Below are 72,089 nucleotides of genomic sequence, written 5' to 3' on the forward strand. Positions count from 1 at the left end.
TGGGATAAGTTTGAAGCCACCAGATGAAAGAAGGTCAGAGGGGTCTAAGGGATTGCCAGAGGCACAGACAGTGCCCAAATGCATGGTATTTTAGGCTCACTGTTACTTTCCCATCAGAGATTTTTTAAAAAATAAATTTATTATTTTATTTATTGATTTTTGGCTGCGTTAGGTCTTCGTTGCTGCGCGCGGGCTTTCTCTAGTTGTGGCGAGCGGGGGCTACACTTCGTTGTGGCGCGCAGGCTTCTCATTGTGGTGGCTTCTCTTGCTGTGGAGCACAGGCTCTAGGCACGCGGGGTTCAGTAGTTGTGGCACGAAGGTTCAGTAGTTGTGGCTTGCGGGCTCTAGAGAGCAGGCTCAGTAGTTGTGGCGCATGGGCTTAGTTGCTCCACGGCATGTGGGATCTTCCCGGACCAGGGCTCGAACCCGTATCGCCTGCATTGGTAGGCGGATTCTTAACCAATGCGCCACCGGGGAAGCCCTCCCATCAGAGATTTGTTCTGTGCTCTTTCCTTCCCTCCACTAGGCATATTAGTAAGAGAGGGTTAATGAAGGAAGCTAGTCCCTACTCTTTTCCCTTATGTAACCTATAAATAGATTGTAAAATAATATAATAACCATAATACACTGAATAACTTCTAATATGCCAGATTTTTGCCTTAGAGATATATATCATTGTGAATCATAAAAACTGTGCCAATCATTACCATCACATTTTATAGTTGAGAAAACCGAGGCTCAGACAGATGAGTAATTTGTGATCCAGGCATTCAGTGACAAAGTCCAATTTGAACAGACTAAAAAAACTCCAGAACCAATTGTACATAGTATACTACTCTGTGGTCCCACATGGAGGTGTGTCGACACTGATGGGAAACTATGACCATGTAGGAAGGGATGAAGCCACTGTGCCAGGTGTGTTAGGGAGGGATGTCTAGGGCCTGGCCGTATTACAACATTAAAATTATGCCACTTAAAAAAGGCCATGAAGAACCTAGTGGCAAGACGGGAATAAAGACACAGACCTACTAGAGAATGGACTTGAGGATATGGGGAGGGGGTGGGGTGAGATGTGACAGGGTAAGAGAGTGTCATGGACATATATACACTACCAAATGTAAAATAGATAACTAGTGGGAAGCAGCCGCATAGCACAGGGAGATCAGCTCGGTGCTTTGTGACCACCTAGAGGGGTGGGATGGGGAGGGTGGGAGGGAGGGAGATGCAAGAGGGAAGAGAAATGGGAACATATTGTATATGTATAACTGATTCACTTTGTTATAAAGCAGAAGTTAACACACCATTGTAAGGCAATTATACTTCAATAAAGATGTTTAAAAAAAAAAAATATTGACCCAGTGCTTGGGTCTCTGGAACTGAAAAAAAAAAAAAAAAAAAAAATTATGCCACTTAAGTGCTTGCCTACTTAGTCCACAACTAGGGCCTGCACGAAAGCCCAGATTTTTTAAAAAATCAGAAGTACCTTTATCAAGTACGTATGAATATGGTCACAGGAAAAGGTCATAACAGAGAGCTGAAACTGAAGGATATCACATAGATGATTATATTTGAGATTTACTAAACGTCTATCAATATAAAGCTGCCATTGAAAAAAGATAGCAAGTCAAACAGATTGAGGCATATGTATAAAAAATGGATACCTGAAGGATTGAAGAAGAGGGTATGATAAAACATGTAAGAAAAAAAAAGACACTAATAATCCCCTTTCCCCAGAAAAACTAGGGTGTAAAGCAAAATCACCTGAATACAGCTTCTGAGCATTGATTTTTCACTGGTTTTCCATCGAGACTAATTCAATAGTTTTAAGAACATTTGAAAACCCTCTATATATACTACTAATTTTTAATAATCTACAATGCATAATGTTTATCATTACTATAAAAACATTATATTCACCATTCATATTTCTTTTTATTCATCTACTCTTATTGAATTAAATAATGTTACTGACTACTAGGAAATCTTCCTATGCTACTGAATACCTTAAAGTCATAATTTGGAGGTTACATGCTGACCTTGAATGGATACATTCCAGAATTTTCCTTTCTACCACCACATGTGTGTCTGTTTAGGTGTTGTGCCCCACAAATAACCACAAGCTTATTTTGTCCTGTCCAGTGGAGAGGGAGGGGTGTCCCTGCTGGAGGCTGCTCTGTGTGAGAAGAGAAAACATTGATGCTTAAAGGCCTCCAAAGGCATCCACTTAAGCCTCATACCAGGTTCAGGAGGGCTGGTTATATCAGCCTAAAGCTGGCACAGGAAAGACACCATTCAAGCAATCCTTGGCTTGGGGATTCTGGGAATATAAGTTCTACCTTGTGACTCTGTTATAGATTTGACCCATTCATCTCTTAGTAACAGCTCAGTTTATAATCTAAAGCATTGAGACACACCTCAGTTACACGAATGAGGCCTCATGAAAGTCAATTCTTGCCTCCTACTCTTCCAAAGTTAGTTGTTGGAACCCAGATTGACTTTCCCCCTTAGTGAATGAATTGAGAGTGAGAAAAAAGAAGGAGGAGGAAGAGAAGAAGGGAGAGAAAGAAGGAAGGAACGCAGGCAGTAAGGAGGGTAGGAAGAAAGAAAGGAAAGAGAACGTTGCTTGATCTTTAAGAGATTGAACCTTCGGTGTCAGGAAATTTGGAAGACATATTCTCTGGAGTACTTATTTTACTTCTGGCTGTAAATAAAGCCCTTAGGGAAGGTTATTAATTTATCCGGCTTATTTAATATATTCAAGTACCCTATTTCATACTCCAGTGGCCTGAAACAGTTAATTTACCCTTTGAATGGCATGAATGGTGAACATTTATACCAAATCTTGGCACTTTACAATATTCGACAAACATCTGGTATTTTTTGCTTAGGTTTGCTTTATTTTTTTATTAATATTTATGGAGAAGGAAAATAAAATAGTAATGTTCTGTTGAGGATACCAGGACAGTTGTTGGCTAGGGTGCCGTCTCAGAGTGAAAGATGCCTTCACCTAGGGCGCTGATCCTGAGGAAAGGAGACAATATCAGAAAGGAAAAGGGAAGGATGGAGATGGAAAGGAGGGAGATGATGTCAAATCCCCTTGGCTTCGTGTGCTCTTGCCCTTTTTATCTGGGGTGCAGTCACCATCTATCTCACAACCTTGAATTCTCTAAATCTCATGTCTGTCTTCTCATAGATGCTTTATGAGCTGTCATGTGGGTGCTAGAATGGGATTCTGGAAATTACCAACTGATTTTTATTCCTCTGGATATATTTGTTGCCTGACGCACTAAAATAATGTGAATTGGTTTTGAAATGAAATGTCACTTGTCGAAGAAAAGCACATAATAATTTGTTTAATTTAAACAATGGGGAGGAAGGGGAAGACATCTGAACTGCATTTCTTATGTAAATGAATGTTTATTGGACTTTCGGATACTGTAGAAATACAACTTCTGTACTGAGGAGGCATGATTACACATATTGATCACGCAAGAGGAATATAGATCAGTACGAAAACTGCTGTACCCTTTAGTTATTTTGGAAACAAACATATTAATCATGTAAGGTAAAATTGGATGCTGCTTTCTGTCTTTGAACGCTGTGAGGATGCCTTTGTGTTCCAGGAAAGGCTTGGTGCAGAACCATCAGATTCCACGTCTCCTCAAAGAAGAGGTGTGCTGAGGTAGAGATAGTGCTTGGCAAGCCCCAGGCAAAAAGCATTCTCCTTATTCTTATAGATCCAACAGAGTTGATGAATTAAATAAATAAATGAAAATACAATGGGTAGACGAGTAAATGGAGAAATACAAAATATAAGTGACATTCTTAAAGTAGCTCTTGGTGAGCCCACACTCCCAGATATTCAACAAATTATATATGGAAAAGAGAAGCTTGGAAATTGTCAAATGCCTGAGGTTAACCACAGTGAGTGTTGGCTCTGGTCCCTCCAGGACACCAGCAATTGGCTGAAATAAGGGGAGCTGGAATTCCAGAGCAGTCCGGGTCTGCGGTTCTCGCTCAGTGGGCTCGGGGAGGGAGTTTAGAGCCGGCTTGCTCCACGGCGGCCCGCAGGCCCCGCACCTCGGACCCCTCCACGTGCTCTCTCTCCGCTCCCTCCCCACCTCCTCGACTCCCCAAGGGGAGGGAAATGAACCGTCAGGTGCGACCCAGCAGGGGGAGTGGGTGAGCTGGCCCGAGGGCAGCCCGCAAGTGTCCCGGAGTGTGGGTGTGGGGTAACTTGGGTGGGAACGGCGTGGAGGCCACCACGACGAAGTCCTGCGCCTCGTCGATGGGGTGTGTGCAGAAAGAGCGCGGATAAATAGGAGGCTCCCTCTTCCCGGCGACACTCGCGTAGCCTGTCGGCCGCCCGCCCGGGGTAGTGTTCGCCCGCCCGGCAGCCGGGTGCCAGCCTGGGGAGTAGTTTCGCTTCCTGCTAGCTCCGGGATTCGTTTCCAGGCACCCCGTCGGGCGCCCGTGGCCCGGGAAGGGGGCGCAGGAGGAGGCGGGAGACTCGTCTCGGGGCTGCTGGGCCCGGCAGCGGGGTTGATGGCCCGGGCCGCCCCGGGCAGCGGCGCCAGCTCCCTGCCACTGCTCCTGGCCCTCGCCCTGGGTAAGTGGCCGCTCTGGGCGCTGGAGACCCAGGAAGAAAGTCTAGGGTGGAGTCGCAGGGAGGGCGAGCCTTCCGCGCTGGCATTTGGACCCGAGGGGGCCCTGGGGTTGGCAGGGCCGGGTCGAAGAACTTGGACGACTGGGGTAGCACGAGGTTAAGGATCCAGCACTTGGGCACCTGGGGCTGCACCTGTTGCGGCGGCCCTGGGCGCAGGGGGCGGTCCGAGGGAGGAAGGGATCCCGTGGGCGGGCACAGAGCGGAGGGCCGGGGCGCAGGTGCTCTTGGCCTTTGCGGCGCGGTGCCCGCGAGCGAGGAGGTGTGGCAGGTGGACGATTTTTGAAAATCCACCAAAGCGGGAGCCTGGGAGACTAGACCGCAAAGACATCCCCTGGGACGAAGAGGAAAGGGAACTCCTTGGCTTGAGATGCAGGCCGCCGGGAGTTGCGGAGCAGGGTGGAGAGCAATTTGCCTGGGCACCGTGGGCGCGTGCTAGAGAGAGGAAGGGGATGACCCCGGAGAGACAAGAGCTGAGGAAGGCCCGAAAGTGAATTATTCCACCCCTTTCTTGCCGGCGAAGTTGGGAGGAGCCAGGAGGAGGGAAAAAAGATTCAACATTTGAGACCTGGACCTCCTGTTCCTGATAGGGAAACAAAAGGAAAGGGAGATGACATATTTTCCTGAGGGCACTATTGATGAAACACATAGATGCTTTACTTGGAATATATTATTTCCTATTTTAAGGAGAAGTTGCAGAGAGAAAACTTTTCTTCACCTAGAAGGTGAAACTTGGGTGGTTAGGTTAAGGACTACTGGGTGTGGTCGGTCACCTGGTGTGAGGGAAGAGTGGCCCGTGGGAGAAGCGGTAGGATGCCCTCCCGGGAGGCTCCCCTCACCTCCTTGGGAGTCAGCGCTGGCAGAGAGAGAGCTGGAACTTCGGATGCTGGGGCAAGTTTATACTGCTGGAAGCAAGGTTCCCCTCACCCTCTAGTATGGGAAGGTAGCAGGTAGATACTAAAGTGGGAAAATCCTACTACGGCAAGACATCCCCTCTGCATCATGGTCATTTGTGCGGGGTGCAGGCAGAGGGAAGGGAAACTGGCAATGTTTTGTAGTCCTAGCTGGGATGAGGGGTAGGGACATCTGGGCTTGGGGCATCAATGTGGGAGGAGGAGCGTCTCCACAGCTGAAGTGTCTATGTGATGAGGACACTACCTTCCAGCCTGGAAAGGGCCAGGCTTTCTCTTATGGAGGAAAAGAGGTGGGATCTAAGTGGAAACCTCCATTTGGCTGTGTCCTTGGAATAAGAGAGGTGCCTTAAAGGTGTCATGACCTTGGTCAGAAGTGGATCAGACTTAGATCATGGTTAGAGAGAAAGGACTGATTTACAAACCCTGCAGAGGAAGAGGTCAGAAACAATTTAGCGATGGAGTGATGTGGAGCCTGAAGAAGGGCAATGGGCCTGAGAGTTAGGCCTAGAGACAGTACTATGCTTTTGCCAGCATCACTTGGATGAAGCTGGCATTCTCTTCCTCCATTTTATCCAGTCTGTCCTACTGTCAAAGTGTTTACTGAAAATCTGCTACAGTCAGCAAGATGCTAGAGTATATGGGAATGGGGGTGGGAGGAGGGCTCAAGAGAGTCCTAAGACATGATTCTTGCCCTAAAAGATGTTATGTTGAAGTTGGGAATGCGGGACTAACAGATATGAAACAATAGGAGAAAAAGTCATGAAACCAGAGAAAGGAGAGCTCAACAGGGAGGGATGGAGCAGTGGGGAGATTGCATGGAGGACCTGAGTGGGTAGGATTGAAACTTGGTAGGATTTGAAATATCAGTAGTAGGGGAGAGAGGGGGACGAAAGGAGGCAAAAGCATTTAGTAAAGGGTTGGTGATGGGAATGAGATTGATTTCCTAGAGAGACAGGCAGTCAGCCTGCCAGAAAGTAGAACTGATGAGAGGCAGACAAATTATGAAGAGCCAAAAAAGCCAGATTAAAATATTTTGATACAAATCAATAAACAGTTAACCACATACCATCATAGGTCTTGAATACAGAGTGATATAATACAAACAATGATTTAAGGAGATAAACCTGGCAGTGGGGTGCAGCGTGGGAGGAGGGGAGAGGGCCAGAGGACCTGATTGTCTCAGGTGTAATCCAGGCACAAGCTAATACAGGACAAGATTAGGGTGATGTGCCAGCAGAAGTGTTATGGTAGAAATGACTATTTCAGGTTGATGGACATTCTTCCTTATTTACTATCACACGGTACTTTATTTTTTTCGCAAAACTTGTCAAAAGGCAGAAATGAAAAAAACAAAACAGAATTCTAATCCAGTGCTGTTGTAACTCAGGGTAGCCTAAGTGTGCAACTGCCTTGTTGAATGTTTGGTTTAGGGAATTGAATTCAGTCTCCAGACTCCCTAAGAGGCTCCACTCCTTGCAAAATGCCAAAGGATGTAATTTGTTGACATCAGTGTTTCCATTAAATGGTCCTATTTAACTTTTAAGTCTCATTCCTAATTTAAGTCGCATGTTATCTTATTTACTTCTTGAAAAGAATGTGAGCAATGGCTGTGTGATGTCCTAGGTGCGCGCGCACGCGTGTGTATGCGTGTGTGTGTGTGTATGTCACAGTGAAAGTGCCTTGAGAGCTGGCACTGAGCAGACCTGGTTCCAGCCTGACCCGAGTGAGACCTGGTTCCAGCTTCTGCCATTCCGTGACTTGAGACGTCTGTAAGTTACAATTTTCTGGGCATTGTTTTTCTCATTTATAAAATAAACGAGTTGCTTTAGATGAGATTAAGGTGCTTACCAACTTGACATTCTGCTGATCTTTAACGAACATTTCTACTGGGAATTTAAGAGAAAATTTTTTTACAATAATATTTAACTTCCATTTACTTGTAATGGATCTTTGTTTCCTGTAAACTTTACCTTAACAAAGAGAACCATGGATGCTTGCTTCTTAGGTAAATACGGTAAAGGGGCAATAACTTTGTTTAAAGTGTTTTTTTTAATCTTGAAGAAATTGGACTCCCTATTTATTCTGTTTTTAAATTTCTCCCTCTCATCCAACTGCTATAACAAACTAAAGCTAAAATCATAGCTAGTGAAAAAGGGAAAAAAACGTTTCTTTTTTAAAAAATGAGTGAGTTTGAAGGTCAAAAATATGTTCCCCTCCTTATTAAAATCTAAACCATTAATATAGGTAAGTTGGTTTTTTAAGTTCTTCTTGAGAATATGAATGTATTCATGATGTAATATCTAGGTCTCAAGTTGTAAAGCAAGTAGGTGGCAGCAGGGAAAATTCTCATTGTACAAAGGAAGTAGCTGAAGCCCCACACGGTGAAGATTTTAGAATTTGCCCCTTCAGATATGCTTTTGGGCTTAGAAGGGCATTGGGAGTTTTTTTCCTCTTCAAGAATCCCAGGTTTCACAGGCCACACTTGCATATTAACAAGTGTTACAAATCAAATTTTGCTATGGCTCCATTCTCAGTTGTTGTGTGGAAATTCCCAAATAATTCTGGAAGAAAGATCCCAATAATGCAGGCAAGCTTTGTTGTGCCCGCTGAAGGTGGCCCTGCTGATGCCTGGCCTGCAAATATCTGTGCTGAGGTCAAAGGTGCTCAGGACAGAGAGTCCATGTGTCTGTCCACGCCCCTGGCACTGCCCCATCTCTGTAGAGACTGCTCACCCCAGTATCCTGTGCTCCTGAAATCCACGGAGAGCCCAGTGGGAAAGCCTCATCTTGTTTTTTTCTCACCCTCTAATAGTAATCAACTCATGAATGTCACTAGGAGGCATGAATGTCACTAGGAGGCATGAATGTCACTAGGAGGCTGAGGGGACAGTCAGAGAAACAGCACCAAGCTGTAGTCCGAGTCACCCTTCTAATCCATGAACCATGCTTGTCAACTTCTCCGCTAGAATTAGTGTCTTCCCAGGAGGGTCCAAATAAGCCAGCATCTGGGCTGCATGCAGTTTAGGCTTAAGCCACGATCCCGATACACTTCTAAAACTGCAGACAAACCCCTGGATCCACAAAGAATCCATATTCCAGTTGGTCAACAGTCCCCCAAAGTAAAATTTAAGAGGAAAGTCATCTGATTAAAATGGCTATGCTTTGTACTGCTAATGACTGCAGTTTGCCCAGCCATATCTGTGTCTTAAAAAAGGAATCTTGGTAGCCCAAATGAACCTATAATTGCTAGATTTTAAAGAAATGAGGAGATTTTTTAGATGGTTGGAGAGAGATTGGGTATTTAATCTTAACTTACATCAGTTGGGTAGTAACCTACTTTGATTATCAGCAAGATCAAGTCAAATAGCGAAGAAGGACTTTTATTCATTCTTTACATTTTTTTTGAGGATATGTAGTATATTATTTACCTGACCTGTAGACCAGAAGCAGTGATTCCAAAACAGTGACAAAATGTATAACAATGTTTGTGTTCAGCCTTCTTATTTCAAAGTGCCTCAGCTGGTTGTATAACAGGATGGGTTACTAATATAGCATTTCTCTCTTTGCAAAACCATGGATTTACTCATTCCATTAGCCTTATGTTTGAGATGTTGAGATGTATAAAGAGTTCCTGGCACATAGTGGGAGCTGAAAACATAATAGTTAAATGAATGAGTGAATGCAAGTGGCTGTGTGTGACAATGCCCAGGCATTAAAGAAACAGCAATTTCAGTAAAGAAAACAGTTCTATTTCTTGTTGGCAAAACATGCCCACTACTCAGAGATGATGTAGAAGGTAGTGTTTCTTCATCTCTTCTTACTTGTGACTTGCTTCCCGTCTTGATAGACATCCTTTCACAGATGGACTTTTTTTTGGCAAGTAGTAAGTCTACTTCTGTTTCTCATGTTCGGTAATGCTACCTATCTCTCATATATTTGGTTCAAGGGCAGATCTCATCAGTCAAAATATAGGCTTTTCAAATAAGTGTTTCAAGCGGGGAGGGAAAAGCATCAGACTCAGGGCGTTCTCCAATGGTTCATTAAAAAATGCCCTTTGAATTCTGTGAGGTGTGAGGTGATTTGCTCTCTTATTTGGTTAGAATTTCTTCTAATGCACATGTGTTTCATTAGCTGGGAGTAACCAAGTTGTTATGTTCACGGGTTTCTGCTTAGTATTAAATATATAAAAAACCTTTGGTGGCGCCTGTAGAAGTTGAGATAGGTTTGCTGGGAGGCTGAATGCAGTCTGACTTAGTGTTGAGGACTTCTCTGACTAATGTTATGTCTAAATATTTCACAGCTATCAATTGTCTGGATTCCTTGATGGTTAGATCTAAGTACTGTGAACCACACCGTCCAGGCCTGTCCAGAGTAGGAGAGGAAGGCTTACCTCTGCCCCTAGAGCAGAAAGCCCGCTAATAAGGACAGGAAATTTTCATCAGAGCTGAATGAGGCCGTTTTAGGAGACCCAGACTCGACTTGTTCATGACCACCTTCCTGCTGAGTTTCTGACATTTGACTGGTCCAGTCTCATAGGGTGACTGACACAAGATGTTACTATGCATTCAGATATCTGTTTAACCTTGGGTATGGAATCTCACCATAATAACTCTTTACATTCTGGGGACCTTCACAATTGAAAGAGCATTTTCATATCATTACCTCATTGATCTTTACACCAAAAATAATAGCAGAGCAGTTATGTAGTATGCATGCTGGGCATTATTCTAGGAGTGTAATAACTTGTTTCCCCCATATAACACTATCCACTGAACACACAAGCTAGACATAATGGATTATTCCCATTTGTAGACAAGGATATGAGGCATAGAGGCATTAAGTAACTTGTCTAAGGTTCTGGCTTTATGAGCCTGAACAACGAGGATGAAGTGACAGTGCCTGGATCATAGTAGATAAATATTTGTTGCTGAATGGGGGAGACAGTGGGCGATAGGGCACTAAAGTATAGTACAATGACATATCACTGTATTTAAGAGGAACCCAGTTCTCCTGACTTATTTTAAAAGCATTTAAGTTCATTCTAGCAGTCTCCTACCATCTTTGCTTTCTCTGCTGCCTACCCATACATCTGTGGCACCCCAGGCTCTGGCTATACCTCAAGTTCTTGGGCTCTTGGCTCTTCATCCCAGCCAGGAAACCTGCCTACTCATATCCCAGGCCCAGGCCATCCCAGCTGGTAGTGAACAGTTGGCATTGATCAGACCAGGTGTTTTCCTTCGGTCTGTGCCTAGAATCACGTTGGCCATCCTACTCTGACCCTATCCTTAAATGAACCTGAACCTGTGGGTGACTCCTGCACTTCCGTGGACTGCTTGCGACACTATGACACTTAGGGCACACTCCTTAGGGCAAACGGAGAGAGGTGACCTTGCTTTACATTCCCCCTGATTGGACCTGCAGGCCTCTTCCTGAGGAGTAAAGAGAGCATATCCTGCGTCAACGTGATGTTGTAGTCAAGAGTGTAGACTCTGAGCCAGACCATCTAGGCGTGACTCCCCTGCTGCTGCGATTTACCAACTCCTTAATCTTGGACAAATCTCTTAAACCCTCTTGGCCTCAGTTTCCTCATCTGTGAAAGCTGACAGCAATAGAACCAAGAGTATTATGTGGACTAAGTGAGTTACTACATAAAGCAGTTAAACTGTGCCTGGAACATAGTTAAGTTCTGGATTAACATGAGCTGTTATAATGGATAATTGGAAAGCACAGAAGAAACCATTAATTTTAAAAAATTTGGATTTTTAAATTCTGGGTACTTCTGAAATGTAATCAGGGTCTGCCAAATGGTGGAAAAATTTTCCCTTGCCTTTATTTCTCAAATTCCTGCTCCCATTAGTTATGAAATAGGCAATAGATAAAAATTCTCAAGAGTTCTATTTTGGCTGGCTTTGATAGGAAGGAACAAATGTAAGAAATGCCACTGCAAAAGCAAAGTGCTTATCTGTTTCTAAAAAAAAAGTCTATAGATTCTTCTTCAACTGCCAATTTTGATCCTAGTTTTATGCAGTGAAAAGCTTTCCAGCACTTTCCTGGCATTGATACCAAAACCCAACATCTTAAGGTGAATCAGATAAAAAGTGAGCCTTCACTAGCAGAGAAAAATGAAATATTTACAAGATAATTTTAATACTTTTAATCTCATCAAAATGGGGTTGTCTCATTTATTGGGGTTATACAAATAATTGCCTTAACTAAAAAGAAATAAACTGTCATTTTGGAAGAATGAATGATGATGCAATGTCAAAATTCATTTCTAAATGTCAGACAAATGGAAAATAAACAAGTTGTTTTAGAAAAGTTTTCTAATGACAAAATAATTTTTTTTAGATTTTAAGGAGCAGACAGCCATGCGTAAATATTCAGTTTTTCCATAATAATTGTCTTGTAACATTGAGAAAGTTACTTAATCTCCCTGTGCTGCATTTTCTTATGTATAGAATGATAATAATGATAATAGTACCTATCATCTAGGGACACAGGAGTGTTTTGAGGATAAAATGGGATAATGCAGGAAAAGATTTTAGTAGAATAGTTGGCTAGAAAATGCTCAATATTTATTAATATTCTTAACTTTGTGAATATGTAGATAACTTTTAAAGTATTTCATAGGTATGTCTAAAAAGGAGAAATAGAATCATTGTGTTCATTTAAGCCAGCTGGAGTGTGTTTGTACTTTGATCAAAGGAAATTGCTGTAATATTCACCACTGGAAGCAAGCAAAGGAAAAAAAAATAGAAATCATAACCATGCTTTCAACAGTTCTTTAAACAGTTCCATTAGAATGTAAGTACCACGATGGCAGGGATTTTTGTCTGATTTGTTCACAGCTATATTCCCAGTGCCTACAGGATTATTGTGCATAGTAGGTGCTCAATATATATTTGTTCAAAGAATAAATCTGAATGCACACAGCCCAGGAAGTTCTCCTAGACCCGTAGCTTCTCATAGCACGTCGCAAAGATCTTGACGTAAACCTTGTAATTTCAGCATGTGCGCATGCGCACGCTTTCCTAGCTGCCACAATCAGAAACTAGAACTGTTCTCCAGCATCTGTTTATAGTCCATCTTTAATGTCTTCGAATTTGCTAACAATGACTTATTTTAGACAGTTCCTCACTGAGATGGCGGCTGTACCTCCTATTCCGGAGTAGGCTGACCTGATAGAATGAGATTTGCTCATGACATTGAGCTATTGACTACCACCATCGGCAAAACGGGAACTTATCCAAAAGCAAGAATTTATCCCGCACCACTGTGGCATAGTGTTGGGTCGGTTTTTGGGAAGTACAGTCTTTATTTCTAACACATGTAATAATGAGGAAGACATAGCTAAGTATTTGTACTATTTTAAAGTGTGTCTAATACTATTATAAAGTGTGTCTAATACTGTGTTTAGCATTAAGGAGAGCTGTCCAAGTCGCTGTCTTTCCAAAAAGAGTCTGTATTATATTGGGTATAAATGTTCATCAGAAATGAAACATCGTATAGTAAGTAGTTCAATACTTAACAGAGTTTAAATTACCTAGTACAGGCTAAACATCTCAGAGAAGGAGAATTTATTATGGGCTGAAGTGATTGTGAAAAAAATATCACCAAGGAAACAGGGAATTGAGTTAGTTTTTCCACGATGGTGGTAGAGGAAAAAATTGGGAGAAAAATTAGAAGGTGGATAAATTAATTACTTGTTTTCTTTTTTTTTGGTGCAGCAGAGAGTGAGCAGACTCAAAGCATAGAACAAAGAGTTGATTTTGTGTGGTATTGAGGGAAATATTGACTGAATAAGGACTTGTTTTTCAGAATGAGGACATTAGGCAGGATCCTGAATTTTTTATTTTATTTATTTATTTATTTTTTTGCCGATGAGTGTCCTGGTTGTCATGCCTTCGGCTCTTTGGTCCTAAAGGGTTTGCTGGAGAAAGCAACTCATCGCTGGCCACCAACACCCCTACCCCACCGGCAGCGTAACCTACACCCTCCCCCAGGATCCTGAATTCTCAATGCAGTGACATCTTTGCAGGATTTCCTAGGGATTAGAGCTAGGAGGTTTTGTAATTTACATACACTTATGCTTTTAATTATATGTCAAGACCTTATTTTAAAATATTATATGGCCTCCTACCTGAGGAACCTGTTTTAATTCTGTGGAAATGTCTAGACTCCATTTTTACTGGAGGCCCTATAGCTTGGTGAAGAGCTAAGTACAGATCAGAGGCTGACCTGAGTGGTTTGCTTCAAGGTTCCTAACGATGTACAGCTAGGTTTTCTAAGGCTGGAGGTGGTTCATAACCAGGGGGTAGCCCCACACCCATCTTAGAGTAGCAGTGTCACCTGGAGAAAGAGACTTATCCAAGAGGACAGATTCAGGGAACTGGCTCATGACCACATAACACTTAGAGAGAGGAAACTAAATGGGAATGAACTTTATTCTTCTCACAGAAGACCTCACTTTATTCTATGACAGCTCCATTCTCCACCATTAAGGGCATCATTTTGTCCCTAACTCATGTTAGAAGGACTCCTTCTCGGGAGTGCAATAATAATGGATAATGGGTAGCTACTGTGATATTTTCAATAGGGGAATTATATAGGGAGTGCAGTAGTTTTAAGATTGGTTTTACCTAGCCCAGAAAGCCTGGACCAGGCAATGGAGAGAAAGGAATAAATTCAATAAATATTTCTAAGCAACAATTTATATGACATAATGACTTGTCTAAGTAACAAAAAAAGAATTAAAGCTGTTTCCAACACTGTTAACCTGGGAGAGAACAAGAATTTATGGTGCCATATGTGAAAGAGAACTTCCTTTTTCTGGTAGGGATGTGAACTGCTTTTGAGACATTCAAAAGTCTTATGAGCATTTGGAAATATGGATGTTGACTTCAGATTAGAGCAGTGGACCCCAAGTCTGATTGTTCTTCCAAGAAAAGCAAAAAGTACAGATTATTAGGCCTCTCCCCAGACCTACTAAAGTCTGGTTGACATGTCCCTATGAATCTAAATTTTTAAAGACTTTTCAGGAGAAGAAACAAATTTTCCTTATGGAATAACTGCAAATAATAGAGGAGGATACTCCCCCCTCTAGGAGGTAGAGCTTAATTCCTTGACCTCTTTGAGTATAGGATCTGGATTTTGTGACTTGCTTCCAGGGAATAGAGTATGAAAAGGAAAAAAAATAAATAAATTTACAGGGCAAAAATCTGGTGAACACTACCTTAATCAAGTGGTCAGGGTAAATGTCATCAAAGATGCCAAATTCCTAAGTGTTTTGACACATAAAAAGGACATTAATGGAAAATTGATGAAGTCAGAATGAAGTCTTGAGTTTAATCAATAGTAATCTACCAATGCTGGTTCTTAATTTTGATAAATGTACCACAGTAGTGAAAGATGATAATATTAGAGGAAATGAAAGTGGGTGAGGGGTGTACAGGAATGCTCTGTACTTTGCAACTTTTCTGTAAATCTAAAATTATTACAAAATTAAAAAAAAATTATTACAAAAAGGGTTCTACAGGAAATTTTAATGGCTAGCCAGTTTGGACAATCATCTGGTTAGAAAATAGGGCTGAAAATATAAATGAATCATTTAGCTGATTATAATTTCAGGCTCTAGCACAGTGCCTAGCACACAGTAAACCCTCAGTACATATTTGTTCCAACACTAAGTCTATGGGTATTTTGTGAGATCAAATGGCATTATGAAAAAGAAGACCAAGGCAAAATCATAGATAGAAAGTAGAATGGTGGTTGCCAGGGATTGGGGGAGCAGGAAATGGGGAGTTAGTGGGTATAGAGTTTCAGTTTTGTGAGATAAAAAGAATTCTGGAGATCAGGTGGTTATGGTTGTACAACAATATAAATGTACTTAATATCATTGAACGGTCTATTTAAAAATGGTTAAGATAGTAAGTTTTATGTTGTATATATTTTACCACAATAAAAATGATCAGAAGAAAAAGAGGACTGAAAGTAGAGTGTTGATGGCACCCATATATGGTGTAGGAGTCAGAAAAGTAACTGGCAGAGTTGAGTGAAAAGGGAAGGTTAAGTGAAGAAGCCAAGAGGTGGGTGAGTTTTAGATGGAAGATTTGGGAAGATGAACCATATCAAATACTGTGGAGATGGAGGAGGCTGAGACTCAGGAGGAGGTCATGGTGAGTGAGCTCTGAGGAAATCATTGATGCTCTGGAAAGACAAGAGACAGGAGATTGATGGGGAAGCCAAAGACACACACACACATACACACACACACACACACACACACACAACTGAAAGGATAGAAGGATAGAGGTCAGGGTGGTGGGTAGAAAAGAGAAAGTTTTGGTTATGAGAATCAATTTCAAATAGTTGAAAAGTTGACCCAACGAAGGTTTCCTCTGTGTAGTTCAGAGTATACAACTTGGATTAATGAACTAACATTCCTGGAAGACAGCTCTCACATTAATTTAGGAAATTTTCTCCCAAGTAGAGCTCTGAAAAAATGGAATCAGCTGCCTTGGGATGTGGTGATCTTCCCATGCCTGGGCATGTCTGTGGTCTGGATTGCATTCATGGGAAGCTGTGTAGAGGTGATTCCTAGGTGAGGTAGGAGTTGGACCAAATGACCACCAAAGGTTCTTATGACTCCATGAATTATAGATACTACTATAATTTTACTTCATTTTGGGAGTACTTTGGAGGTTGGTACTGTCAGCTGACTTCTCTGCAAGGAGAAGACGCACGACAGATGGAGACCTGGGGAGCTAATGGTAAAGAATTTTGAAAAAGAAAATCACTTGAGTGACTTCACTCCTGGCCGGCCCAAACCGTATTCCACCATGTCTTTTCCTGAATAGAAATATCAAGGTTAACATCACCAATAATGCCATGTAGATATCATGTACCCCTCATATGATGTGATGAGAGGACATCTTGGGATATAGTATCAATCCCTTGCCCCAGGCTCAGTTTTTGCCTTAAAGACGCTGCACTCTTTATATTTTACCATCTATTAAGATAATAATTATGACCTGGGATCCTGTTGTGATGGGGAAAAACCCTAGCATAACTATAATTGATAAATTATATTGACAAAAATTTCAAATGTTATTATTTCAGGAGACAAATTTCTAACATTGCAAATTTCTAACATCCTATGATAGGAAACTTCTGTGAGAAGATTCTCTACTTGTTTTTAGATAAATGATAATTATCCGGTAATAGAGGGTAAGAAGAACAAAATGTGATTTAGATGCCAGGTGAAACGATGCACTTTCCATTTGCCTCCGCAGAAGGGTAGCAAAAGAAATGCACCCCGTTCTTTCTTAACGATTTCTACCCAACAGCATTCGCCACTATTAAATACTTCTTGATTTCTAGGTTAGTCGGCTGCTTTATTCAGGATGTGGTGAACAGACATTGAAGTTTCAACTGGAAACGTGGTGTGACTATTTCTTAATGAGTCATTTTCATAGGTCACACAAGAAAATCAATTGAATTATTTCACGGTCACACTACACACATCAAGAAGGCCCTTGTTTCTTGATACTTCTCTGTATAATTCTTCACTCCAGCTGGACATCTTTACTTATTGTCCCCCCAAACACACTCAGCTCATTTCTACGTCATTGCCTTCGGTCCGGTTTAGTTTCCAGCTTCTTTTGTGAGAGTTTTCCCTATAATTTCTTCAGCGTAACATTGCCTCTTTTTGGAATTCTATTAGAATTTATTTTCTTTATACCTGGCAATTATACTGTCTGATATTGATTGACTGATTGATTGATGTTTCTGGTCTCTGCAAATGGTTTGATCAATAAAGATAATAATGGGTTAATGTTAAGTTGGCTTGAGTTATCCTAACTCATTTTAAGGGCCTAAATTCTGGGGCTTTTTCAGGTTGGGAGAGTGTCTACTCTGACACCCTATGTTCTTTTCTTTACCATTATTAAAGTTTGATGACTGTTTCCTCATGGGTCAGAGGCTGTGTGATCGCTGGATCCAGAAGCCAACTCCACTATTCCTCCTCACTTTGCACTCAGATAATCCTCCTTGATAACAAATTGTTCTTTTTCCATGGTTCCTTTTGCCTCCTCTCTTTGAACTATTATGGAAATTCAGTGATCCCAGAGCTTTTCATTTAAAGCACTACAATGTCTGACTGTCTGGTCCGGCCTTATCATAAAGCGATAGAATTCAAAATGTCAAGTTTTGACAACTGATGATTTCTAAGAAACTAGCTCTAGGTTGCTATAGGGTTCCCATTCAATTTAGTCATTGTTGTCACAGATTTAATAACGGTCATGGCAAAAATAAAAAAGGCTGATTTACTAGCAAAGGCATTATCGTGGTGTTGACAGCTTTCAGATATATGAGTTAGTTTATGTATGACAGGTTGTTAAGTTACTTCCCTCTCTGGGCTTTAAAAATATAAGAGTGTGGAGTTCTTTTATGAGTTAAAAAAATGTTATCCATCATTCTAAGCCCTTCTTAAACACCAAGATATTGTTTCTACCATTTGGAATAGAATTTTTTTTTGGAGGAGGAGGAAGGAGGTCATATTCTACTCTCCTGATTTTGAATGGACGTAAACTATTTGTGAAGACTCTCTTATTTTTTCTCTACCCTTGTCTTGGCCTCCCCTCCTGGCTCTGAAAATCTGGAAGCCTGTCTTTCAGTTTTATAGAATAGGCAGTCCTCCAGGTGGTGTGATTTGAGAGACCTTAGAAAAATCCCTCCTTGTCCTGGATCAAGGCTCCCCCGAGGTGTCCTGATGCCCCCAATCCTCACTGTACTGGGACACAAAATCGTGCACTTCTTAAGGGCCTTTCAACTACCTCCCTTGTCCCTTGATCAGCTCTCCACTCATAACAGCTTGACCCTCTTTTGGGACTTCGAGGCCATGTCCCAGGTCATGTGTTCTGGCCTCTCACTCACCAAGGGACCAGAGATTGGGGGAGGCAGCACCCAGTGGGGAAAATTTTGTCCAAAAGAAAATGGGCGATGGAAGTGACTGGGGCAGAGAAATTCCTCCCTCATTCTTTCTTCTGTGAGCTACTTCAAGACGCAGTTCCTTTCTGAGCCTTTTACATGGCCCATGGATGAGTGAATGTGTCACTCATTTCAGTGTCTTTGTGGCTCACTCTGGAGCTGCACCCAGCATGATGGGTACACACATTGCATTGCTTTGCCTCCTTCTCTGCTTGCTTCCCTTTTTCTCATTCTCATGGCCCAGAGCTTGTATCTCCCTAATAAGGTGATAACCCCTTAATCTGTGTCTCAGGCTCTGCTTTCCAGAAGACCCAGGCTGAGGCACTTGATTCTAGAGTATTTCTGTTGAGTTAAGCAATTTCTCTCCTTGCAGGTCTGCTTTGAAAGCAAATACATTTAGAAAGGGAAATCTATGAAGAAATTATGTTCTATTAGGGGAAATGTTAAAGCAGTAAGAGGATACTTGTTTATAGGAGGGGAAAAGACAACAACAAAAAAAGACAGAAAAGGAGTTAAAAAAAGATGAAGGAGAACATCAATGTCAAACTTAATCTATTTCACACTTTTTTACTCAGCCACCCATAAGCTCAATGTTAAACAGCAGTTCCACCACTTAATGTATTTTTTTCAACTCCATTTTAGACATGTCCTCTTTTTGGACGTAGAAAATACTTTTTGTGTATAGCATGCATACTCAAGATTCTGTTTTTCTTTTTGACAATAAAGATACATTGGGAAATTCCCCGGATGCTTATAGTTTTTACTCCTAACGTTGATTTAAATTTTAAAATTTTGTTAACTTTATTTTTCAGAAATTAAAATTAGATTTCTAATCAAATATAATCTATTTGACTGTTAAATAGTATCATCTAAGATCTGACTTTATCTGTTATATTTGTATCACTGAATCACTTAACTAACCAACTGAATCATTAACTCCCATCTGACATAAACACCATGCTGAGTAATGGCAGAACTGTGCTGAAAATACAAAGAATCATATATGCAGAAGATGACATATTTCTATTAATCAGTTGAGGTGCATTAATGTCAAATATCTTTTTGAAAACACTGGAAAAAAGCAGCATGTGGAAAGACCAACATACAGATTTTCGTCATTGAACACATATGTATAAGTGCACTATAGAAGTATAATATGTATGTGTATTTGTCTTTTGTAGTTTGTTTCATAAGCATATTTTATACACAAGTCAAATCACATCATAAATGTAGAAATTTGTCAATATTCGTCAATGAGAGTTGAGAATCTATATTTTACTAGAGTAATAAGAATTCTTTTTTTACTTCTGTTCTCTTAGAGCTGCTATTTTGTTGAGTGCCTATCTTGTGCCGGGCATTACTGGGGTTAATAATTCATAATTTACTTTTTGCACTTTCTTTAAACAGATAGTTAAATCGTTACCATGTAAGTTATATATTATGGGCCTCAGTTTACAGATGGGACCCTGAAGTTCAATGCTGAGTAACTTAATCTTACCACAAAGCTGGTGATTAAAATGTACATTCAGGATTCAAATACAGCTCCATTTGACTTCAAATATCTTTTTCCTATTAATCTATACTGCTTCCCTCTCATATAAATGAAATATCAGAGATCTGACTGTGAAATATTCTTCTAATTTCTGCTTATATTCATAAATTGACACATTCTCTGTTGATTTACAGTTGAATTGTCTAATGGGACATGGAGTGTGGTTTGACTCCTAAAATAAGATTGATGTGATGTCATAGGAAATCACTGGATTTAGTAAACACAAGTAGAAGTTAGGGTATCTAAGAAGATATCCTAAGTTATCAGAATATAGATGTATGGACATTTTGTGATAATGTTATGTTTATTTAAAAAATATAAAATGTACTTGGCTCTAAAAATGGAAAGTTCAGCTCAGAGATGAGGCAAATACAACGTATATGACTGTTTAGGTTGGTCACATTTGATCTTTTTAAATAGTTGACCCAGCTGGTGTATGACTTACCTCAGCGTTAGCAGTAACTTTGAGACAGCGGGTCATGTTCCTTGTCAAGCTGTGTCTCTTTGAATGCTTGTATTGTTCCCAATGACTTCATTCTCCAAGATGGCTGATGGGGATAATACTTTTAATACATTCTGTAATTTTTAATTTGAGAATCTCGAAGTGCATAAAACTAAATGGAGCTTTGACTCACTAAAGTAGAATTGGGTTTCTTTTCCTTTTTGTCTTTAATTTTATGAGTGGATTTGGTATTTAAAAAGCAACCCCAGAAATAGGGACTCAATATCCAGTCACTTAGCAAATGCAGCTAATCTAACATTATTTTGTTTTTATTGCTTGAATGCATCTGAGAATTCTGCAGGTCACGTGCAGCAGGGAGGCATGGATAATAGGCGGAATGAAAGAATAAGAAAACAAAGAGATGGTGAAATATTTGGATGACAGGTAAAATTTAACACAATAACATTCAAAACGGACAATACAAAATCATTTCTCAGGTTAAAATTAAAATGAAACAAAACAGAGCAAAAACGAAAAGAACAAAAAAGCCATCAATACACAGCTTTCCGGCAGCATAAGTGGTTTAAGAGCTTCTTTTTATTCTAAGCAGAATAAAACCCCTGTATTTAATGGAATAGTTAAAAAGGGCTGATATGCTATGGAGCTGCATTATCAGGAATATGGTGCCCACAATGTGAGAGCTGAGAGCCCCACTCTATTCTGTCTTTGCCAAACCATGTAAAATGGCGCTGTATTTTAACCTTGTTTTGAAGGAGGATGTCAAGGCTTATGAGAGGTCTTGATGATGTCAGGTAAAATACGGTTGGAAGAACCAGGATGTTTAGCCTGAGGAAGAGAAATCCTTTCAGGAAGACTTGATCTCTGGCTTCCAGTATACGAGGATCAGTCACGAGAAAGAGAGATTAGACTTATTCCAGGTGATTCCAATGAGCAGAGTAAAATTATGGGAAGGCAAACACCAGTTCAACATACAGAAGCATTTATAGAGCTTTAGAAATAGGTGCCTAATTTTTTTTTTTGAATGAATGAATGATTGTGAGTGAAAGAATGGATGAAGGGTCTCATTGAAATCTGATGCCTTAGAAAGGAGTGAAGTCTCTGTGCTGAAATTTTAAAGGTGAACTCTCCCAGGGGATGTTTTTAGGGGAGCTGAGGGTTGGTAGGAGATGTGAGTACCTCTAAGGGTCTTACTAATTCTGAAATTTAATATAATTTGTGACTCTTTTGAATGAAGATCTTACGTTTTCCGTATCTAAGTTCCATATTATGGTTTCCAGAGAACCACAGGTTCTCTGATAAAGGTAATTTTAATAATGTATCTTCCTTTAAAAATTCTTTTGCTATATTATTTTACTTGATTTTTGTGAACTAGATTATGGAATAGGCAGGGAACCTATGATCCTAATTTCTCCTGAGGAAAAAGGTCAGGATAGTGTGTTAATTAGCTCAGGGTCACATGGTGAATTAATGACTGAGTTTGGTGATCTTTCCGTAAAAGATAATGGTATTTTGCCTAAGAAATTTTTTAAGAAGTCAAAAATTGAGCCTTTGAGGCTATGCAGTTGACTTAGATTAAAGGAATATATTAAACATGAAAGCTATGTTTTGGATAAAAAATATTAAAACAGTTTGGAGAGAATTGCAGTGGTTCTCAACCAATGTAATTTCTCCTCCAAGGAAACATTTGGCAAGGTCTGGGGACAGTTTTGATTGTGACATCTCAGTGGCAGGTGGAGGAAGGGAGGGGGATGCTACAGGCATTTTGTGGGTAAAAGCCAGGGATACTGCTGGTCATAGTACAATGCACAGAATCCCACAGCAAAGAATTATCCAGTCCAAATGCCAGTAATGTGGACGTTGAGAAACACATTAGATGTTTCCCACTCATTTTAACCAGAACTTGGATTTCCTTGAGCAATGAGGTCAGACGTATTGAATATAAAATACATTTACATTTAAGCTCTTATTTTCCAAAGACTTTCCATTCACTCAAAATAGAGTTATACTTGCCAGAATTACTAACTTTGACTGCAAAGGACTACATCGCAATTGCAGAAGTGGCCCTGCCTTTTGGGCTAAGCTTTCCAACCTCTCTGCTCTGCTGTTAATTCATCCTTTGCCTCTCTCCTGTACCTTTGGCATCTTCCTGTCTTTCATAAGGAAGACATAAGGAATAATAATTTCATAATTATCTTTCATAATCAAACAAAAGCAAAATAACTCTCTTTTTTTCTGTACATATTGACTAATCTTAACCCCCCTCCCTTTCTCAGTTCAACATCTGTGAAGAGTAATCTACAATTATTTGCACAGCTTTCATGCCATTACTATTTCTTTAGCAAGATATTGCTACTGCTTTTTGGTTGTCAAATCTAATGCATATATTTCAGTTCTTATCTTTAATTCTCCATCAGTTTTTATACAGTTGACCAAAGGCTTCTAGAAAACCTCTCTTCTTAGTTCTGTGGCTCTTCTTGATCCCTTGAGGACTCTTCTCTTTCTACCCTTCTATTATATTGATTTTTTTCAGTATTCTATCCATAATCAGCTTTCTCTTTTCACATGGCTCTTTCTAACAGATCAATATGTGTGGCATTAAATACCAGTTTATTTCTCATAACTCCTAAATGTAGAACCCGTAGCTATGACTTCACTCCACAGCTCCAGATCTAATATCCATTTACTGTCTCTAAATGAGACACAGTCATCTCAAATTCAGAGTGTCTAAAACTGAATTTTTCTCCATGCCTGTCTTAGTCAGTTTGGGCTGCTATAATAAAATAACATAGACTGGGTGGCTTGTAAACAACAAACATTTATTTTTCACAGTTCTGGAGGCTGATAAGTTCCAGATGAAGTGCTCTAGTAGATTTTCAATGTCTGGGGAGAGCCTGCTTCCTGGTTCATAGACAGCCATCTTTCTTTTTTTTTTTTTTTTTTTTTGACAGCCATCTTTCTGCTGTGTCCTCACATGGCAGAAGGGGCAAGGGAGCTCTGTGAGGTGTCTTTTACAAGGGTCCTGATCCCATACACGAGGTCTCCACCCTCACAACCTAATCACCTCCCAAAGGCCCGTCACATCCCATTAGGGGTTAGGTTTCAACAAGAAATTCAGTCTACAGTAATCCTCAACCTGTCTGTCTTCTTGTATACCTTATATTTGTGATTGGTACCACAATCCAGACATTCACTCTAGTTACAAACTCCGGAGTCATCCTAGACTCCCTTTTCCTTATCTCCCACCCTAGCCCATTAGTCACCAAGTCGTTTTTTGTATTTCACTTTGTGAATATCTCTCGCATTCATTTCTTCTTCTCCATACAGATTTGTGTGCCATCACCTCATTTAGGTATGTCTGAATCACCTGTATTTGTATTAAAGCAACCTTTTCAAACTGAAAGAAAAGAAGATGATCACGTTGCTTCTCACTTAAAACTTTTCAATGACCCCATTTTAGCGACATAACAGAACTCAAAGTAACTCACGTGGCTCTCAGGCCATTTGTGACCTACCAGCCCTCCAGTCTCCTCTTCCATCACAAGCCCCAATCACCCTCCAAGCGAACTAGACAAATTATTCATGCCATGTCTTTTTATAAGTTGTCCCTTTTATTTAGAATGCCCTGGTTCATTACAATTTTATTTATCCTTTTCTTAAAAATTAATTTTGTTTTTAATAAAGTAAAAAATATACACAGATATTTAAAAATCGAATAGTACTAAAAAGTTTACAACGATGAATAGCAGATCTTTGTACCTGCCTTCCTGCCTCTTCACCTGCCTAGAATCAACCACTTTTGACTCTTTAAAGTGCCTCTTCTGTGTTTATCTCCGTATTGCTAAACAGTATGCTTATAATGCTATTTCTTGACTTGTCAAGTTTAGACTTTTACCTATTGAGATTCTCTTCTAATTCTAGTATAGTTACTATAGGGGTGATACTCAAAACACTTAAGAACTAGCACAGCACAAATTATGATTAATCACAGCCACTTTCCCCACATGGTCTGTGTTGGCTAATTACTGGTCCTGATTTTATGACAAATTTTGTTAAATTATCAGTATTTACATTATTATTACCATATAAATATTGTCCACTGCTGAAACAAATAATGTACTATAATTATGTTATCTTGCTTACACAATTTTCATTTTCTAGAAGTTATTAATTGATGTTTTAAAAAATCATTTATTACTCATTAAAAACTCACCATAATTCCCGTCTTCTCAGTGAGTCTTTGCTGCTAAGGCAGAGTTGATTCTCCACTCTGTGTTATTCCTGTATTATCTCTTTTGTACTCATCACACTATACCTTATAGATTTGTGTGTCTATCCTCCTTGCCAAAATATGAGCTCCTTGAGGTTAGTGATAATATGTTATCTTTGAACCTTCAGTGTTGTGCACCAGTGCCAAACACAAAATGTTTAATAAATATCTGTTGAATTACGATGGAACAGGAGTGGCCTTTGTCTTTGAAGCAACCTTCAATATTGGGTGGATGGTTTTGTGAGCATTTCTCCGATTTCTGAGTCGCTCCATACAGATCACTCACTCAAATGCCTGTGAGGGTCTACGCAGTTAAAATAAATGAACGCAGCAAGCCTGATGGGGGTCTGTGGCATTTCAAGGGGTCACATGCTACTAGGCTCTAGCCAGCTGTTGCCATGAAGGTGTTTCAGATCTGTGTTGCCAGACCTTCTGCTTTTTAAATAGAAGCAGGAAAATCCAGGCTTGATATGAACGGTCATGATTCAATTTTTAAAAAATATGCAGACTAAGTAAATGGTCCTTCAGGCTCAAGCTCGATTTGGTTCATGACCACCAGCTGATGAAGATTATTAGGTGGGAGTAGGAGGAACTGTGTACCCTGTCCCAGAGCCTTGAGCTTGGTGTCTGGTTGGCCTGAGAATGTCTCTACCGCAAGGGGTCCTCCGCAGGGGCTCTACCCAGTGGAATTCCTTTGCCAGCTGATACCAGCATGTGGAGTGAACCTTAGCAGAAGAGAGCCTGGGCTCAGCCTGCCGGAATGTTCAGAGGGCCGGGCAGGGTTTCAATGGAATCAGGACTTCCTCTGTTACGTGGAAATAAAGAATGATGTGTTAAATCGTAAGCGATAGTGGGAAGGAGTAGAAGACTAAAAATTGTATACTATGTGCCAAGCCCTGTGTGTGCCGTTTCTTATGTTACTCAACTTAGGGTTTACAATACCCCTGAGGCAGAGATATTGTCATCCTCAGTTTGCAGATGTTGAATCTCTATGAGATTTAGTTTATTTTTCAATTTCCATCATCAGAACAGATCAACTGCAGAATTAATGCCTCTTGAATCTGCCCATGAAGAAAGCCCATGTATGGGAATTTTAAAATGATTTAAACCTGTTTTTATAGTAAAAAAGAAGATGGTTAAAATTTTCCACTAGAAATTGATTGTTTAGTTTGTTTGTTTGTTTATAGATTGACCTAAGATTGGTCAATCTTTCAACATTTGTTGAATATCCATTGTATTCTGTGTTAGATTCCAGAATTACCAAACTGATTAATATACAATTCCTGTGCTTGAGAAGTCGTAAATGATTGTTTCTGGTTTGTTCTAAGTGTGAAAGGAGGGGGCCAGGTGTTGGGATAAAAGATAGGAAAAATCTGGAAATTTGGTGGCCAAATTGTTGTTTCTTTTTTTAAATTTTGAGCTACTCCTTTTTTCTTGTTGCAACAAACAGAATATTCAGGTAGAAAAATAAGAAAGTGCAAATAAAGAAAATTAAGGAAAAAGTCTTCTTCTAACCATTGTGGGCAACTCTCTACCTACTTACTTACCCAACTTTTTTGGCTATTTATCTGTATGGATATTTTTATACTTATCACAAACAGATGCAAACACTCAGATCCCACGACATCACTATTCTGTAGCCTGCTTCTCTTACGGAGGAATATTTTGAAATGTTTGAAAATCATTTTTTATGGCTGAATAGCATTTTATTGCATGGAAGTATTCCATATATTTAATCAATTCTCTATTGTTAGATATTTAGGTAATTTCTAATTTTTTATAACCAATGTCACATGGAGAAATTTTGTAGTGAAATCTTTTTAGGTATGTTAAATTATTTCCTTAGGAAAAAGTACTAGAAATGAAATTACTGGATTTAAGTGCATGTACAATTTTAAGCTTTTAGCTTTTAGCATGCATAGTGCTAAATTGTCCTCCAGAAATGTAATACTAATTTACCCATCCCCAATGGATATGAGTTTCTATTTCTCTTCACTGTTTCCAACGCTAGTTACCACCTCTTTAAAAAAAAAAATTTTTTTTTCTAATTCAATAGAGACAGAAAAGAATTTCTGTTTTGAAAGACTCTTTTTGAAGACCTTTTGGCCTTTGACCTTTCTGGATACTATTGTTCTCTGGTACAATACTCTCACTTTGTGTTTTGGTTACTTGGTTGGCTGATTACCTGCCTTAGTAGCTTTGGAGCAGTTTGAGGGCAGAGCATGTCCTATCCACCTGTGTGTTTCTGGGTGCTCGTGGATATTTGTTGAACTGAATTGTACTGGAGGACATGTATAGTTTAGAACCTTGGCTAGATGTATAAATGTCAATACAACCAGTGGGCAAGTTACTCTGTTCCTACCAGTTACATAATAATGAGAATTTAATTGAACATCGATTATGTGCCAGCACTGTATTAAGTGCTTTGCACACTTAACTGGATGAATCCTCACAATGCTCTGAAGAAGAGATAATAATCATATCCACTTTGCTGATGAGGAAACTGAGAGGTTATAAAACTTGCCCAATGTGCATGGTTGTAAGTGGCAAAAGCAGGTTGTTAACTCAGGAAAAATTAACTACCAAGCCGTCTTACCTCTCCTCCACTGCCCTCCCCTCTCCAACTTCTTATTATAGATATTTAAAATATATATATATATAAAAAAGTAGAGAGAACAGCAGAGTGACCCTTGATATACCTACCACCCGGCTTCAAGAGTTACCAATCTGTGGCCAATCTTGTTTCATCTATGCCTTTCCCTCACTACCTCACAGCCCTCTTCCCTGGTTGGATTATTTTAAAGCAAATCAGAGATACATTAATTTCCTTAATAAGTATTTAAATACATATCTCTAAGAGATATGGACTCTGTTTTTTATATCCAAACCACAATATCATTATCACACTTGAAACTATAACAATTTCTTAATATTCTCTAATGTCCAGACAATGTCAGATTTCCTTAATTATCTCATAAGTGATTTTTACTGTTGCTTTGTTTGAATCAGGACCCACGCAAGGACTACACTTTGTATTCTAAGCTGTCCTAACCTCAACACAGCGTTCCTCTCTTCCCCATGCCTTTCTGTGAAGCCTGTCCTTGTCAGAGACACAGGTACTTAGCTGGAGGAATTTGAAATTTTTAAATAATTCCTATGAATTGAATATCTAGTTCGCATCTCCCCAGAAAGAAGCACACTCAACAATTTATACCTGAAAAACGCTGGGTCCGTGTGGCATGGAGAAAATACATTGCTACACAGGATGTAAGTGATGCTGGCTTGAAAATTCTGTCTTGAGCCCTGAGCTTAAAAAATGAGCCACGCTGGCCTGTGTAGCCCTCCCTTGCTGCGGGAGAATGACTTGGAAGTGGGAGCCACAGGCTTGTTATTTTCATAAATCGTCATGACTTTGATAGAATCTTTCACATTGAGCACATTTTCATTGAACAAGTGTTCATGTTTGTTTTGGTTCTGTTTTAAAATTGAAGGTCTAGCGATCCTCCACTGTGTTGTGGCAGATGGGAATTCAACCAGGAGTCCTGAAAATGATGGCCCTCTCTGTGGAGATCGTGGAGAAAACTGCCCAGGTAATGCATAACAAGAGATGCATTTGTTTTTATCAGCCTTATATTCAACCTCAGAAACTTGACCCCCCTAAATTTTAAGTTGTTGATAATATAGTAATCATAAAACTCGGTAGTTTTTTGAGCACATGTTAATGTACCAGGTTCTGGGCTTTACATACAGTAATTCACTCACTCCTTGCAAGAACCCTATGAGCTGGATAATATTTTTTACTTTATTTCAAGGTGAAGCTAGAAAGAATACGTAACTTGCCAAAGGTCACACAGCTGATACATCACAAATGTGGGATTCACGCTCAGGTCTTTCTCATTCTAGTGCTTCCATTCTTCATCATTATACTATTTTGGGCATCGTAGATGTGTCTGTGCTTCAGCCTCTAGCATGTGATGTCTTGGACTAGATTCATAGAAAGCTGGCATATCTATTCAAATTAAAATTTTTTTTTTCTATTTTATAACTTAAAAGAAGGGAAGAAGGCAACAATTTTAAAACATATTTTACCTTGGAGATTCCTGAATTAGTATTCTCAAAGTTAGTAGTCTGAGGCAGGGATCAGCCTTAGTAAAGAGTCAGATAATAAGAATTTAGGTTTTGTGGGTCATGCGGTCTTTGTTGCAACAATTCTGCTCTGCCACTGAACTATGAAAGCAGCCATAGACCTATGCAAATGAATGGCCTTGGATGTCTTCCAATAAAACTTTATTTAGAGAAACAGGCTGTGGGCCAGATTTGGCTTTTGGGCCATAGTTGGCTGACTCCTGGTCTAAGGTCTGTCTGTCCTTTATAAATTGCATGGTCTGGTGTTCTACAGGAGCCGTTTCTTATTTTAAAACAAAACAAAACACAACACAGGCCAATTGCAAAAGTAGGGCAGAGTGGAGAAGAGCCTCTTGTATTCCCTGGAAACTTCTCTGAGCTGGGAGTATGGTGATGTGGTGTAAGTGCTCCTTTCCTAGCACCCTGGGAATGTTGTAACTGAGCCAGGAACACGCTGAGCAAGTCATCCTGATGTGAGTCATCAGTTCCAGCCCAACCTTCATCTTTTTTTCCCTCCCGCTAGTGGGTGGTCTGGCATCGCTGTCTTAGGTCATGCTTGTGCGGGTCCTGTCACCCATGTAGTGAGAAGGACAAAGCCAACTTTATGTGTTTGTGTGCTTTTCTTCAGTCTGGTTTCAAATGTCTTAAATGACAGCATTTTCACATTTCCTTTGGGAGATTATTCCATAACCTGATGATTGACAGTGTTAAAAAATCTTCCTCATCCTCCTCCTAAATGTATTTTTAAATTCTTTTATTGTAGTAAAAACATTTAACGTAGGATCCGCCCTTTTCACAAAATTTTAAGTGTACAGTACAATATTATTAATTATGGCATCTGATGTTGTATAGTAGACCTCTAGAAATTATTTATCATACAGAACTGAAACTTTAAGAGGAGAGAGGAGAAGAGATGAAAAAGCATTAAGCCTCAATGCATTGCAAAATTTAGAGGTGAGGGGAGCTGAGGTCAAACCAGCAGGGGAGAATGAGCAAAGGAGGTATCCCATGCATTCTTTTTTTTTTTTTTTTCCCCACATTCACTCTTGAAAAACAAAAGGAAATACAATTTTTTCCCTGTCGATTCTTCTTTTTCTCCTAGCCATGAATAATTTTAGATACATGAAATACACTCAAATCTCAACACTGGATTCTTTTTTCTTCCTTTAAAGGGCTGGAATGAAAAGGGCAGCTCTAAGTGAAGGTTCACTCCTGTAAGCTCAGAAATGGTTGGCACAGTCCTTCTGGTTAAAAGACATGCTGATCAGACCTGATTGGCCCCCCCGTGTAAGCATATCCTAGTAGCCCAGGAGGGTAATAAGTACATCTGTGAGATTTATTTTTCTTTTCCTGGAGAAACAGACCAGTTCACATTTTTACAGGAAACGGCATTGAATGTAAGACAAATGGGAATCCTCAATTACAATAAATTTTCCAATACTGCACTTTTTCAAGAGCATCATGAATTTACATTCCCCTGTCCCACAGAGATAGTTGGCAAGATAAGAAGGAAAATTAACTTAAAAAAATATAAAACTTTCTCCCTCCCCTCTTGGCTTAAGAAGGTTGTAAAATGAAGAAACCCTTATTGGGAAGATGCTTAGAATATTAAAGCCTCAGGCTGTGCGTCATAGAATAGGAGGCAACCTTTCTCCAGACTCTGCTGTGACCACTTGAACTCTTCTGTGCACTGGTTGTTCCCCCTATTTTTTAGGTCAGATAGCTGTGTGAGAAGATGAATTTATAGGTATTTGTTTTCCTTCCTCTCTCTCCTTGGTAACACTTGTGGGACTTCTATCTCAAAATTTAGTATCCCTTTTTAAATCTCTTACACAGAGATTGAACTATGTATCTAACTAAAGGTAGAGATACAAGAGGTTATAAACATTGTGATGAGATTTACCAAAAATGCATTGTCATAGTAATTGTATATTACCCTTAGAGTTGATTTCAGATTTGCTGATATTAATATCATTTGCAAAATCATTAAATAGATTTTTCATGAGCATTATTGGAATAAATAAGGGAAGGTTTTCTGAAAAGTAAACCTGATGTATCAATTGTGAAGAGTTTTAATCACAAAGGCATCACAAAGCCTGTTTTGGCTTGAGGTTAAGAATCATGTACAGAAAGACTAAGGAATCACACTGTTCAATCAAAGCATCCATCAAACTGAGGAAAATTCCATATTTAAACTAGGTTATTTGGGTGTCTGCTGTATTCCTCCACTTTAGTTTGACCCAAGGGAATCCGTCACATGTCATCTAATTATTCATATGACCCGAAGAAGGTGACCACTTCCTACCTATCTGCCCATACTATCAGTGAAAGCTATTCTTTTTCCTGATCCCTTTTACTAACTCTTAGAGTCAAATTTTGACATCACTGACCTGCAGTAGCCCTGGTGGTTTCTTATTTAATTGGTTGTAGAATCTTTGAAATACAGTGTCATGAAGAGTTTACGATATGTTACCTGTGGTGCCCATCTGCTTATAAGATTGTGTTGCGATCTGGTCCTCTGGTACATGTAATATTCTCCAGCAATTCTGTGGGACAAACTCACTCCCAGAGGAAGGTTTTGGTTTGAGGAATGTGGGTTGGAAAAGAGTAAGGTGGAAGGGAAAAAGATCGGTTAAGTTCCACCACCCCCAGTATCAGGGAAATCTTCACGGCTGTTACATTTTCAAGACCATACCATTTACTTCTCAAAAGAGAAACACAATACATGGGACTAATCATTCTTTTGTCATAAGATTAACTTTTCCTTTTTCTTGGTAAACATCTCTGGAATGGAAGGGTAGATTTTGCCATCCCCTGCCCTATGTCATCAGGTCTCATAATAATCAGAAAATGTTAGACTTCACAGCTATTCAATTTTCAGATAATGTGACCTTGATGAATATTAGATGAAAGCAACTGGAATTTTAGGTGCATTTCAAAAGGGGGAATGCTGATAAGCCTTCTGATTACCATGAGAAAGAGAGAGGATCCCATTTGGGTTTTTTTTTGGGGGGGGACGCTGTATGTGTGATTAATTTTTCTTCCAGGTTTTAAAGTTCCAGAGAGAAATCACAGGACATTTTCTGCTTGGTGGCATGGAAGGGTTTTTAAATCCAAATAATGCTGGGAATATTTAAGGGCATGCTTATTTGCAAAGGAGAGAACTCTGTGAGCAATCAAAACAGGGCCTGGCAAACATTTCCCTGGCATGGATTTGTGTTGCTTGGATGAACCATGGCTGATCAAATCACTGCATCCAGCAGCTGCTGGTTAAGGCGCTCTCTGGTATCTTGCTCTGTATGGTGTTTATTAAGAGACTGGCTATGTTTAAAGGGGCGTGACAGCCAGAGGAATTAGTAAAGTTCAGGATACAGAGCCATATGGCTTATATTTAAAGTCAGGTGTGCTTTGCAAAGTAGAAAAGACCTTTCTGGAGCAAAGAGATCTGTCAGTAAGTCTTACTGTTTCTTTATGGGAGCATAGTTGATTTACAGTGTTGTGTTAGTTTCAGCTGTACAGCAAAGTGATTCAGTTATACATATATCTATTCTTTTTCAGATCCTTTTCCCATACAGGCTATTACAGAGTATTGAGTAGAGTTCCCTGTGCTATACAGTAGGTCCTTGTTGATTATCTATTCTTAAATTCATCTCCTTGCCCTCCATTTCCCTGCCCCAGGCCTATATCATGTATGTCTGTATGTCTGCATGGCTCGGATATGCCTTGGATTCCTCTTTTCCCCCTTGGCATCTTACTTTAATCCATTCTGCACTTTCCTGTCTAATACATTGATAAAATACTTCACAGTTTAGTTTTTACATATTTCATGTAATTTAATCCATAAGAACCTTCTTCAGCTCTCTCCCACCTTGTATTTCAAGGGTAAACACTTCAGCCCACTGACATTTGTGGTCTCTGACTTCCACTCACAGCCATCCTTGGCTTCTCTCCTTCAGGTCTCTTCCATAGCCATTAAATCTACCACCCACCTCCCGCATAAGGCTGGCATATTCCCGACTGCGGGCTTTTGCTCTTGACCTTCTCCACAACTCAGCTGCTTGCTCACCTCCTCCTAAAAAAGTCTACATTTCCTAGAAATTTTCTTTAATTAGATAAGCCCTCTTTGTACTGGCACAAGATTTCTCTTCGAGTTGTCAAGATTTTCAAGATTCTAGGATCAACTCATTTACCGAGGACTTTATTGTCCCAGGTACTTTGCTAGGAATTTCCACATGTATTTTTTATTTGAGACTCTCAACAGCCCTTTAAGGTAGATGTTATCATCTTCAATTTCCAGATGATGAAACTGAGGCTCAGACAGCTTACTTAGCTTGCCTGGACCCATAGGGCTCAGGAAAGGCAGAGCTGAAAATGAAACACTAATTTCCTTCCTCCTAAGCCAGTATTTTTTCCAGTGTTTCCATGTTTCCATGGTTACTATGGTTGTTTTTACTCATTTGTTGCTTTTTATTGACTTAAATTTGTTCTATTGTACCAATGTAGATAGTTAGATAGGATAGCCCTTATTTCTTTGATGTTTTCCAATGCCTACTACAGGGCTATGGAAAGAGGAAGTACTTGATGGATGGAAGCTGACCTTCATTCGATCAATTTATTTGCCAAAATACACAGACCTTTGCCTTTGAGACATTTTGCAGTTATTTCTGGGAGAAATTTCAATAAGAGTCCCGTTGATTGGCATGCATGGGAGCAAATGTCTGGCACATACAGGCAGTCAGCATGGCTGGTAATCAAGTCACCAACCAAAACCAGGTCAGCCAGTGCCTCAAAAATATTCTGTCACCCTCTGAAACTCTGTGACCTGGCATCACAGAAATTTGCTGTGTATAGATCATCCAGAGTCCTTTGCAATTCTCCTCTCCGGTGACCCTGGGCAATTTTTTTATATATGTATATGTATATGTGTATATCTATCTCTCTCTCTATATATATATATACTCATTTCATAATCTTAATTAAGAAGTTTAGTAGCCACTGCTATTTATAAAGGGATTGTGTAATGTCATTGGGGTGCCAGGTGCCATATCAAGCCTAGTGTGAAATGCCCTCTGAAGTGACCACTGTAGGCTTTCTGGTTCCACAGGTGTCTGAGTCCTGCAAGCTGTCGGTCATACCATGACTATGGAAAGGCCGACCCTGGCCTGGAGCTGGCTAGTTAGCAGTTTCTTCTGGGTGTGGGCAGGTGTCTGTTGTGAATCAACACATGGAACGGCTAGTTAGTATTTCTTTCCGGTTTCCCTTGACAGTCCTTGTTTCTTGAAATTTTCTACATGTAAACGATGGAGAAATCACTCCATATTACACCCCCTGGCTCCCACTTTGAAAAATTAGGCAATTAAGATTCTAAAAGGTAAGGCAAGGATGTCAGTGTAGGAGTGAAATCCTGGACATGAAGCTTACAGTGTTTTCCTCCTTCAGGGCAAGAGAAACCCTCCAGGGGTCTGATGAGAGGGATAATCTCCCATTCAGAGAAGCAGGACTTCTGGGTGCCGCAGGCTGAGAGCAGATGACAGCTACCTGCCTGACAGAGCACCAGAGTGGAGCAGGCAGGAGCATGGGCTCTGGGACAGGACTGCCCGGGTTTGAGCCCCAGTTCTGCCACATATTAGCTGCATGATCTGGGAAAGTGATTTAGCCTCTTGGAGTTGTGCTTTGCTCATCCATAAATAGCCCTTAGAACAGTGCTTCCCTCACAAGCCTCTTTTGAGTATGAAATGAGTAAATACAGCCCTCCCTCCGAATCTGCGGGTTCTGCATCCGCAGATTCAACCAACCACGGATCCCAACTGGGGGATACCGAGGACCGACTGTAAATGCCATTTAATACAAGGGACTTGAGCATCTGCGGATTTTGGTGTCACCTGGGGTCCTGGAACCGATCCCCCTCAGATACCGAGGGATGACTCTCTCTATAAAGCATATAGACCAGCATCTGGCACTAAGTGCTGTGTTTAAGTTAAAAAAAGAAAAAGAAAGGAAAAAAACCCTTCTCTCTCTTCAATGCCATCAGCCCCATGTCTCTGACAATCTTCACGGAAAGAAGAGCCTCCTCTCTTACCACAATTATGCTTTAGCCTTTAAACAGCACCAACGTTTCTGAGAGGTAGTTTGGACAGAAATCTTAGTTAAAATATGAAACGTTCCTGTCACAATCCCCATTAGCCAATCTCTAGGGCTAGTTTCGGGTCACCAAAGTCTGACATATGCCAGTGTGGGGAGAAGGAGAAATGAGAGATTGGAGTATATTCCACAGAAAAACTGGCAGCACAGGTAGGAATAGGATTCTACGTACAAATGTGTATTTAAAGTGAGTTGATTTATTGAATCACTTCTCATTCTTCAGCTACGACCACACAACCAAAGCGAAGAGGCCACTTCTCTCGGTGCCCCAAGCAGTACAAGCATTACTGCATTAAAGGGAGATGTCGCTTCGTGGTGGCCGAGCAGACGCCCTCCTGCGTGTAAGTGAAGCGCTGAGCCGACAAGCAAAGGGGTACAGACTGGTGCCGGTTTCGGGGCGGGGGGGGGGGGGTGACAGGACTGGAAAGTCTGAGCTAATCCAGCCATCTGTCGGGATGCAGTTCCCCCTGGTCCTACCCCCTCCCCTCCCTGCGCCACTTGTTTAGGGGCCCCGTTGGACAGCTACTTATGGAGAAACTGACGCACACTTTCCTGCTGAAATATGAGCGTGTGAAGAGTCCAGATCGCCTTCCAGGCAGGGCTGTGTCTTCTGCTGCCTTGAGCAAGCAAAACTGTTTCTGTCCAGTGTTAAGGATGCTTTTCAGCTCAAATAAACTCCCAGGGGTTTATTGCACTCGAATGCAAACACAGTCTTCTGGCATGTGTTAGGTGGTTCGTAGTGAATGTAAATATGAAGGAATTTCTGCCAAATTACAAGCTACTTTTGCAGGTGTCAGTTAAGTGCGTGGAAATCAGTCCTATTTTTAGAGATTCGCAAAGCCTGTTTAGTACAGCAGGGAACTGGGAGGAAAGTTCTCTTTCCAGCTCTTGGTAGATTGAGTCCAAGTTTAATTTTACTCAGGCACAAACAAAATTTTTGCATATCTTAAATATTTATTTTCTTCTAAAGATGTCTCTCTAAAGTGCTGTCTGAGACCCTACCTCGTAGAGGAGCAAGATGATTTCTTAAGTATATTTTTGACCTAAAGTCATAGAACGCTGATGTTCTTCTGTGTAATTGCCCCAGTATTCTTTTTTTTTTTTCATAAGTATCTCAGAACAGTGATTCCAAGCCCTGATATAGTGGAACATTGAAGAGTCATGGACTTCTTCAAAGTTTGATTATAATTAAATTTGATTAAAAAATCAATATACACAGATAATACTTCGAGGGGAATAAGAAAAAAAACTAATGTAAGGAAATAAGGAAAATGTGCTTGTGCGTGTGTTGGGAAAGATAGAGCTGATTTTTGTTTTTTTAGAAATGTATTTATTTATCTTTGGCTGCGTTGGGTCTTTGTTGCTGCATGCGGGCTTTGTCTAGTTGTGGCGAGCGGGGGCTACTCTTCGTTGTGGTGCGCGGGCTTCTCACTGCCATGGCCTCTCTTGTTGCAGAGCATGGGCTCTAGAGCACAGGCCCAGTAGTTGTGGTGCAGGTCTTAGTTGCTCTGCGGCATGTGGGATCTTCCCAGACCAGGGCTCGAACCCCTGTCCCCTGCATTGGCAGGCAGGTTCTTAACCACTGCACTACCAGGGAAGTCCAGGAGTTGATTTTTTTTAAAAAATTCATTTAATTGCTCGGTGACTTGGGAGAATATAATGAATTTTTAGAAGATTAATGCCCTTTAACCCAGTACATTTCTTTAACTGGTCCCTATGTCTGTAGATGTACTGTTCTTTAATATTGCTGCCTTCTAGAATGAAAACCACAGGGTGTAATCTACCTGCCTGTCCCCCTCAGTCAGAGGTTAAAACCCATTTTCTCCCTAGCTCCTCTGACCCTGGCTTGACTTTCTAGCCATGTCTCTCACCACATTCCCCAATGTTCCTCCATAATCCTACATTCCTTTGCATGGCTTATTAGACAAGCTCTTCTCATAGTCTGGAAAGTTTATTCTTACTGACACTTTAAGATACAACTCAAACGTCAGCTCCTTCTGGACCCCGGCGTTGATTTGGGTTCGATGTCCTTCCTCTGTGATTCAGTCACACTTCTATGAAAGCTTTTTTCCCTGCAGCATCACTGCGGACTTCTCTGGACAGCCCTTCTGTGGCTGTGAGCTCCTAGAGGCCAGGGATGATGGCTTATTCATTTTCATCTTCCAGTGCCAAGCACAGTGCCTAGAATTTACTAGGTACGCAAGAAAATGTCTGATGAATAAATGAACAAGTCCCTCTGTCGTGGTTCATCTAGTGCTGTGCTAGATGTCAAAACCAAGACCTTAATCTGAACCAGGAACACCTTCTTAGTGGTGGAATGATACAAAAATCAAGGGGAGGAGGAAGAGCACACGAATCAGGACTCAGGGTTTGGAGTAAGACAGACCTAAGTCAAGATTTTGTTTCCGCTGGTTATAAGCAGCATTAACAATGGGTCAGTCACCTTTCCTGACTGTTTTGTTTTTTTTTTTTTAATAAATTTATTTATTTTATTTACATTTATTTTTGGCCACGTTGGGTCTTGGTTCCTGCGTACGGGCTTTCTCCAGATGCTGCGAGCCGGGGCTACTCTTTGTTGCGGTGCGCGGGCTTCTCATTGCGGTGGCTTCTCTTGTTGCCCAGCACGGGCTCTAGGCGCACGGGCTTCAGTAATTGTAGCATGCGGGCTCAGTGGTTGTGGCACGCAGGCTCTAGAGCGCAGGCTCTGTAGTTGTGGAGCACGGGCTTAGTTGGTCCACGGCATGTAGGATCTTCCCGGACCAGGGCTCGAACCCGTGTCCCCTGCATTGGCAGGTGGATTTTTAACCACTGCGCCACTGGGGAAGCCCCTGAGTGTTTTATCATCTATAAAAGAAGATAACATCTTCCTTTCAAGTGTTGAAAATTAAGCAAAATAATACGTCAGGCAAAAGTATTTATTGTGATACCCAGCACAGGGTAAATGTTCCATAAATTGTACCATTCAAGTGAATGGGAGGTATACATCCTAGGCCTGACCTTTTAGGTGACTTGGTGTAGCACAGATCAAGCAAAGCTGTCTTGTCACTGGTGATTACGCTATCTTGGGAAACCAGAAATATCTCCTTTTGCTTGGGATCATAGGAGTTGGTGGACTCCTGTCTTGACATAAAAAACCAAAGTGTGTTTCAAATATCTCAAGTCCCTTCTTAGTCTTCTCAGTATTTTCTTGGAATGGAGACGGTTTGTTTCCAGGTACATAACTTTGATTTATTTACATGGCACAATTCATTTAGGCAGTGTTACATGTGGGTGGGTGCATGAACTGGGGAGCCAGACTTCCTGCATTTGAATCCAACCCCACTCACTTATTTTCTCTTTACCTCAGTTTCTCCACCTGTCAAATGGGGTTAATAATAGCACCTACTTCAAAGGTTGTTATAAGGATCAATTGAGTTAATACTTATAGATCTCTTAGAACAGTGTCTGGTGATTATTTCCGAACAGCGATCCCAAATCCTGATTTTTCAGAGTCCTCAAGGGTCATAGCATTTTTAAATGTTATTTTTAATTTTAATTTATAAGATGTTTATTAAATAAAAACTCATTTATTCATTTGCTCAGCATTTATTAAACATGTACTAGCATCTTTCACCCTTTGCCTCTTCCTCTCCCATTGAAATGACCATCAGCTGATATGTTATTAATTTGATGAGCAGTGAAGCAATATGAGAGCCACTGTTAACTGGCTGTGTAAGGGTCTGACCAGCTACATGGCTTCATTGGGTTATAACTTACAGGAAGGACTGCTTACTGAGAAATTCATTTAAAGCATGGGTGAGCAACTGAACCCAGAGCTTATAATTAGAAAAACTTTCTAAAAGAGCAGCAAGTAATTGCTATGTATTTTATGGGCGCAGTTATTGTTTAAAAATGCTGTATTTAGTAAATTTGTTAGAGAAACATTTCTGCTAACTGGAAGATACTCTATTTGTAGATTTTAATTATAACCTTAAAAAAAAACCTAAAGACCACCCTCCCACACATGCAATTAAAAGTGATTTTTCCCCCCCAGTTCCAGTCCCATATGCAAAAGATTTTTGATATTTCAAGATATTTCTAAGCTCTCTTCCTGTTATTTTGACCTTGCAATGAAGAGCTTAGCTATCTTGCAGGAAGCAATTTTCCCTCATACATCCTGGGGTCATTTTGCAATAGATGGCATTAGGTGTTTTTTCTCCTTTGCTTGCACCGAGCCTCACCTTTCAACTGATGGTTGTAACTGAGCGAGGCTTTTTTTTTAAGCATTGTATCAGCTACAATATTACCAGTAAGGGATCTCCTTACTTGAGAAATAAAACTTTGTGGGAATTAACTGCCTTTGCTCTTATCAAACATAAACTCTCGAGTGGGCTGGCAATAGATCCTTTCGTAAAACAAACAAACAAACAAACACAACAAAAAATGAGGTTGCACAGGAATCTTTGTAAGAAGTAGAGCTTCATCTTTCTGAGATTTCAATAATTATGTATATGACCAGTATCTCTTTGTGTTTTGAATGAGTCTGAGGAGAAGAAAAAGGGAGAATATTTGTTAGTGCAAAGGTGTTGATGTTACAACATATAATTTTGGTTTTAAAATAGCCTCAGACAAACTTCTTAGTCATCTTTTACGCATCTTACACAATTCAGAGAATACTATGGATGGTCCCTAAATCACTGAGCTTTAGGGGGTTGAGTGTTGCTTGGACAAATCTCGGCTTGGTCAAATGGCTCTGTATCTGCACCCTCAGACGTGGGGCATCTGCTAAGTTGAGGTGAATTCAGGACTGTGTTGACTGGAGTTGGAAGAATGAGAGGGGGAATAGTGCCATTTGGAGAGTCTGTTGATTTCTGTTCAGGGCACTTTACTAGGGCCATAGGAAAAAGGGGCATTTAGAGGAGAGTGGAGGGAATGGTGTACAGTTCTGAATATGTGGCCTCAGAGGGTCAGATAAAGGAACTAGAGAGGACGAGACCTATTGTATTTTGAGGCGATGCAGTTGGGGAGGTGGTGAAGGGAAGAGTGTTACCTAGCTGCTACTCATGAAAGCAGTAGAACCAGAACGGATGCGTGGAAGTTAAAAAGAGAGGCCAGGGGGCTAGGGCTTGGGGGGAGAGAAATCCTGTAGAATAACATTTATGGAGCTTTCTATGTGTTCCATGTTTGATCATATAAAACCATATACTTTAAAAATAATTTATAATAGGAGAACTTGGGCACACTGAAACGCTTTGTATTGTCCTATGATGAAATGGGAAATCCTGGGGCTTTTTGAATTCCCTGTCCCGGGGGTATTTAAACACTTGGGAGTGCTGTGTAGGGAATTTTATCACCCCCTTCCTTTCAAGACAGATCTTAGTAAATTTTTATCATCCCTGTTTATTGATATTAGGCATATTATTAATGATGTTCAAGGGATGACAGGTTTTCAGCGAAGAATGAAATTTCTCATGAACACAGTGGTTGTACAACTTAACATTTTTAAAGGAACTACACCCTTTATTAATTCCAAGTAATGAATACAGTGTTAGTTTCTTCAAAAAGGAAACAGTAAAGACTCTTAAAAGTCTTTCACTTTTGACCTTGTTGCCCTCTTCTTGTTTCACTTTTATAGCTGTGATGAAGGCTACGCTGGGGCAAGATGTGAGAGAGTTGACTTGTTTTACCTAAGAGGAGATAGAGGGCAGATTTTGGTGATTTGTTTGATAGCAATTATGGTAATTTTTATCATTTTGGTGGTCGGTGTCTGCACATGCTGTCAGTAAGTACTTTTAAATTTAATTTTAAGGGAATCTGAAAACTTTTATCTTTCCTATCTTCTTTTCTTCCTTCCCTCCTTCCTACCTTTTCTCTTCCCTTTTTGCTTTGATTTCAATCACTTTTCACAGTTTGCCATCATTTATTTAGAAGCATTTATAATAAACACAGGACATATAATTTTTGTCATTTTCTGAGCATAATTATTGTAATTTAAAATAAAATTTATATAAATCTCCTAATTAAAAAAAAAGGAGTTGGGCAAAATGAATGAAGGTGACCTAAATGTACAGACTTCTAGTTGTAAGATAAATAGGTCCTGGGGATGTAATGTACTAATGGTGACTATAGTTAATAATACAGTATTGTATATTTGAGAGTTGCTTAGAGAGGCGATCTTAAAATTCTCATCACAAGAAAGAGAACTTTTGTAACTATGTGTGGTGATGGATGTTAACTAAATTTATTGTGGTGATCGGTTTGTAATATAACCAAATATCAAGTCATACCTGAAATGAATACAATGCTATATATCAGTTATATCTCAATTTAAGAAGTCCATTATTTAGTCCTAAAGTCCATCATATTTTATGTGGGTTTATTAATAGGCTAAACAATACTTTTATTTTCTTAAACTGTACCATGACACAACAACTTTGAAAGATGGAAACAAACAAAAATATTTTTTTCTTGGTCACATTAAAATAATGAATTTTGTTTATGAAAGATGACTGCACTTTCCTCCTGTCTTTACTTTTCATTATATACCTCATCTTTGGTAATTAAGAAGAACCTTGTTTTTTCTCTGAGACAGAATGGCTTGGTATAATTCTTAAGTTAGTTTTGGAAACTCATCAAATTTTTTATCAGGCCAGGACTCCCACAGAGCATGCTAAAAAGGCATTTTCTAAAATGCTACCTTCTTGTCTTGAGAAGCCTCCTAAATTGTTACATTTACCCTCGGGCTGTGGTACTGATTAGAGGAGGGTGTGGCATGATTCCTTTCTTCACAACATTCTGGGTAGAAAGGCATTAGCATAGCTATCGGCAGTCTAGAGTGATTTTTGTCCCAGCTCTGTCATTAAACATCTTTGAGACCTTGGACAAGTTTCTTAACCTCTTTAAACTTTAATTTTATTTTCTGTAAGACAGAGGATTAAACCAAATAATCTGTAGGATTCCTCCTAGCTATAAAATTGAAAGGTATTTTTTAAGATTTTACCTACTTTATGGCAAAAAAGAGTTTTTATAAGGCCAAGTTTGGGGCAGAGCTGGGAAATGCCCTATTTTATTACATTAATTTTACTTTAAGAAAAGTGGACTGCAGCCCAGAATATCTAACACACTTCTTAATTAGTATATCTAGAAACTTAATTAACATATCCAGAGGCTACCCTCACTCTCTTGGTTTTCTTATGTCTGTTTCCATTTTGTACTATTTCTTATTTACACATTAAATAATGCTTATCAGTCTATTTTGTAAAATGATGTGGCCTGAAAAATTTTCTTGTGCTCACCAAGATCTATCAACAATTAGGTACCATATTCTTCCTATGTACCTATAACTACACCCTATCCACACTGATGTTATTGTAGCTATCATGTGAGCCTAGAGAAAGGGATGGATAAAGAGAGAACCTAATTTTTTTTTTTTTAAAAAAGGAAACTATACATTTTTCACAGTCTAGAAATAAGCTCATAGGCTCTCTTGATTAATTTTGTGATTGCATTAACTAATAGGACCACACTAATTTCTAACACTTTGTTTTCCAAGTCCTCTTCGGAAACATCGAGAAAGAATAAAGAAGGAAGAAGAAATGGAAACCCTGGATAAAGATATAACTCCTATAAATGATGACATTCAAGAGACTAGTATTGCTTAATGGTAAGTGTGATAAACTTGGTAGATGGGGAACAGGTGACATTTACCTGGTGAAGTAGGGCTTAACTGCATCAAGTAAATCATTGTTTGGAATTTGATTATGTTTAAAAACATCTAAAAATAAATTGACATTTTTTTTCATAGAATCTGAAGCCAGATAAAAGACTTTCTCATATCTTTCTTTTGGATGCCACTCTACCACAGAGATAGAGTGTGGACTTTTCTATACTTTTTCTAATGTACTAAGATCAGTCTGCTTTCTAGTTCTGCATGGCTGTGGTCGTTATTTTATATTCTTATAAAATATTATAAGATATTTGATATATTTTTCCAATATATCACAAGAAGAATTTTCGTTTAGACGTCTCACACTGAAAGGAAATAGCAAAAGCAATATTTTAATACCTGCATTTATTGAGCATTTACCACATGCCAAGCACTGTTCTAAGCTCTTTTAAATAGTCCATCATTTGGGATTCCAGCAGGAATCACAAATCCTCTTGGATGATCCAATAAAGACATTTCGATGAAGGGGCTGGGAGGGCAGGGATGAGGGCACCCATAGGAACGTTGAGGCTCCCAGAGTCTGGCAATTGCAGGAGGCTGTAATGCTGGGGAAGAGTTACCTTGGCATTGAGAATCTGGCTGTGCTGGAAGACCCCGGCAGGCAGGAGCTGTAGCTGTGGATGGAAATAGCCACAGCCGGCACCTAAACGATGAAGGAGGCAGGAAGTGGAGAAAAATGCCCCCAAACCTTCTCTCCTCTTGCCTTCAGATCTTTGGCAGGTGCCTCCCACTAGCCAAACTCAGTGATAATCCAGAGGGCAAGGGAGCCCTTGTGATGCAATCTGTAGGTCAGCCCCCACCCCGGAGCACGGAGCAGAGCAGAGGAAGACTCGGGGGGGCAGACGGAGCATAAGTAGCTCAGTCAGACAGGGTAGTTTTGTCTGTAAGGCATCAAGCACAGCCAAACTGGTTTAAAATAAAGGAAATGTATTGGCTCGCATGCACCGGCAGTCCAGAGGGAAGGTAGTATTCACACTTGCTGGTACCAGAGTTCCCATGCACAGAACAATTATTTCTGTCTTTCTGTTCACCAGTTGAAGAGTTGGCTTCATCTTTGGCTAATTCCTCTTAGGTCATAGAAGAGGCCAGTAGCAATCAAGGCCACATGCTTTCTTGTTCCCATCCAACAAGCGAGAAAGGTGACTTTCTATAGCTCGCCCCACAGTACAAAGAATCTCCTTTCCCAGGAACTCCCAGCAGATTAATAGGGTATAGTAAATGCTTATCAAGAAATTATAATATTCTCCTAACTTATTACCAGAATGACACGAATGAATTGAAAACAAAAATGCTGGCTCTAGATATTTTTTGTAATTACGTAGTACATTTCTTTTCAATGGCTTGCTCTTTTTTTCCTTTTTCCTGCAGTCTATGAAGGTACCTCCAGGCTGGTGGCAAGCTACAAAATACCTTACTCATTTGAAAATGGACAGACTGTGTCTCAGGAAAACAGCTAGCAAAATGAATTTTAAATAATGTATTTACTTTTTGTTTGTAATGTTAATTTGTGTTGTTTACTATTGTTTTTATAAGAATAATAAGTAATTTTATTATTATATAGTATTTGGGAAAAGCACCCAGTTAAGAAGGGAAATTTTAATAAACTTCCACTTAAGTTTTGTCACTGGGATTACTAGTCAAAAAAAAAAGAAGAGTAGGAAGGAGTTTAGATCTGAGGAATTGAATTAATAATAAAGCTACCATTTATCCAAAACTTACTATGTGCTAAGAGTTTGAAATACATTATTTCCTTAATTCTTTTAAGAATCTATGATCCTCATTTCTCATGTATAGAAACAAGCCCTAAGAAGTTAAATAATCTAACCCAGTTTTACAGTTAGGAATAGGTAGAGCTGAAACTGGAACCAAGATTTACCCAAGTTCAGAGTTTGTGCTGTTAACCATCATTTTTTTTCATTGGAGTTGTTGCAACCTAACTCACAATATAACCCAAGACTTCACACTAAACTGTGTTTTGCCATGACTCTGAGACACTGGTGCATTTTCCTGCAGAAACTCAGAATGCAGAGTCCTGGATATATGTTATTGTTACCATCATGCTTTCCGTAGTCTTGACTTTCATTATGCTTCTTTGCTCCTTTATAAATTCTCAGTGATATGCATGCATTCTTACATTTCTAAAGCAAACAGATTTGCCCTATAGCTAAGGTAATGAGCAGAGATGGGAAGTAAATGTCTGACAGTCTTTAAGCCCCAGGTAAGTGTCTATGCTTGCTAAAGGATAGATAATAGCACTGGAAGAGGCTATGTATCCCGGGCTAAATGGTCAGTGACACAGTACAGCAGAGCCCAAGCAGACACTGGCTGTGACCATATCCTCATTTGTTCTTCTAAGAAAACAGTACCCGTGATTGCTCTCAGGTGAATTTTGGTGCAATCAAATTATGACCATAGTCATCTATTACTTGGGATCATCTTGCCAAATGCTCCTTCAACTCCAGATTACAGTTAATAAAGATTCTTTTTAAACCTGAAAAAGCAGAATGCACATTGAGCCAATATTCCATAGAATATGGAATTTCCTACATCGGCTGGGTGGATCATTTATAAAAACTGATGAGATGTCCTCAAATTGCTACACTTTGGCTGTTGTGCCTGTCAGCAAAGCAGCTTTTCCAGAATCTTTGTAAATTTTACTTTGCAGTGTAGACTCCATACCCAAAGTGAATCAGAGAATTCAGAGAAAAGGTGAAGTTGTATATTACCTTTTATCACATGTCATGTTTCAAGTGAGACTGAGGCTGTGCTTATGTATAACACAGAAATAGCTCAAATATCAATGAGAGCTAACTGAAACAATGGATAATTTTCTAAATCCATTTTTTCTCCTGAGAGTGACCATTCTTGAAATAGGATCAGTTTCAACCAATCCGTGTTGGATACACTTTATTTTCAAAAGCCTGCTCTGAGCTCCTTCATGCTCTTTCTCTTTCTCAGTCTTCATTGATACTAAGAGTGCTTGAAACAAAGAGGTCGGTTGACCAGTGGATTCTCTCAAGACAATTCAAGCTTGGGAATTTTCTTTTGATGCTAAAATATTAATGGTGTCTCTTGAAATTTGGTAGACCGAACTACCAAGAAAGTACTTCAGAGATCTTCGTATCTTTTCAAAATGTATTTTATAATTGTTTTGCATACGTTAAATGACCTTGTTTATGTAAACTGTCAGTATTATCATGTAATAAAATAAATTTATTTTTAAAACAAAGCAGATATGTTTACTTAGGAATTTTCTATTGTTACCATGAATTATTAATAGAAATAAATTTGAACATTATTGCCTTAAAAAAACTTATATATTATAGCAACTATCATTAATACATTTGAAATAGTCTACTCTGACCACGTGTTTTCCTTCGAAACTAAAGAATTTGGAAGTGTGTGGTAGACACCTATGAGACTGTCTGCCCAACAGCCTGGCCATATTTTCTAACCTCAGCTCCCACCTCCAGCTGCGTTTGGTTGGTCTAAGGCGGGCACTTGATGAAATTGGGCCAATTGGAGTCATTCCGGGGGAAACTGGGAACTTGAAACAAAGTTACTCTTCTTTGGGTTCATGGGGTATACAGACGTGCATTTTGACACTATTGGCAGTCATATTTTGCTCCGTGTGGACCAGAAAAGCAAAAGAAGCTGGTGAGAGAAGAACAGAGGTGAGAGGTGAGTTTCCCGGTAATCTGAGTTCATATCCCGTGCATTCTCAAAGTTTAGATTCATTCCATTCCTGTGTGCAGCCTCCATGAGACCTGTTAGTACCTTTATAATAAATTCCTCATTTGGCTTAAGCTAGTTCTATTTGGATTTCTGTAACCTGGAACCAAGATCCTGACCAACTCTGGTGCATCACGAGGTTGTGGACAACAGTTTCTTAAAGCAGAAATGGCATCCTTTATGAAACATTATGTTAAGATCTCAGAGAGGAGGGTGACTTAGCCAGCTTAGAAGAAATCAGGGAAGGCTCCTGAAGGAAATTACATCCGATGACTGGCTCTGAGAAAGAAAGGTCTCTGCCCAAATCCTGGGTAAAGCCAGGTATTTCTTGGATCCTTGTCAAATTCTACAGAATTTCTTGGAAAGCTCTAGCAGTGGAGGGGCTAGTGGGTGTTGCTACAAGGGAATGTGAGAAGGGATGGAATCAAGGCTTCGTACCTTGTTCCGGAATGTCCTGTGCATGACAGGGTAAAATATGTGGGCATATGAGGTGTTCCTGATTCCAATACTGTTATATTCTTAAGCGATGGGCTGAGATGGAGGAGAGCTTTTCTTTTCTTTCCTGAAGTGGATTATTTGGGCTTTTACATTTTCCACTCTGTATTATTGCCCATGCAGTAGGCAGGTTACATAGAGAGTAGAGTAAATTGTTCTGGGTCAAATAACTTGCTATTCGGATAAGGCCTTGGTCTGTGCAAAATTCTGTAAAGGAAGTCCAGGACATATTTCAGCGCTCATGGTTTTAAGACCAAACTATGGCCTTAATGAGACCTTCGTTTTAGTATATTTTGCAATACTCTATTATGAGAGCTTAAATATATTGGGGCATTGCTGTCATTCATTCATTCAAAAATATTTATTAAGTACCTACTAAGTGCCAAGTACCTTAGTTCTGGGACCTCATCAGTGGACAAATAGTGACCTCTTGGTCACCAGCTTATGTTGTAGTGGATATAATCTTTCATAGCATTGAATTTAAAACAAGGCTTATTCAAGAATTTATGTTATCCAGAGGACATAGTCATTAGACTTTCAACCTATACCACTGTCTTGCAGCATAAAACTCAAGATGAGCGTTCACAGAACTCAGTATATGGTAGGAAGAGCAGATTTCTTTTGACCGCCAAATAATTTACATATTTTAATAATGACTGTCAGCAAAAAAGAGTATAACTCTGTTTCTTTGGTGTAGGAATCTTGGTTTATACATTTTTTTGTTATGGTTGATGAATATGGGTGCTATATTTGGGCTTCTGTTCTTCTTCAAAGAATTTTCTATGCTTCAAGGCATTTTTTTCTGCAAAGAAAACCTGATCCCATGTGATCAACTTTGGCAGCTGAGCGTTGATGCCGGAGCATAACGTGCGAATAGTCTATTCTTGTCTGTTTGCTAGTGTTACTGGACCCTGAGAATGTGTATCTTATAATAACATCTAGTTGACACTTCTGTAAGCTCACTCGTCCTCAGGACCTGTCGGCTATTGGTGTCTGAAGTACTCTGAAGTTCTACATTAGGAAACTAAATAAACGATACAACTCCAAAAACTGTATCAGCAGTTAATTCCAAGAGATAAATTATGTTTATGCTATTGGAAATTTCAAAATGTGGATACCTAGGAATGTTTAAGCAACAATTACAGTCAGTACTTGTATTATAAAAGAAATGTTAGCCAAACATATTTTTAAAGACATTTTCCTCCATTTTTTTTCTTATACTTACTCAGGTTTAAGTTACCAGAAAAAAAGCACAACAGAGGTACTTCAGTAGGTGTTTTCCTTTATCTCTTTCTTCAGCTTATTTAAAAGAAGTCAAGGAAACAGAATTCTTCACAAACACAGAACTCAGTGTTGCTTGCTACAGAAAGTGTAATTATTCTCGTGAGGTGTGTGCAGAATAATAAAATATTTTGAAGCTCTGTGATCCAAGCTGGATGACGATTTGTCATATGCTGGGTTTTAGTAAGAACCCTTCTACACGGAAACCCAGGGAGGTTCCGTTTCCCTGATGGAACTCAGAATGAGGCGTCGGGGGCAGGGGCAACCCTCAAAAACATCAACTTTCTTTGGCTTTAATTATTAATATTATAATTATTACTATTAATTGAATTGAATTATTAATACTATTTCACAGAAAGCTAATGTCAAGATAGGGATACCCTAGTGTTTTATTTTCCCTTCACGTGAAAGCAGACTTTGAGATGAGCACATGGGAACAGCTATTTATTTGGGAAATAGTTCCAGGATACACAAGTGAGCAAGAGGGGAAAATGAGGGAGAGAAGCACGAGAAGCTCCAGAAGGGCATGTTAGTGAGAGAATTACTGCTGTGGACAATGGGATTAATCCCACTTGGATCCACTGAGGAACCATGTGGAATGCCCCTCAGAAGTGTCCCACCAAGGCTTGTGTCAAGATGGACTTTCTATTTACAGACATCTGCCCCTCATTGGTTGAGGGTTAAATGCCCTATACTTTTGGGTTGTCCTGCTCACAGGTAGAGAAATCCTCTGCTATGTTGGAGAAAGCCTCCGGACAGAGAGACAGAGAATTGGAGGCATGTGATGTGGGAAAGTAGTGTTTCTAGATCTGTGGAGCTGACGTCCAGGTGGCGATGGTGGCTTTGGCACATGGCTTCCTTGCAAGCCTGCCAGTCTCTCTCTTCCGCTTCACTGCAGTGACAGGGGTAGAAGGCAGGGTGCAGAAGGATGAGAGAGATGGAGAGAGGAGACAAGACACCCTCGGAGTATGAAGGCAAGCAGTGGAAATGGCTAGAATTTAGCTAGGGTCCTCAGAGACTATCCCCACACCACGCTTGTGTTTATTCCCTTCCTCCTTCCCTCACATCCTCCCTCTCATCTACTCTCTCTTTTTCTCTCTCTCCCCTTCTTCCTCCTCCTCTGCTTCTTCTTATAATCAATTTTAATTTCACTCATCTTTCAGATAATGCCTACCACAAAGTTTAAGAAATTAACTGTTATTTTTAAAGACTAAGAGTTCCCACAAAATAAAATAAGATTCTTTCTTCTAAATGACCTCTCTCTAGACTGTTTCCCACCCTAAGCTGAGCAAAAGCAATCACCTGCCTTCAGCAAATACACACAGAATTGCCCAATAAATATAGGTTGCCACGGAAACCAGACCAAAAGGGAATAGAGAGGTAAGGTTGAATATTAAGGATTTGTTTGGCCTCAGTGACATTGTTTTTCAAAAACAAAATTCTATGAAAGTGGAAACCATTGTTCCCTTTCAGAGATATACCAGGTGAATCCTAAGCCATCCCTGAACCTTTAGTTTCTGTGCAGTTTAGTGCTTTTTCACCAGCCCTTCCTCTACCTCCTTTTTCCCCTTCCCAGGAGCTCATAAAATAGCAATTGTAAATGACCTCTGGTGGCAGCATGCGTTGCTGGTAGTGGTGTGGTGGACAGGAAAAGGGACTTGGAGTCAGATAGACCTGGGTGTGCATCTCAGCTTTGTGGTAATATTTTCCCATCAGCATTTTGACACTGGAGACTCTAATTACCTAGGGTATCTTGACAATTTATTCTGTAAGTTGAAATGCTCTCATTTTGTTTTTAAAAGATGAAGAGTGCTTCAAGGACCAGTGCATTTTTCTCTGCACATCTTATTGTTCATATTCAAATCTGAGACTCCTTTCCTGTTAATAAGCATAATTTGCTTAGTGCTATGGTTAAAATATTCTGACACAAGTCATTCAGAGTGACGAGAATTCTTACCTATTTCTCCACAGCTCAGAAACTTCTCAGGAAATTCATCTTCACTGAAAAGACCAAGGGATAATATTACCAATGGTAATATTACTATGTCAAGTAGCCAAGGGCTGTTTCTTGAGGTTCCATGAAGGCAATTTTTATTGGAGCTTAGGGAAGCATCATGGGGTGAGGCTGGAACCAGAAATTGCATGTTTGAGTTTCAGACCATGGAATTTGTTAGCTAAATGAACTCGGGCAGGTACTTATACTTTTCTAGTCTCAGTTTTCTTATAAGTCAGAGAATAATTTCTAAATGCCTAATTGGACTCTTGCAGGGTTTCTTTATTCCTAATATAAGCTAACATTCATATAGTATATATTATGTGTCAGGAATTGTTCTAATGCTTCACATAGGAACTCATGGAATGCTCCCAACACCCTTACGCACAAGTACTTAGTGTTTTCCTGCAGAGGAAGCTGAAGGACACAAGGTGAATGTCTTGCCCAAGATCACACACCTAGTTAAGTGGCAAATCCAGGATCTAATGCAGGAAGTCTGGCTCCAGACTGTTACCATCACTAGAAAATATTTATGAAGTACTTACTAGTACTTACTGATTTCCTAGGTACAGTATTAAGCACTTTACAAATAAAATCTAATTTGTTCCTATTTGTTCTTATACCTATAAGAACTCTATGGTATCGGTACTATTACCTAGGTGCAGAGAAGGAATTAGGTTCAGAATCTGAGCTCAAGGAACTTGCCTGTGGTCCTATCATTCACAGGCAGAAATTATTTCTTTTGCTTATAATATTCTCCTTTTACTGCTCACCCTCTCCTTTGCTGGATAAAATTCTCATCGTTCTTCAAGTCTCAATGTAAACATTGTTTCTTCTGGTAGTCTTTGCTGAAACCCTATACTAGGCAAATTTGGACTAAAATGGACAGAGATAGTTCAAAATAAAAAAAAGTATCTCAGTCCCCACATTTTTATAAGTAGGAAGGAAGCAGTCTGAGAAATCCGCTTAGTTGCAAATGTGTAATTTCATATGGAGAATGAAGGACATCTCAAGTGATGGAGGAAAGGGTGTAGGGACTGGAAACAAGAGACATAAACAATGGACAAAGTAAGCACTCCCTGGGAGCAGAGTTGCCTTCTAACCAGGGATCATTCTTTTTCCCCACAGGAGGGATATCTGACGATGTATACTCAGCTGGATTTGAGAATTGCTATGGAAAAGTGACTGCCGTGTTGTCCTGTTTCTTCCATTTTTGAATGAGAGTCCTGTTACGGTTATTTTGTACCTGTTTTTTCATTGCATGTTAGGTGTGTCAAAAGCAGTTATCTTCTTGCAAGTTTAAAGGTCTCTGAATGAAGGAAATGTGCACCCAAGATGCCACACTCCAGAATTTCATCTACATTTGAGCAGGATACAAATTGCAAGGTATTAGATCCTGAGTCTGATACCGCATTGGATCAGACTTTAGGAACAGTTATGGGGAGTTCAGTGTATTTTGCATTGGGAATGGGCTGTGGTAGATGAAAACAAAATAGCCACACTATTCAGCAGCTCCTTCTATCAAGAGGTGGGATCTGTTCTCCACCCTTACATATAGATTTACCTATGGGACTTGCTTTGGCCAATGGGGCGCTAGAAAACAGGCTTGAGAAATTCTTGTTCATTAAATTTTCTCTTTCTTGTTTGGGAATCCTCCATGTGAAAAAGCCTGGATTAACTTCCTGTAGGATAAAATTTGATGTGAAGAAAGTCCTCACTGAGCTCCGAGAACCCACAGAATCATGAGCTAAATGAAATGGTTGTTGTATTAAATCATTAAGCTTTGAGTTGGTTTGCTATGCAGCAAAAGCTCACTGATGTTGGTTGGATTTGCACGGATAGACAGTAGAGAGGAGGGAGTTCCATTTCTATCTTTAATAATATAGCATTAAGTGAGTAGCAGTTGTAAGACAACGCAGGGAAATTTACATGCTGTAGCAGCTTTTCTCTCCACCTTCTGGATTTAACGAACACATACGCACACAAAACTATGCTAATCCAGAATGTACAGAGATCTCTATCTATAATAATCAGGTATTCCAGTGAAGATTATGCTGTGAGATGATGCATTTAGAAGAAATCTAAGCTAACAAACCAACTGATGATCACACCCGTGAGATAGTCAAGAGACAAACTTAGTGTACTGAATGAAGCAATAAGAAGTAATTTCATTCTTTCAATCAATATTTTACTAGATGCCTATTGTGTGCTGTAACTGGGCAAGGGAAGACAATATGTAATTCCATTAGTGTATTGTAATTGTAATTTAAAAATTTACTTTCTCAGGCATTTGCTATATTTGGAAGCTCTAACTAAGGGCTCAATAATAAGGAAATAACTCAATAAGATCAAAATAAAGTCTTATCTGGGCAGTAATTTCACAGTAAATTTGGTTTGATAAAAATTTCACATGAATCATTTTTTAATAGACACTAAGGCACTGTGAACTCTTTGGAAGACAAATGTCAAGGAAATAAATGTTATGCCTTGCTAATTTTAAATGCACTTGCAATATGGCATCTACTATAAAGGAAATACTTTTATCTGATTTTTGCAATTTATTATCCTTTTCTGCTTTTGAGGTTGAAGAGGCATTACAGTTACTCATAAGCTTTTTAATTTTCCCTTTTGATATAGAATTCTTACTTTATTCTTATTGAAAGAGTTCTTTAAGAATTAGGTAAAAATTAATAAATTAAAATATTCTTAAAATTTCTTCACATTTAGAGTCTGATTCATTTAAGTCACTTTTAAAAATAAACTTTATTTTTTAGAATGAAATAAAGATTCACGGAGAAATTGTGAGGATGGAACAGAGAATTCTCATTTACTCCACACTCAGTTTCTCCTATTATTAACATCTTATATTAGTATGGTATGACTGTTAAAATTAATGAACCAATATTAATATATTACTATAAACTAAAATCCATGTTTGATTCAGATTTCCTTAGCTTTTGCTTAGTGTTCTTTTTGTTTCTTTGTCCTAAGTTCCCATCCAGGATATCACATTATATTGTATCATCAGGTTTCCTTAGGCTTCTCTTGGTTGTGACAGTTTTTCAGCCTTTCCTTGTTTTTGAACTGGGAAGTCTTGAGGAATAAGGTATTTTGTAGAATGTCCCTCAGCTGGGATATGTCTTATATTTTTCTCATGATTAGACTGGGATCATGTGCTGTCAGACGAAAAACACAGAAGTAAAGTACCATTTTCATCACATCGTATCCATGGTACATACCATCAACATAACTTATCACTGCTGATGTTGACCTTGATCATCTGGCTGAGGCAATGTTTTTCCAGGTTTCCTCATGTTAAGTTACTCCTCTTTTCACGTTTTCCATAATATAGTCTTTGGAAGGAAGTCATTATGTGTATTCTACACGTAAGGGGTGAGGAGCTATGCTCCACTAACTTGAGGGTGGAGCATCTACATAAATTATTTGAAATTCTTCTACATGAGATATTTGCCTATTCTCCCCCTATTAATTAATTCATTTTTAAAATTATTTAATCATTTATATTAGGATGGATTCATGGATATTTATTTCATACTTTGGGTTATAATCTGACACTACTGCTTATTTTGTTGCTTAAATTGTTCTAGGTTTGGCCGTGGGAGCTCTTTCATTTGACACCTGTGACCGTTTGACCTATCCTCATCATTGTGGGGTCTTTAGTTTGTTCATAAGCTTTTGAATGACAAGCTCTAGCTAAATCTCATTTTAACTTGGTGTGTTCTCTTTCTATTTCTGCCCTGCCTTTGCCTCTGTCTCTCTTCGCCTCTGTCTCTCTTCTTTCTCGTTTCGCTTCCTTTATTCATCATGATCTGAAAATAAGAAAGGATAGGTGATCTCAAATTTTGCTGTTTGAAGGTAAGATAATTCTTCTTGGAGCCTAGCCAGTGGTTCTCAAATGTTAGTGTGCAAAAGAAAAATCTGGAGAATTTGTTAAAACTGCAGACTCTTCCTCGCTGTGAACTGGACTTAATTATGTCCTCCACAAATTCGTATGTTGAAACCCTAACTTCGACCCAGACTGTATTTGGAGATAGGGCTTTCAGGAGGTAACTAATTAAGGGTAAATGCAGTCATAAGATGTGTTCCTAGTCTGATAGGATTGGTAGTTTTATAAGAAGAGGAAAAGAGAGAGAGATCTCTGTCTACATGCACAAGTCAAGGAAAGGTCGTGTGAGGACACAGTGAGAAGGCAGCCATCTGCAAGCTGGGAAGAGAGCTGTCTCTCACCAGAAACCAAGTTGGCTGGCGCTTTGATCCTGGACTTCCCAGCCTTCAGAACTGTGAGAAAATAGATTTCTGTTGTTTAAGCCACCTGGTATGTGATATTTAATTATGGCAACTTGAGCTAACACAACCTCCCCTGCTCCCCACTACCGCCACCATTTTGATTTTTAGGTGAAGGACGGGGGATGTAAGGATTCTGCATGTTAGCAAGAACTTCAGGAGATGCTGATGGAGCCTCTGAGGGCTTTTCCTTGAGAATCAGTGAGCCTAGCAGTGGAGGTAGAGCGTTTGCCATGCTCTTTCCTGAAGGCAGGTAGCTGTTTCGCTACACACATTATTTCTTCTTTTCTGGTGGCTTATACTATTTGAACACATATAACTTACCTACTGTTTGTGATAAGAGGGGTATAGATTTCAGGAATTTACAACACATTTATCATAGGACAAACACTCATATCCTCAGGATTTATGCTCAGAGTTAGGTTTTACATTTAAGCGTTTGAGTACATACGAAGTCTCACTTTTTTTCCCCTGCAGGGTATGGAGGGTTAAGGACCTCAAGACATAGCATTTTAGGGCTAGAAGGGAACTGAGAGGTCATCAACTCTAGTCTTCTTTTCCCTTCATGTACAGAAAAGAAAGTGGGACCATAGAGGATTGGATTGTCCCAAGTCACATGATTATTGGTGGTGGAGCTAGGTCTAAAAATTGTTTTCCTATGTTCCATTAAGACAGACACAATTGAAAGTAATTGGTTTAAGTAAATTTTAGTGAAATAGACAATTTTGGACTAATCTTTCTGTTTTCAATTTTTTACATCAAGGTACAATTGCATTCGAACTTCAAGATTATAGCTTTTGTGAGTTACAAAAGTAGACGCTATACAATATCATGTTTCCCATTTGAAGGTCTGTTGTTTAAGCTACATTTATTTATTTAAAAAAATTTTTTTCAATTAAAAACAATTTTTGTTCTTGGAGTATAATTGATCTACAATATTGTGTTAGTTTCTGCTGTACAACGAAGTGAATCAGCTGTATGTATACATATATCCCCTCCCTCTTGGACCTCCCTCCCCGTATTAAAACTGACACTTAGCTCTTGGCTTAGCCAAGCTGAATCTGAGTACAATCAGTAAAGTTGGCTTCTACTATGATCCAGGCAGCTAGATATAGAAGGATCCAGACTTGGAAAGTGAAGGGGGTGGGCAAGGTCTCATGATAGACATGTTACTGGGGAAAACCTTTGTTCAATTAATTTAGGCAATGTTGCCTATTATGCATAATGAGACACTATTCATATCCTTTTTAGGATGCTTCATAAAATGCAACCAACTAGCCAAAGAAAGACCACCTTGTCACTAAAGGTGACACTAATTCTAGATGAGCCTGGAGCTGCGAGGTAACATTTTATGGTTGCTTAAAGATCACTGGACTAGATTTGAGTCTTGGCTTTCCCCTTACTAGTAGTGTGACCTTGAGGAAGGCACTTTACTTCTCTTGTCTTCCGTTTCCTTATCTGTAAATTGAGGGGACTGGTTTCAATATTGTTAATAACCCTTCCAGATTTAAAGGTACCACAACTATGGATCTGTCATATCTGGACCCTCTCTAACAAATAGGGCCCAGAGTGAATTAATTTATCTTAAAAAAAAATTTCTTTCCATCCTGGAACTTTGACGTGGCTTTCAGAATTCTTTGTCGTTAGAACTGGGGAAGAGTTTTCAGGCCATTCACGTTTTAACTGTTATTTTATGATGTACTGAGGCCATTTCATAAATGAAGTGCTCAGCACCGCAGAGCTGGCAGATGATGCCTTTAAGCTGGAAAAGAGATGGCATCTCAAGAGGTGGTATCTCATGTCATGGTTGTTTACCAGACCTGTGTGTCTGTGTGTGTGGGTGTGTGTAAGGAGTGATCTTTGAATAACATTTGGAAGTAGATTCTTTATATATCTATGTTTATAGATACATATTTCTCTCTCTTTCCATATATATACCTATTTCTACATATTTTATAAATTTCTATATATCTATATTTTTATATATATATAGAGAGAGATCTAGATATAGAGATACAGAGCAATATAGACCTAGATGTAGATATATAGAGAAACATTTTGGGTATTTAAATATAACTATAGATAATTATATTATTATTATTAATATATTTGATAAAATATATTAAATATAAACATATGTTTCTCCTCCTGGAATATATAAATAGATAGATAAATATCTCTATATATTATATCCATACATATCATATAGATATAGATATCTATATAGATATCTATATATCTATCTGTCTGTCTATTACCCAGGAGGAAAAAAATATAGATGAGACTGATGGAAATGCTTCTCTCCAGAATGTGTCCCACTAAGGCAGATGGGCAGGAATCGTCTGTACAATCATGGTGTGGTGACATGATTAATTCATGGATGTGCCTGACTTTTCTGTCTCTCTTGCCTGCCTCTCCTGTCTCCGGGGAGGTTCTTGCCTTGCTAAGCTGGTAGTTTGGGCTTTTGTGATAAAGAATCCAGAGGACATAGGACAGGAGAAGTGGGATGAGATGGGATTGAACTGAGGAAGGAGTTTTCCAGGGAACGTTGGTAAGAGAAGCACGGCAGACAGGAGGTGAGAGAAGCAGCTGGGAGATGGGGGGAGGTTCTAAGAAACGTTGTCACTGTCACGGTTCCTATGTCCCCTTCCCAAGATTTGGCAAATCCAATGACTTCAAAACTCCGTTTTGCTTCTGAACTCTGTTTTGGAGGGCAGGGCTGTTTGGTGACTGAACCACACAAACAATGGCTCAATAAGTGTCACGATAGTTGCAACCCTTTGCAAGGAGAACCAAAGGGCCTGCTGAGGAGAGCATGGTGGAGACCTTTGGAAGTGACCATTTTTGCTCTTGGAAGTCAGCATTAAGGCTCTTGATATGATGTTGAAAAGACTGGGGCTAGTACTCCAGGGGCACAGATCAGAAACCCCGCGAGAACAGGGCTTGCCCCGGTTTTGATTGCTGCTGTATCTCCAGTACCTGCTCTGCAGAGGGCTTTTTGGAAAGAACGAATGTTGAGTAAATAGGAGAGTCTGTGTATGCAGGGTTTGTCTTACGTCACTGATTTACCTTTAGTGAGGGGAGTTAATCTAGGAACTGGTTCTCTGTATCTTAAGTTTCCTGAGAGAGAGAAGCAGCAAATACATAAGAAGTTTGGAATTGAGAAAAATATTGAAACTATGTGGGAAAATAGAAGTGCTGGTCATGGAGGTGGCTTCCTTGTAATTCACTTACCTATGGCTTGTGACATTTTGACTAAAAGATGAGAAGGGAGAGGGACTGTGTGTGTGGTCGTTGGTCTCCTCTATAGGAAGGAAATAATAATTGTCTCCCCAGCAAAACTGTTGTGAGGACTAGAAGTGATGAATGTTGATATAAAGTATTGATGGGGCAATACATCAATACAATACACCTTATTATTAGAGTCACCATTAACCAGTCCCGTTTTTCAATTCTTAAGCAATAACGCCCTGCCCCAAATCCTACTTCTTTCTAGCAAACTCTTATGTGGGTTAATGCATGTAACAAATAAAAGCTGGGGGGTGGAGACCCCAGGTTGCCCCTAAGGCCTGTGCTCGGAGCCCTCCAAACTCTTCCAGGTGCATCATGGAAACCACCGAGCTGGTCCAAGGCCCCCTTTACAGCTGCAGGACTGGGTACCAGTCATGATTTGCTGAGAAACTCAATTCTTTTCTTAAGCATCTCTCTTAAGTCAGTGAAATTAGTTTTTCTCAGAGAAGGGGAAAAAAACAGGGTTTGAAATTTCTCTGATCCCAAGAAAAATGCTTAACCTGTCTTTTTTTTTTTCCTTTTTTTCTCACTTGGCTTGACTCTCTCTTCTCACCCTGTCTTGCTTCCTTTCGTAATTAGCTCTGCAAGGAAATAACTCACGTAGCGAAAAGATCTAGAAGCTCAGATGCGAAAAATAAATTCTAGCCAACATGGATATGTGTGATTCACAGTTGCTTTAAACCCACAGAAACTTGTTTGCACAAATTATTAACAACTTTTAATAAACAGACTTTACTCTCCACGGCTAAAAATATTCCAGTCAGGCTTTAGTTGAAAAGATAGATATGATAGGAATCTATCCCCATGGCAACAGTACTTTTCAGAGTACTTTTTAAGACAGTGATCTGTGACAGCTTTTGAAGATGTTTAGGGGGGTTGTGTTTCACGACTAGCTAGGTTGTGTTTCACAAGAAATAGAAAGGACACAGAGCTGTGTCTGTGGATTTTGAATTATCAGCTGGGTGAGACTCACCTTAATTATATTCAGGGGTGAACCTAATGGTGCTTGTGATGATAAAACTGAAACTCTTTAGAAAGGTAAATGCCATTTCTCCGTATGTAAGCTTCCAAACCTAGTCTCTGCCTGAATAGGAGACCACATGCAAGGGCTTGGTAAGAATAATAAAGATTTATAGTTATTTAGAATTCATCCTGAGTCAAACACAAGGTTCCTTGGGCCATCTCGCAAGTCAAAGGAGACTAAGAATTAAATTAATCTCAGCTAAAAAAGATGCAGCTGTATAAGTGGCAGGTTATGTTAGAAACTGTCTTGCAGTGCTGACTTGCTCAGTTTCACTGTGATGGAGACATTAATAAGCCATAATGTAAATGCCCTTTGCAGCCCTAATGACTCCAGAGAGGGGTCATGCAAAGTTAGGGGAGCTCACTTTGTGCCGCCAGGCTCTTCACCAGTGACTCTTGGATCAGGTCTGGGACACACTCAAGGCAAAGGAGGCGGCTTTGATGGTAAGTAAGCACCGAAGTGAAGAAACCAGGGCCCAGATTTCCATTTTAGAGCATAAATACAAATTGAATGCAATTTAAGTCACCCCCTTTATTCTTACTGTTTTCTGATTTTGAAGGGGAAGATTGCTCATCGTCAAAAATTTCAAGATGCACAAAAAAGTATAAGACAGGGAAAAATCATCCATTATCACCAGCCAGAGGTGATGTCAAACTGATTTTGATATTTTTCTGACGCAGTAGAATCAGACTTTTAGAAGGACTAAGGTATCTTTAGAGGTCAGGTTGCCAGCCCCTTGGTTTACAGATGAAGACCCTGTTTAGGCAGGTCAGTCTGTGCTGAGCCCACACAGCCAAGCGCGCCCAAGATCGCAGACTGCTCATGCAGGATGTTCTGCCCAACATTACTGTGTTCAGTTATTTTATTCTGTTTTCTCATTATTTCAGGGAAATCATTAAGTCCTCCAGTCCCCAAGATTTCTCAGAGAACAACAGCTTGCAGAAAGCAAACACACATTCTGAGTTACAGACAAAGCCGGGACTGTTCCAATGTTAATGACCTAAATGCATCTTATAACTTGGACTGTCTTTATAAAAATACTAATTAATAGTAGGCTTGGTAATTCCCTGGTGGTCTAGTGGTTAGGAGTCTGCGCTTTCACTGCCGAGGGCCCAGGTTCAATCCCTGGTCAGGGAACGAAGATTCCACAAGCCGCGTGGAGTGGCTTGTGGAAACAAAAACAAAAACAAAAACAAAAAAAACCCAAAAAAGAAAACCCCAGTAGGCCTAGGCAAAAAAGTTATTCTCATCAAAAGCACTTTTATTTTTTCTCTAGTCATGTGCTTGATCTCCCTATTTTCATATTTGAGAGGGAGGAACAGTAAATTAGACTTTAATCCCAGTTACTTATCCTGGAAGATGCCACTGGAGTGTCTCTGAGTAATTAGGGAGCAACTCAGGATCCACAAACCCAGGAGCATTTTCAGATGATCACGTTCTTAGGAACTCTTATTTTTGGAGACTCCATTCTTCACCATACCAAATATATTAAAATATACCCACTTTGCAAATGACATATGGTTCTGGGCTATAAAATTCTCAAAAGGATTTTTATAAAGTTGAGTACTGTTAAGAACTTATGGTCTTATGATATAAACTTTATTATTGTTTATATGAGAATGAGGTGTGTATGACAAGTTGGCATATGTATGAGTTTCCTAGAGCTGCCTTAGCAAACTGCATGGCTTAAAGTAATAGAAATATATTATCTCACAGTTGCTAAGGCCAGAAGTCCAAAATGTGTTTCAGTGGGTTAAAATCAGGGTGTTGTCAGGGTCATGTTCCCTTTGGAAACTCTAGGGAAGAATCGTTCCTGGCCTCTTCCAGCTTCTGTAGGCTGCCAGCATTCCTTGGCTTGTGGCTGTATTACTCTAATCGTCCCCATTTTCACTTTGCTTTCTTCTCTAGGTGTATACTCTTCTATCTCTCTAAGGACACTAGTGATGATATTTAAGTCCCACCCAGATAATCCAGGATTATCTCCTCATCTCAAAATCCTTAACTTAATCATATCAGCAAAGATCCTTTTTCTAAATATGCTAATATTTATAGACTTCTAGAGACTAGGACCTGATATTTTGGAGGCCACCATTCAGCCCACTACAGTACAGTATTACATTTCATAGCTATTTAACTAAACTTTTATCAATTTTGATTTAGTAAACTTTTTATTTCTCTGTGTTGGTACCAATGTATTTTTCCCAGTCTCAAACTTTTTGTGGGCCCTTCAGAAACTTCTAGCTCTGGGCACTTTGCTCATCCTGGATAGAAGCTCAGGAGAGAGACTTTTCCTTATCTATAGCCAGGTTGGTTGACAGGACTCCTCTCATTGCCACTGTAATTGGAGCAGGCATTTTTCTAGGAGGCATTTTGCTGGGAAGCATTGACAAAGGAGGAGATGCCTTTCTACAGGGTCCTTGGATGTCATGTTTCTGCAGCAGCAAATAAGAGAAATACAGGGAGTGAAACACTTGCTGTCATGTAAATTCCAGGCAGAGAAGCAATATACTTTAAAGCCCAAACTTCAAGCAATTGGTTGCATTTGCCAGCTCTCAGGGACTTACTGTGCTGCCAGGCCCCCTGCTAGGCCCTTGTCAAGAATTAGTTCTAACATATCTTCAAATAATCTTTACTTTATAGATGAGGAAATCAGGTGCAGAGAGGTTAAGTAATTTGCCCAGGTCACCTGGCAAGTGGTTAGTAGAGCCAGAATTTGAACCCAGGTCTGTCTAGCTGCAAGGTTCTATTTCTTTTCTGTGTACCGTGTTGTAGCATTTCAGAAACAAAGAAAAGAGTACATAAAACATATGACAAAAAAGTAAAAAGTGTAGCCTTAAGGACAACAGAATTAGAACCAGGACAGAGACTTGACTTCTGTTACTCCAAATTAGTCTTTATTTCTATTCTGGGATGTACTTGAACTATTTCTGCATGTTGTGAGAGGGAGAGAGAAAAAGTGTGTGTGTGTGTGTGTGCGCACGCACGTTATGTGTTTATTTGCTGTAATTAATCACATAGTAGGGGTGCTAGCCCTTTCAAGTAAACTTCTTTTGTGTGATTTTTAGTCTTTGAGTGTCTGGAATTAAAAATAGCTCCCTCACATAGTGTTGCTGCCCAACATTGATGGATTCAGTTAATATTAAGGGTCATTACATACAGATGGCCAATAGACACATGAAAGATGCTCAACATAACGAGTTATTAGAGAAATGCAAATCAAAACTATAATGAAGTATCACCTCACACCGATCAAAATGGCCATCATTAAAAAGTCTACAAATAACAATGCTGGAGAGGGTATGGAGAAAAGGGAACCCTCCTACACTGTTGGTGGGAATGTAAATTGGAACCACTATGGAGAACAGTATGGAGGTTCCTTAAAAAACTAAAAATAGAGCTACCATAGGATCCAGCAATCCCACTCCTGGGCATATATCCAGAGAAAACCATTATCCAAAAAGATCCATGCACCCCAATATTCATTGCAGCACTATTTACAATAGCCAAGACATGGAAGCAACCTAAATGTCCACCAACAGATGAATGGATAAAGAAGATGTGGTATGTATACATGATGGAATATTACTCAGTCATAAAAAAGAATGAAATAATGGCATTTGCAGCAAAATGAATGAACCTAGAGATTATCATATTAAGTGAAGTAAGTCAGACAAAGAAAGACAAATACATATGATATCAATTATATGTGGAATCTAAAATATGATACCAATGAACTTATTTACAAAACAAATAGACTCACAGACATAGAAAATAAACTTATGGTTACCAAAGGGGAAAGTGGGGGGGAAGGATAAATTAGGAGTTTGGGATTTGCAGATACAAACTACTACGTATAAAATAGATAAACAGCAAGGTCCTCCTGTTTAGCTCAGGGCACTATATTCAATATCTTGTAATAAGCCATAATAGAAAAGAATATGAAAATATATATATATATAACTGAATCACTTTGCTGTATACTGGAAACTAACACGATATTTTACTTCAATTAAAAAAAATTTTAAAAATATTACGGTCATTAGCACTGTGCCCAGAGTGGATGGACCAGGAAACTCACAAGCCTCACAGAAGTATTTCCTAAATGTTAATAATTTGTTTGTTTAATAATTCTACTTCTATCTGTACTGTTGTCTATAGTATCATTTATTCAATACTCCTTTAATACTTGCATTTTAAATTTATATTTATTTTAAAAGGCACCTCTATCACATCATTGGAAAATCAGTATCACCTACTAGAAGTGGAAGGTAAACAACAAATATTAATGCAATGAAAAGAAAATATTTCTAAATTCTGGCCAGGCAGTGTTAGCTGCCCAAGGAACCGGTATGGTGCTTGCGTCATTATTGTTAGAAAGGGAGATTAGCACGTGTTAGAGGGGTGGTAAACGTACATTGGCACTAACCCCAGACTTCCTTCTTGACAAAATCTGCAGATTGAATGAGACCTGAAGAGGGAGTAACTTTCTCACCAGACGATTCAATGTGATTATCTGAATGACCCGAACCTTCCTTACTACCTGCTGTGACTCCCTTCCCTTTCAGACCTGGTCTAAGGTCTGAAGCTGAGACTTCATGTTTGTGCTGCTTTGACATCTGAAACTGGGAGGGCATTGAAGGGTCTAACCACAAGCCCCGCCCCCTCCTCTGGAGGAAGTCCACTGGCCAAACAGACCTCCTAATTACAGTGGCCAGGCACAGGGCCTGCTTATGCCTCACTGGCAGGCTTCAGTGCCTGTAGGATTATTAAAACAAGCCAATCACATTTTCTGTAGGAACCAGGGGTCACCTTACCCTCTTGCTACTGCAGAGCCTGCCTTGCCCAAGCCCTGCTTGTTCATTCCGTCCCCGAGTGAAACACTCCAGAGTGGCAAGCTTCGTCCTGCTCCACCAGGCTGACAATATATGACTAATAAACTGCTGTGATCTCTTCTCTCCAGTCTTAGATGTTGTGTGTCGAACCATCCCCATAATCCTAGGGAGATAATCCTTCCCTCACCAGTGGAATGAAGAGGAGGTCATCACAACACTCCTCACTTTGGGAAATACTGCCATCCTATAGAATAGTACCCAGATAGATTCTCTTCCTATTTATAGGAGCCCACTCATTCCTGAAAGAATGACCAGACCATCACAGAACAGACAGAAATGTTGCAGATGTCTTTCAGGTAGTAAGCCCTTGAGATGAGAGAAGCTATCTTTTATTCCCTTCAGAGTCTTCATTTAACCTCATGAAGAGGACAGTGGGCTTATCTGACACATGATCAATAGGTTCTTGGCTACAAGGTGTGACATGGGGACTTTTTTACACCACATTCTCTTTCCTGATGGTTCTGCCAAAGCATCTTTAACTCCTGTGATTGCACCAGTTAACATTCAAAACTCTTATTTTCCAAAGGTGACAGATAAAATGCTAAAAGTTGTGCAATGTGGTGGTTAAGAGCTCAAGGTCTAGAAGCTCAGGAATCAGACTACCTGGGTTCAAAACTGACCATTTATTTGCTGTGCATTTAGGTAAGTTGCTGAAACTTTCTGAGCCTCAGTTTCCTTACTAACAGTACCTTCCTCATGGGAGTGCAGTGAAGCTTAAGTGAGTTACATGTAAAGAACTTAGAGTAGTACCTGGTACATAGTAAATGTTTAATAAATGTTAGCTATTATTATTAGAGAAGAAGCAACTCACTACCCCTTTAACACTTGTGCTCAAATTGACTTTTTAAAGTCTTCCAGGTAGTAAGAACCTGAGGAACAAGGACACTGGACACACATATTTTGATGGGAATGTGGACATAGGGTACCTCTGCAAGGAAGGCTTGTAGCAGCATGAAGATTCTAGGTAGCTGGTACGGGAAGAAAGAATATGAAACAGGCAGGAGAGAGGAGTGAAAATAAGCTTCAATGTTCCTATTTTTTGGAAGAATGGCTTATCATTCCACATTTTTGGGTGCTCAGGAAATGTCGTGGGTTGCCAGTGTGAGAGGTTGGTAGGACATGGCGCTCCCTTCCTTCCCTGAGGCACTAGTGCCTCCCTTGCTTTGTAGTTCCTTCTGTACATATCTTTTTCTACTAGTTTTTAAGCTTCTTGAGGGCAAGATGGTTCACTGGAGGAATAACTTTCACTCACACTTCACTTGCCAACACTTGGCTACATGACCCCCACCTAGATTGGAGAAGTCGTCCACAGACGGGCAGGCTTTTGCTCAACCAATACTCAGGAATAAAAAGGAAGAAGGGGGATGAGGTTGGGAGACAATTAGCAGTCTTTGCACGTTCAGTTAATTCTGGAATATTTACTTGACACTTCTGTGTGCTTGAGTGCTTCTTTTTTTTATTGAAGTATGGTTGATATATAGTAATATTATATAAGCTACAGGTGTATAATATAGAGATTCACAATTTTTAAAGGTTACACTCCATTTATAGTTATTATAAGATATTGGCTATATTCCCTGTGTTGTACAATATAACTTGTAGCTTATTTTATACCTAAAGGTTTGTACCTCTTAATCCGCTACCCCTACCTTGCCCCTCTTCCCTTCCCTCTCCCCACTGGTAACCACTAGTTTGTTCTTTATATCTGTGAGTCTGCTTCTTCTTAAGAATGAAGATCAGGTGGGGAAGGAGAGAGTAAGAACTTTGAGGTTGCTCTGTGTGCCCAGCTTTCTGAACCAGGCCATCTGTGACAGACACCTCATTTTCCTCGGAAGCCACAGGTTTTTGGGAGATTTTTGGTCACAGACCAAATAGCTTGAGAGCATTTTTTCTGTGGAAGAAAAATGTAAAGGGAAGAGGGAGCTAGGATTACATGTAAAGCATGGTATGTTTTCTTAAAATTAAATGGACATATTTTGGTTTCTGATGCAGTTCTGCCAAATATAGAAAGCATTTCAGAATTCTCTGAGAGCAATCTTAGCTTGGAATGTTAATGTCGACTTGAGAAATCATTTACAGCACCAATAGACAGACACATACATGCAAACGAGGTTTTCTAATTCAGGAGTTTTCCATTTTGGGGTCATGAAAATGTTTTTAATTAAGCAATTTGAAAGCATTAATCAAGTGATAAAACTTCTGATGTGAATGTTCAAAATAAATGGCAATGAAACCAAAAGTCCATGTTTGTGGACAATCCATGATAGTCAGGGTAGGCAGCTGGAGGTTTTAGAGTTGGAATAACTTCTTTTTTTCCTTCTTGCTTCTTACGTGGGTTGTGGCAATTCAAGGGTAATGCAGCCTGCCTATATGTTGCCACAGGACTTCATTTGTTCTTTTCTTAGCTCCTTCATCACACTTAGGGATGATTGCCCCAATATAGTCTTCAAATGGGAGTGTAATGTTTGAGTTAGGAGAACAGGAAACAACTGGTTTCACAAGTAATATTCTCAAAAAATATCATATGAAAAAAATCCAGCAGTACACACACACACACACACACACACACCAGTGAACTGGCTTTTAAAAATACCCCGAAGAAGCCTAGGGCTATGTTTTAGCTGAGTTTCTTCTATGTGAGTTAGAGGGTTGGATACATAAACTAGAGTACATCTGTTCACCCGGATATGATTACTCCACGCAGGTACCACAAGAACAGGCTTCGAGGGATGTGATGGTTTACTTTATGTGTCAATCTGAGTGGGCCATCGAGTGCCCAGATTAAACATCGTCTCTGGGTGTGTCTGTGCAGGTGTTTCCAGATGGGACTAGCACTGAATTGGTGGACTCAGTACACTGCCTTCCCCTATACCCGCCCATGTGAGTGGACATCATCCAATTCGTTAAGGGACTGAATAGAACAAAAGGGTAAGCTGGGACGAAGTGAGAGAGTGGCATGGACATATATACACTACCAAACGTAAAATAGTTAGCTAGTGGGAAGCAGCCGCATAGCACAGGGAGATCAGCTCAGTGCTTTGTGACCACCTAGAGGGGTGGGATAGGGAGGATGGGAGGGAGGGAGATGCAAGAGGGAAGAGATATGGGGACATATGCATATGTATAACTGATTCACTTTTTTATAAAGCAGAAACTGACACACCATTGCAAAGCAATTATACTCCAATAAAGATGTTAAAAAAAAAAAAAAAAGGTGGAGGAAGGAGGAATTTGCCCCTTTTTTCCTGCCTCATGGTTGAGCTGGGACATCGCATCTCATCTTGGACTGGGATTTACATCATTAGCCTCCTTGATTCTCAGCTCCTCAGATTCAGACTGAATTACGTCCCTGCTTTCCTGGGTCTTCAGCTTGCAGGCGGCAGACTGTGGGACTTCTTTACTTCCATAATTAACTGAGCCAATTCCTCATAATAAACGACCTTTATACACACGTTCTATTTCTCTGGACAACCTAGGCTAATACAAGCAGATTGTGGTGGTTCACAACCTCTGAAGCCTGTCACTGAGATCACAGGGCACCTACAGGAAGCTGGCCTCTTGTTAAGCACCGTTGTATTTCCAGGAAGCAATCTTGCCCCTCTGAGGGCAGTCTTTGGTGGGTGACAATAGAGGAGCTGCTTGGCAGATCTTAGCAGGGGGTCTTCACATCACTGAAGTTTCAGCTCTTCTGGGAGAAGCCTCCTGTGACTACCTTTACCTAAGGTCCCTCTGTACCTTACCCCAGTTACTCTATGACATCACCGCTTGATTGTCCTCTCTGTCTCTGCTTCCGCTAGGCTGGGAACTCTGTGACAGCAGGCACCATATCTCTAGGTCACAGCTACATCTCCTGTGCCTAGAACTGTACCTGGCACTTACCAGGTACACCATAACTGTCAGCCTTATGGATAGATGGTCCTGGATTATGCTTTATACCTTGACTCGGTGATGTATACCTCATTAAATCTTCAGAATAGGAAGTGCAGTTTTTGTAAATAGTAAATTTACTATTTAGGAGGTTCAGATAATGAAGCAGAGGCTAAAAGAGCTTAGTTAGTGTTCCCAAGGTCACATGGCTTGGATTTGTGGAACTGGAATCACAGTCGACGTCATCCCTAGTCTAGGACCTGTTCTTTCAATTCCTCCAAGTTGCCTACCAATCTGATGAGAACCCCGTGATGATTGTAAGGTATGTGAAAATGTCTTGGAAAACATAAAGGAAATATAAAAGATATTTTTAAAAAATAAAAATAAAAGTAGTAATCTTTACTGTTTTTTTGAGTATACAATATTTTCATTGGTGAAAATAGTTATTTAGATAGCAAAGTATTTTTAGTTTCCAAGTAGAAATACAGATACTGTCAAGGTGCTCATTAGAAAGAACTGTGTTGAGAGAATGCCTTTCCACAGCAATGTAGCTTAGAGGGAAGAGTAAAAGAGTGAAATTTAGTATGTTTGTTTCCCTTTATCATCATTTAAAAAAATACATATTTTATATTTTGAAGTTATCACAAACTTACAGAAAAGTTGCAAGGAGAAAAAAGAGAACTTTTTTTCACTGAATCTTTTGAGAGGAAGTTTCCAAATCAATGTCCTGTCATCCCCAAATATGTTAATGTGTAGTTCCTACAAACAAGGACATTTCCTATAGCACCACAAGACAACTATCAAAATGAGGGAATTGAAATTGATATCCTTACATTATTTCTATATAATTCTCAGATCTCATTCAAGTTTCTAATGTCCCCCATAGCAAAATGATTTGGTAATTGATATTTGTATTCTGTTTAGACTTGTCTCCCCGCCCCCCAAAAAACCAGAAAAGCAATAATTATCCATATAAATGACAAGTAATTGCTATTTTTTGTGGCAAGATATTTTTAACCTAATTTATACGGTTAAATACTTGTAGAAGGAATAATATTCTGGTGATTTTAATTTTCTTTAATTCATGCTATACTACATGTTTACTCTTTTGACAGAACTGAAAGCATCCACACTCACTAGGAGCTTATCCAATTGGAACTCTTATGAGGACCTTCTTTAGTGTATCCTTAAATTGAAGAGTTTCTGTCTTCTCCTCAGAAGCCTCTGCTGATGCCATAGAATAGTCTGACCTGGGTCCCACCCTTTACTTCCTCATTTGCCCATCTCCCCAGCTGGTCATGAATGTGCTCAGTCAGCAGGTTTTTAAGCAAACAGAGTATTTTACTGAGCTGTGAGGCAATAGAATAGTCATGCTATACAGGTGAGTAAATCGCAGGAATGCAGATCTGTTACTAATTACAATGCACAAAAGCTTCACACTCTTCTACCTATTCCACACAAGTAAACAGAATGCTACTGGGAAAAGATATTAATTGTGTTTTACTGATTACAGAAATAATGTACAGTAGTTGTAATTTATTTAGAGAGTTTGGAAAAGGAAAACAAGTAGATCAATAGTTAAAATTATTCACTAGACATAACCTTAGTGAACAGAAATACATTCGATCTATAAACTGTTTTTTTTTATTTAGCAATATCATTAACCATTTTCTATATTATTGATATTTTATACAACAGAAGTTCCCAAACTTTATTCTAGTAAAACTAGTGCACTGAGATAGACAATGAAATGGTACCCCGTGGTTAAGTTTGGTAAAAACTGTATGTTATATCCCCTTAAATAAAGTAAGCTGCTTAATCAGGTTTAACTTGGTGTTTCCCAAACCATTTGATCACAGGGGTTTCTTTTTAATTAAAAATCTATTAGCACTTCGATAAATATTCTTCTTTCTATGGCATGTGCTTTATGGCTATAGAGCATTTCATCATATTACATCATTTAGGAATTAATTCAAATCCAAATGGTAGAAAATTCAATCACAGTAGTTTCACCAAAGGTTTTTTTTGAATTTTATTTATTTATTTTTTATACAGCAGGTTCTTACTAGTTATCTATTTTATACATATTAGTGTATACATGTCAATCCCAATCTCCCAATTCATCCCACCACCACCTCCCCACCCCACACTTTCCCCCCTTGGTGTCCATAGTTTGTTCTCTACGTCTGTGTCTCTATTTCTGCCTTGCAAACTGGTTCATCTGTACCATTTTTCTAGATTCCACATATATGCGTTAATATATATTTGTTTTTCTCTTTCTGACTTACTTCACTTTGTATGACAGTCTCTAGATCCATCCACGTCTCTACAAATGACCCAATTTCGTTCTTTTTTTATGGCTGGGTAATGCTCCATTGTATATATGTACCACATCTTCTTTTGTTTTTCTTGTATAAGAAGTGTGGATCTGGAGCAGCTGCTCAATGATGTCATAAGGGTTCCTTCTATCTTTCTATTGAACCATTTTTAAATTCCATCTTTACTGTTGTAAAATGGCTGCTGTGCCTCCAAGTATTCCACATGTGGTCTAAACAAGAAAAAAAAAGAAGGGGTCAGCCAAAAAAGAAGAAGGGCTAAAGAGAACGGCATCCAAGTCCACTCCTTAAAAACCAATCATATTTTCTACAAGTCTCATGAGTAGCTTCCACTTATGCCTCACTGACCAGCGCTGGGTCACTAGGTCACCCCAAGCTGCAAGCACGTCTGGGAAGGTGGATATTTTGCTTTTCAACCTTAGTGATAGAGGGACTCGAGGGGAAGTGCATGGTGAATAGCCTGTAGGTAGATAATCCAAAATATTTGCCTCTACCCATTCCTTGGCTACTCGACATCCTCAGAGACCTCTCTTCCTCATCATCCAACACATTCTTCCTTTCCCAGTGGAGACCACACCACTGTCTCATCTAGTAACCAAATCCAGCTCCAAGTTCAGGAACCCCGTGTGACGTACTGGCCTCTCCATCAAGTCTGAATGTACCTCATGCTCTAGAGACCCATAAACCAAAAGGTACATGATCTGTCTTCAACATACACAGTATTCGAGGATGGAGACAGCAAGCAAAGAGCTGTCTCTGACCTACAGGAAATACCAAATCCTACTGGTGAACAACTGCGCCCACTGTCTGAGCTGGAAGGGACTCCACTTCTCCTTCTTTTTCTTCTTTTTTTTTACGTTTAAAGTTGTTAGGAAGGCTCTCTGCAGGTTTTTATTTATTTATTTTTATTATTATTTTTTTGGCTGCGCCTCATGTGGGATCTTAGTTCCCTGACCAGGGATTGAACCGGAGCCCCCTGCGGCGGAAGCGTGGAGTCTTAACCACTGGACCATCAGGGAAGTCCTGGGACTCCACTTCTTAGTTAGCCAAACTGGCAGCCCCCCGTTCCGCCCCAGTGAGGATTCTCATTATTCACCGTCCTCCATGAACATAGGAAAGATACCTTTCTTGGAGACTATACACCTTTTTTAGCCCCTCCCAGTGGTACAAATTTAGGGACCCTGATCTAACTTTATGTGGGAAACACTGACAAACAAAGCTTGTCCACCAGGCCTGGGGTCCTCTGTCACCAAAGTTTCTTAAACATTTAATAGGCCTCTTGTCTATTTTCTTTGGGTTAATTCCATGTATGAAAAATCACAACCAAAGTGCTTGCTCCTAGTGGTAAACACTTGTGGTCTGCCCATCGTCCATTCCTTTAGATAATATAGCTTTTGCCTTAAGACAGTGGGGGAAGGGTCTCCACTGGTGTGACTGACATTTTCCATGTGCCCCTGCAGGTCCACTGTCTGCTTAACTCACCAGTGAGTAATTATTTCCGTTGCTCAAGCTTACATCCCTCCCCTTTACCCCATATCTACCCCACACCCTGGACACACCTTGGTTAAAACATCCCTTTGCTGTTTCTAAACATTTTATTCTCTGCTTTCATGTACATGCCCATGTCCAGTCTTAATAACAACAGCAAATGCAACCAGTTTATTAAGTGTGCTGAAGTCAGCGGGCTCACAGACAGAAAGTGGTTTTAGTTTGCTCTGACTACTTTCTTCAAACATTCTGTTTCTGATCTCCCTTCCATACTTTAGATGACATTTTTGACAGCTCCCACATATTTTCAGTTGACTTCAGCTCTTAAAAAATGGCCTTTTTTGGTGACTCTGTCTTCGAGGCCTTAAAAATGCAGAACAATCAAAATTTCAATCTCACATCTAATTAAAAACCTTCCCCCTCCCCAGTAATTGAGTACTGACCTTTGGTTTGGAAATATCTGTGGGCAAGGGGGACATGGTCTCTTTTTTTCACCCTTTATTTCCTGTACACTTTCCTGTTTCTCTCTTCTTTGGGTTAAGGTAAAGGAAGAAAGAATTTTAAAAAGA

At 39.7% G+C, this 72,089-nt stretch overlaps 1 protein-coding gene across 1 annotated transcript; it reads left to right on the forward strand.

Moving 5' to 3' along the window:
- The first annotated feature begins 4,250 nt into the window (after positions 1 to 4,250).
- BTC (betacellulin) lies at positions 4,251 to 45,861 on the forward strand. The gene is made up of 6 exons (XM_068542151.1): positions 4,251 to 4,609; positions 28,337 to 28,435; positions 35,335 to 35,452; positions 40,726 to 40,872; positions 42,643 to 42,753; positions 44,185 to 45,861. Exons 1-5 carry the CDS (start codon positions 4,546 to 4,548, stop codon positions 42,749 to 42,751), a joined length of 537 nt encoding a protein of 178 aa, XP_068398252.1. The 5' UTR covers positions 4,251 to 4,545; the 3' UTR covers positions 42,752 to 42,753; positions 44,185 to 45,861.
- Positions 45,862 to 72,089: the final 26,228 nt, after the last annotated feature.

Source organism: Eschrichtius robustus, chromosome 4, assembly GCF_028021215.1.
Source record: "Eschrichtius robustus isolate mEscRob2 chromosome 4, mEscRob2.pri, whole genome shotgun sequence".
Classification (NCBI taxonomy): Eukaryota; Metazoa; Chordata; class Mammalia; order Artiodactyla; family Eschrichtiidae; genus Eschrichtius; species Eschrichtius robustus.

Bases quoted from the DNA above. Each gene is read 5' to 3' on its own strand.
- BTC (XM_068542151.1), top strand. From the start codon at position 4,546: ATGGCCCGGGCCGCCCCGGGCAGCGGCGCCAGCTCCCTGCCACTGCTC. The intron at 4,610-28,336 runs GTAAGTGGCCGC...TTAAAATTGAAG, and splicing joins GCTCCTGGCCCTCGCCCTGG to GTCTAGCGATCCTCCACTGT. The intron at 28,436-35,334 runs GTAATGCATAAC...CTCATTCTTCAG, and splicing joins TCGTGGAGAAAACTGCCCAG to CTACGACCACACAACCAAAG.